The 66,905-nt window shown below is 34.7% G+C and overlaps 3 protein-coding genes and 2 pseudogenes across 3 annotated transcripts; all 5 read right to left on the bottom strand.

Annotated features, from left to right (window-relative positions):
• Nucleotides 1–6,795: 6,795 nt before the first annotated feature.
• Nucleotides 6,796–7,740, bottom strand: LOC114031564 (olfactory receptor 5D13-like). The gene is given in 1 exon segment (XM_027846699.1): nucleotides 6,796–7,740. A coding segment is annotated over 1 exon segment (945 nt).
• Nucleotides 7,741–22,850: 15,110 nt separating this feature from the next.
• On the bottom strand, nucleotides 22,851–23,786 carry LOC114031569 (annotated as a pseudogene).
• An 8,039-nt stretch (nucleotides 23,787–31,825) lies between these two features.
• Nucleotides 31,826–32,770, bottom strand: LOC114031576 (olfactory receptor 5D18-like). Its single transcript, XM_027846709.1, has one exon. It carries the CDS (start codon nucleotides 32,768–32,770, stop codon nucleotides 31,826–31,828), a length of 945 nt encoding a protein of 314 aa, XP_027702510.1.
• A 7,959-nt stretch (nucleotides 32,771–40,729) lies between these two features.
• On the bottom strand, nucleotides 40,730–41,674 carry LOC114031577 (olfactory receptor 5D13-like). The gene has a single exon (XM_027846710.1). It carries the CDS (start codon nucleotides 41,672–41,674, stop codon nucleotides 40,730–40,732), a length of 945 nt encoding a protein of 314 aa, XP_027702511.1.
• An 18,528-nt stretch (nucleotides 41,675–60,202) lies between these two features.
• LOC114031563 lies at nucleotides 60,203–61,116 on the bottom strand (annotated as a pseudogene).
• Between the last annotated feature and the right edge of the window lie 5,789 nt (nucleotides 61,117–66,905).

The raw sequence follows: 66,905 nt of genomic DNA, 5'->3' as shown, positions 1-66,905 counted from the left end.
AGAGAGAGAGAGAGAGAGAGAGAGAGAGAGAGAGAGAGAGAGAGAGAATTAAATTAGAGACCGAGGCAGATTATATTCTGAATTCAGAAGTCATTTAGCCCACCCTGCACTAGGGTACAAGGTTACCTTTCCCATGATCATTGGCATGTCATTATCTAACCATTGCTTAAAACTTCAAGTGTGGAGGAAGCCACAGCTTCTTGCCACAGCCTCTTTCATTTTTCAGTAGATTTCATTATCAGTCATGTGATGTCAGGAGGATCTGAGTTCAGGTGTTGTCTCTGATATATACTAGTTGTTTAACTCTGAGTAAATCACTTTATCTCTTAGTGCTTCAGATAACACTCTAAGACTAAACTCTAACAGAGTTCAAGATCTGTGTAGGTAGAAGTTTGTTCAAAAGGAGCAAACTCTTTTACCAACATCTCTGCATAAGATGAATTCAAAGATTTGAACAAAAAAAGTAATACATTAGGAGAAACTATTCCTCATATATCCATAATTGTCTTTTTTAAAGTATTGGTCCATATTCTGCGTGCTAAGAAAAAGAAGAAGCAATGTAATCCCTTTTGCACATTAAACCTCTTCAAATTCCTGAAGTGGGAATTCCAATATCTGCACCCTGAAGTGTCATTCTCTGCAGCTGGAGGAAAAAAAGAAAAGCTCACATGGAGAGAGATTTGTCTTTGTATCAGTGGAATTTGCAATTAGCTTTTGGGGACTGCAGTAGAAGGAACCCAATGAGGAATGAACCTGTGCTCAAATTGGCAAGAGTCTTCCAAAGTTAGCTTGAGCGAGACCCACCAGTCTGCTGCTCCCCATCCATCTTCATGCTATATTGCTTTCTTTTCATTCACGCGCTCCCTTTTGACACCTCTAGCTTTGGGAACAGTACTCAAGTAAATATTGCCATTCCTAGAAAGTTCATCTCAATCAATTGCTCTATAGATCTACTCGCCATCTATTTGCCTCCAAAATCAAAATACTTTTATCTGCCCATCACAATCTTATAAATGTTGTCTTCCATTATTAGAATAATAGCTCCATTAAGCCAAAGACTACATATTGTAGGAGTATGTGTGTGTGTGTGTGTGTATGTGTGCTTGTTTTAAACTTTGTATCTCCAGGGGATATTTATGAGTATTAGCACAGTGACACATGGCAAAGAGTAAACACATTTAAAAAATCATTCATTCATATGCATATCCTCCTTATTCGAAAGATGAAGAACTTGAAAATGAAAGCAGTTAAATGGCTGACTGAGCAGGTAAAGGGAGGGACAGTGAGTGAGTGATAGACAGTGAGTGATAAAGTGAGAAGATGACTGCATTTGAAGTTAGAGGGGTTGGCTTGAAATCCTGAATCTATCACATTATTTGTGTGTCCTGGAGAAAGTCATTTAACAGCTCTAGATGTCCTTTTTCTAGTCTGAAAATAAGAGGACTTGATGCACTCAAAGGTTGTTTTTGAATATAAATCTATCATCTCATGAATACACTAGCAGAGCTGAAGTTCACATCCAGGACCTGTAGACCCAAATTCTATGTTTTTTCAAATATATGATATTCTACTGTTCTTCATCTACCAAATGAATAGATCTATTTCACATAAAATTGAAAATCAAATTTCATTAACTATTCTTTATGAATTCCTCAGATTTTACCTTCTCTTATCTTATCTTTTTATTTTTTTCCAAAATGAGGGGATTTAACAGGGGGTACTTTTTGAGTTCACTTACAGCTGTACATCTCTGGTGCTATGATCCTTGGGGCACTAAGGATTCAAGGGCTAAATCCATGATTTTATCATCTCATGGATTGTAACCTCCCAATTGCACCTCTACAGAGAACATGATTTCATCCAAAACTGACCTTTAGTACTTTATGTCATCAACAAAATGTACTTTTCTGTCTTCATACATTTGCTCTCTCCATGTTTCCTGCCTTAACATCTTCATTTTTTCTCTGTTTCTCCAAGTCTTAACCCTTGTGCATGGATAGCTCAGATCCCACCTGTTTGCAAAGCCTTTCAGTACAGCTCCCTATCAATTTATTCCTCTCTCCTCTCAATACCTGATGCTTGTTTTCTGTGTGTGATACTCAGTAGGTCATTTGTGTATGTTCTTGGTATCCAAAGCAAATTTGATATTTAAATTTTCATGTCTCATCTGCTGATTAGATTGTAAGACCCTCCAAGATCATATAGTCTGATGGTGCCTTGTTTTTCTCCCTAGGCAATAAAAAATGACCAATAAATGGAAGAAGGAAAAGGATAATGAAGAGGGTGAAGGTAATTAAAAAGAGATATAATAAGAAGAAAGAGGAGGAGGCAATTGCCTTGGCAATTTTGTTCTCTGCTTGCTTTCTGTCTTAAACTACAGAGGCCTTTTGGGAAGGAGGTGGGGGGTCAGGGTGAGGCAAAGAACATCTTTCCCTTCAGGTCTGGGGCACTGACATGGGAAAGGAGTCCAATTCAAAGAACATCTACTCACCAGAAATTTGACTATTTGACTTGATTATCCCTAAATCTGTTGTGTTGTGATTAATGAGCCTGATGTCAAATTGAAAGATGACATGATTTACTGAGAAGTAGACTGAGAGCCAGAAGACACGAGGTGGTATTCCAAAACAGCCACTTATTAGTAGTATGACTTTATTTTTTTTCTCCTTTCATTCATCAAATGAGGAGCCTGGACATCATAATAGCTAAAGTCGCTTTCAACTATAATTCAAGCTGTGATTCCAAGATTCTACTTCTACTGTTCTAAACTTTTTTTTAAAGTACTAGGTAGGCTAGCAAGAGGAGCATAGAGTACACTGATATAGATCATTAAATACTTTTCTCTGACCCTGGTGAGGCAATCATTTCAGGCTAATTCATAGAGTGAACAGAAAGCAAGAGAAACTTTATGTTATTGTGTCAGGAAGTTTAGTCTGGGGAGAATCCTATAGATCATATATGTGGCCTCAGGACCTTTGGGACCTAACATATAAAGAATCTCCACTGACCTCTTCTCTGGGAACAATACAGCACATCATTAGACAGAACTCTGAGTCTCCAGTGTCCCTTTTACAGAATTTTTTTTTTACTCACAGACGATAAGTACAATAGAGGATTTTCCATGCAAAGTCATTTGCAGCTGGCCAAAATCTCTTTTAAAAATATAAATGCAAAGGATCACTAAAGTAATGCAATGATGGAAAATTTTGATGAAGACCAACATTTTAATAAAAATTATATCCAATCAGAGGTCAGGGCACAATTTGACCCCATCATCCTCCCCCACACACATACCCAGGATGAACAACACATGATACTGCAGGGTGGGAGGAATGGCCTGTCACCCTGTGACCAAAAGATAATTTTTACATCATCATCATCATCATCATCATCTTCATAATCATCTTCATCTTCTTCTTTTTCTTTTTCTCCTTCTTCTTCTTCTTCTTCTTCTCCTTCTTCTTCTTCTCCTTCTTCTTCTTCTTCTTCTTCTGCTACTGCTGCTGCTTCTTCTTGTTCTTGTTCTTCTTCTGTCAATCAGTGATCAAAATAGTGCAATAAGGTTTGCTAAGTGCTTTTTATTTGTTCTTATTTTACATCACAAACCTCTACTTGGTAACGCTGGAACTAGGAGATCCAATAATTACAGGCTCTGCTCTGGACATGTTGTTGCTTTTTCCTTCAGACTAAGTCTAGCACGTCTGAATTTAAAGTACAATCCCTTTTGTCAACTCTTTTTCTTACCGCATATCTGCATTTCTTTCCTGGAAACCATGTTGCCTTCTCCTCAAGGAAGAAATTGTCTTTTTATGCCAGTTATGAACTTCTTGGTTTTGTGTGAAGCCTGGACAATACTGAAATGGAATGTATAAGGCACATTGTCTTGAATAAAATTATAATTCAAATAAAAACTCTAACAACACTATTTGCAAAAACAACAATAATAACTCTTAGTTTTATAGAAGCCTTAGTTTATAATTTAAAAATTACTAAACTCACAACACTCCTAAAATTAAGATAGAAAGAATCAACAGAGAACATCTCCAGAGCTGTGGTACAGTGGGCCCGGAGTTCTGCATCACTGTACTCACATACAAATATGTATACTCATATGCATACACAGACACAGATACATATAAATGTCATTTCATTAGTAAGTTTCTTAAGGTCAGAAAGTATCTCACTCTTTTTTTATACGTACCTCTAACCCCTAACACATCAAGCACATTATTGTTTTTCAGTTGTCTCAATCATGTCTGCTTCTTCATGACCCCTTTTGGAATTTCCTTGGTAAAGATACTATATTGGTTTTCTATTTCCTTCTCCAGCTTATTTCACAGACAAAGAAATTGAGGCAAACAGAGCAAAGTGTCTTGCCCAGGGTCACAGAGTTAGTAAGTGTCAAAGGCCAAATATGAACTCATGAAGATAAGTCTTCATGACTCCCTACCTACTGTGCTACCTACCTGTCCCTAGCACATAGTAGGCCTTAATAAAGTCATGTAAGTGACAGAGATAAGGTTTTTATCCAGGGTTTCTTGATTCTGAGGTTAGCCATCTATTCAATGTACTGCTTTTCTTCTAGTACCTGGAAAAAATCTGATTTTGAAATATGACATAACCCTGACCTTATGAAGTTTATATCCTAAGGGGGGAGACAACACATATATGTATGTATATATGTATATTATTTATTTGTATATATACTCATATATGTACATACATACATACATGCATTTATGTGTATACATACATGATTGTAACTATGATTTATTAATATAATATAATCTCAGAAAAAATCTTTATGAAAGTGAAGTTGACAGATAAATGAAACTTTACTTAAAAGGCACATTAATTTTATTAATATCTCTGTGTATAACACCCATATATGGAGTATATATGCATTTATTTTTTAAGCATTTTTAGATGGAAAGGCTCATTTTATTATATTTTATATTCATTATATATAGTATGCATTTAATAAAAGTTTATTGATTTAATATAAAAGGAATGGGGAAGGTCTTATTGTATTATTTAACAACTATGGTACCAAAGTTTCTCTGAAGACTAGTTTAGAATATATATTTTATATGTATAGACATATACACATACATATATATATTATCCAGTGTTCCTTTGTTATTATTGTTGAGTCATATCAGTCATGTCTGAATCTTCATGACCCAATTTTCGGTTTTTTTTGGCTATGATATTGGGATGCTTTGCCATTTCCTTCTCCAGCCCATTTTACAGATGAAGAACTGAAGTAAACAGGCTTAAGTGGCTTGTCCAGGTTCACACATCTAGTGTCTGAGGCCAGTTTGGAACGCAGGGAAGTGAGACTCCACATCTAGCACTCTATCCACTGTATCACCTAGTTGCCTCTGATGAGAACTTCTGGTAGTAGCAAGGGGCCAATGACTGGAGTGCTTTGGTTCTGTGTCACTCAGTCATGTCTGACTCTATGTGACTTTATAGTACATGGGGGTTTTCTTGGCAAAGATGTTGGAGTAATTTGTGATTTCCTACTCTGGTGTATCCCCATTTTACAGATGAGGAACTGAGATAAAAGTTGTTAAGTTACTTGCCCTGGGTCACACACCTAGTATCTGAAGCTGGATTTGAATTCAGATCTTCCTGATTCCAGGACTGGTGATCTATCCACTCTGCTACCAAGCTGCCCCTCTTTGAATGTTAATGATATATGATTACCATTAGAAAAAATCAATTTCTTTCCTACAAACAGTTTATACTCAGTACTTCCTCACAACCATGCTTTTTGTAATAAAAATCCAGTAGAACACATAAATGTACACAGATACATGCGGAGAGACAGGTAGACTCCTTTTAGAAAGGTGAAAGGGAGAGAGAGAGAGAGACAGACAGACAGACAGAGATAGACAGAGACAGACAGAGACAGAGACAGAGATAGAGAACCTGAAGAGTCCTTATAGCTTTAAAGAGCAATAGTTAAGTTTTTTGGAATTCATTTGGCAGATGATCTCATCAGAAATTTAAGCATTATTTCTGAATAGTATTACTGTCAAGGGCTGTTGGTTATTTAGACCTTATCAGAACTAAAACAAAGAACAATGGGAGCTATTTAAAATATGAATTGAAAGACAATTTCTAATATAGAGTTACCCATGTTGACAGAGGAGAGAGCAAGGAATCTTTCTCTCCACTTTACAAATGAATAAATCAACAAATACTTAAGCTTGTATGATGTTAAAAACTGTATTAAGTACTTTGGAGGATTAAATTTGCCTTTATATTAATTCTATTAATTCATTTAGGTACTCCAGGAGTTGGTGACTGTTACTTTCTTCTAATCCTGAGTATGGTCACTCATGAAAGTGTTTGTTTCTGGCAGGCCTCTAAAAACCACCTGCTCACACCATTAGTTAATAACTTACTTTTCTGCACTTTTCTTCTCTGTGAAGTAATGGAAAGGTGTACATTGGAAAAAAAGTAAAAAAGTATTCAATCTTGTGAAATCAGTAGATTTATTTTTTAAATAAATTGTCAAGGAGCTTTAAAGAAAGGTTTTGAAGCAGATGCTACATCATAGGGCATGTTGTAATGATTTTCTGGCAGTGATTTTTTTTTTTTCATTTCAAACTTTCTTCATGTAACTAAGAATTTTCCTGACTACCTTTCAGATAGTTGTAGAAGCCAAAGGTGTGACAATGAGAGAAGGGGGTAACTGAATAGGACTTAGAGAATTTATTAAATATCACCATAAATTTCATCAGAATAGTTCAGCCAGTAGTCATAGAATCCACATAAATGATCTTATCGAGAAATGATTTTGAGATCCATTAATTTCCTAAAGGTTTCCTTCACTTCATTGTTCCTTAGACTGTATATCAAGGGATTTAGCATAGGAATAAGCACAGTATAAAAAACAGATCCCACTTTGATTGCAAGCCATGAGTTTTTGGAATTGGGAGTACAATAGAGGAAGAGGATGGTGCCATAGAAGATGGTAACAGCTGTCAAGTGGGAGGCACAAGTGGAGAAAGCTTTATATCTCCCACTGGCTGAATGCATTTTGAGGATAGTGATGGAAATAAAAAGATAGGATGTAAGGATAATGATGAGGGTGCAAAATGTACTGAGATTTGCAAAGATAAAAAACATTATCTCACTGAAATGTTTATCAGAGCAAGAAGCAGAGAGAAAGATAGAATATTCACATAGGAAGTTTTTAATGATTTTGGTCTCACAAAATGACAATACAAGAAGTGAGTAGGTGAATACAATAGAAGAAATTATGCCCCATGTGTATGCCATAGTCATTAGCAGTACACAGAATTTTGGGGACATGGAAACTCTATAGAGCAAAGGATAAGATATAGCAAGAAAGCAGTCCTAGGCCATCACTGCCAACATGACCATCCTTGTCACAACACAGGAGACGCCAACGGAGAACTGCGTAATGCAGTCTTTGATGGAGATGCTTCTCTCTTCTACAACTAAGTTTTCTAGTAATTTTGGTGTAATTACAGCGGAGTAACAGAAATCCACAAAGGACAAGTGACTGAGGAAAAAGCACATAGCAGTATGGAGTTTGGGGCTGATCTTGATAATCATAGTCATTCCCAAGTTTCCCACCACAGTGACTTCATAGATGATTAGGAACAGGAGAAAGAGGGGCACCTGGAGCTCTGGGTAATCAGAGAATCCTAAGAGGATGATCATGAGTGGAGAACTCTGGTTCTTGTCAGTGTTCACCATGATTCCTGTTGGAGAGAATTAGAAATGGATCATGAGAAACAAAACATAAGTGAAATTGAGAAAAGGAGGATAAGGGGCAGGTTATGAATTGGTAATTATTATTATTATAATTATGAAAATAGTTATAACATTAGTTTCATCCATTAGCGCTTATTTTCAAGTCCTATACATTTTGAATTGAGAGAAAATCATGGAATATGAAAGAAGTTAAAGGAAGAGTGACATAGATAATGGTCGGAATATATAAGTGACTAAATTTGCAGAATCTACTATAATCTGTACTTTAAGAAATGTTCATTCTAGAAAATATAGTAAATCCAGAACCTTTAAAGGAAGGAGAGTTCCCTTGCTCCTAAGGCAGTCTATTTCACTTCTTTACCCATCACAATGGAAGCATAAAGTTTCATCTGCCCTTCTTTTTTGTATTCATTATATCCAGAATATGTCACTTCTACCCATTCAATCTAGTTTACTCCCTGGAAACCAGCAAAAGAAGTCTCATATCTTTTTCACATAACAACCTTTAAATCATTTGAAAAGATATATAACTCATAATCCCTAAACTATTTCTCTACTCTTTTCTTGTAAGAGCAGTTGTCACAAGACAAAGTAACAGTAAAAGCCATGTATTTCTATAGTATCAAAAGTTGGACATATTATTTGCAGTAATTTCAGTAGGAAGAATTCAGTGAAAGATTTTTATGAAGAATATATTTCAGTAGTTTTCCTAGCATGATAACACAATTGAAGTAATGTGTCCATTAACATAAAAATTCACATTAGCGTTAGTATGCCATACAGGTAGTTAATGACTGAGTTCTATGTGTGCAGTCAGGAAGACCTGAGTTCAAATCTCTCCTCAGACACTTACTACCTGTGACCCTAAGAAAATTACTTAGCCTGTGTTTGCCTCAATTTCTTCATTTTTAAAGTGGGCTAAATAATAGCAGCTACCTCCCATGGGTTGTGGTGAAGATCAAATGGCATAATATTGGTAGTCAATGTTATATTAATTTTAGTTATCATTTTTTTGAATGGTGCTTATCCCAACTCTGTGCCTTAATGATTGTGTAATCATCAATCAATCACTTCACCTATTTTGCCTGAGATTTATAACAACAAAACAGTAAGTAACATTTAAATAGCATTTTGTTTGTGTCATTTATTTTGCTAATTGCTTTGCAATTATTATCGGGATAACCTGGATAAATAGTTGCTATTATTATCCCAATTATACAGATTAGGAAACTGATGCAATTAGCCATTAAAACATGGCTTGCCCAATGTTGCAGAGCTGGTAAGTGTCTTGAATTTAGATTTGAACTGAGGTGTCTGAGTCAGTCCCTGACTCCAGGCCTGGATCTTTGTTGATTGCATTGTAAAATACTAAGTTGGACTATAAAATATTAAAATTACTTTTCCACATCTAATATTATATGTCCATTGTTTTAAAGTCATTTCCATATCTATTACACTAAAATCTTATGGTCCTTTCCACTCTTTCTAGGTAGGATGAAAAGAATCCTCAGAGAGAGGGAAGGTCTGATTAGTCAAATGCTAGATTCAACTTCCAGAAGTTGTTTCTTGATAGCTAGAGGCTGTATTGGAAAGAAAGCCATCATGAAGCTATTGGGAAGAAGTAGAGAAAGCCTGAAATGGTCTGTATTAAGGATCTGATCTATTATCTTTTCTGCCAGGGAATACTTATGTCTGTCCCATTAAAGAAAACCAGAAAGCCACAAAGTGAAGGGAGAGAGAAATAAAGAGAGAGAGAGAAAAAAGAGAGAAAGAGACAGAGAGATAGAGAGACAGAGAGACAAAGAGAGAGACAGAGAGAAAAAGACAGAGAGAGAAATCAAATCAAAGAGGGTAGAAATCTAGTTCCATTGAGAGTCAAGGTAGTCATGAGTTGGTTATTTTGAATTGGGAAATGGGTCAGGGAAGATGGGATGGTAGTTAGCATTTCAATTTGGATTTCTCTTTGTATAGAAGGCTATGAGAAGAGCATTCTCCAATTCCATAAGTGTCCAGGAACAATGGCAGTGACCCAGCATGCTGCCTGAAAATTGAACGTTCAGAATAGGCAAATACAAATGTATGACTTATTCCAATGCCACTTCTCATCCAAGAATAACAATGTTCACTTTTCTAGTCCAGTCTCTACGAGTTCAAAATATTTCTACATGTTACTTTTATCCCTTCTAAATATTTTCCCCCTCTTCATTCATTAAGTGTACGAATTTCAGCTTGTAGCATTTATGCTTCTTTTCTCACTTGAAACAAAGTTTATACCTGAGAATATTTCTTATTAATTAGCATCTTTTGTTGTAATATTGTGGCCAATATTTGGCATTTCATAAATTCTAATGAACTGCCATTTGCTTATTTTTCAAATATTTATGTGATCTCCTGACCTTTTATAAAGGATAACATATGCCTTTCCTAAGTATCACAGCCTATCTGTCCTTGTGCCCCTTTAAATGGCTTCACCAAATTTTCACATATAAGATCAGTTAGTACATTAGTATGGAAAGAAAGATTCCTCATTGAAGTATTAGAGCTGTTTATAACATACAATTAGAGAGTTACCTGAGACTTTCAGTCCTTTTTCAGTCATGTCTGCCTATTCATGACCATTGGGGTTTTCTTGACTAAGATACTGGATTGATTTACCATTTCCTTCTCTAGCTCATTTTACAGATTAGGAACTAAGCAACAGAGTTAAATGACTCATCCAGGGTCACACAGATAACACTTGTCTAAGGCCTCATTTGATTCAGACCTTCCCAACTCCAGGTCAGTACTCTATCCACTACATTACCTAGTTGCCCCTTGTTATTTAGTTTTTTTTTTCTTCAGTCTTATTCCCTGAGACAGAAGGTGGCTAAATGACTTATCCAAGGTCATTGAATTCAAACATTTCTTATTAAAATCTTCAGAGGTAGAGCTAGGACAAAGATCCTCCTCATTCATTATTTCCACTGTACTACACTATTCTTCCTGTATATATGATACTTATGCAGGTATGCATGTTAACGTATGTGTGTTTATATATATATATATGTATATATATATATAATATATATATATATATATATAAACACACACACATAGACACACACATGCAGCATAGTTAAGAAATAACCAATGAAAATAAAAGGTGGGTGGCTGAAAGCTAAATCCCGTGAAAAAACTTTCTATGTGTCTGTCTACTTAGTTATCTAGATTTTCTGCTACTGTTTCAAATTCACCCATTTCTTTTCTGCATTTCTGATGTCTTCAATGGATTTGTATGCTCAGTGACTCTAGCTCACACCTAAAGGTTTATGATTTATTATCATAAATTTAGACCTTGAAGACTTACTAGCCGCCTAGTTCAGTCATTCATTTTGTAGAGGAGGCGACTGATGCACCAAGGGGTTAAATGATTTGTTCAAGGTCATACAGGTATTACACAGGAGAGATTTCATTCTGACATGGTTCCTCTGTGTACACATCTGACCCTCTGTCCACTTCACTGCCTCTCATCTTCAAAACAATCAATTGCAGAATGGAAATAACTCTGTTTGAATTATTGTTAAAAATAAAATAGACTATTAATTGTCCTCAGCCTGTATTCAAGTTCTCCCATAAACTTACACTCATGAACTCTGATTTTCTTTCCCAAATGTATCTGTACAGCTAGCGCTAGTTTCCATCTAAAGAGTATATTCTATATACCCTCAACACAATGTATATTCTTGGTTCCACACCTTTGCTCTCGCCATAGCCCTTACCTTAGTCACCTCTTTCTGGTTTTCTAATTGTAGAAATAATGAATCTACTGAAGTACTGAGCAAGCATCTCAATTTTTAAACCATTTATTGACCATTCTCTGTCCATTGAACATCTCTGTCTGTCTCTCCTCTCAAAGTTGTAAGACAATTCTAAGGCACGTTAAGCTCTTACTTTTGTTTTTAGTACCAGTGTGGAATTTTGTATGCAGATGTCCACTTCCTTGACATGGAGTAAAATGAGCCCCTTCATGGCAGGAAATGTATTTTTTTTTTTTTACAGATTTTGTCTTTCTATGTGTTGAACCAGATACATACAATTGGTGGAAATAATCATTAAGAAGAAGTAGAAAGAAAAATGTCCTTATATCACGCAGGTCACCTCACCAACTTAGTCAATGTGTTCCTTTTAATAAGCTTTAATTGTTCAGAAGATCTGCCTGATGTCAATCCCAATCTCATTCTATATAACTTCTATCCTACTACTTCTGATTTTATACTACTCTATTCAAGACAGCCGTGATTCTCTCCTTCCCATCCACATCTCATTTCAGGATTAATTGTACCCCTCCTACTTGTCCACTCTGATGGCATTACGGTCTTTTAATGCATTAATGTATCTCAATCAATCAAATCATTGCTTATTGTCAAACATCTAAGTTGATTGAAACCTTGTTTTTAGGTTTTGTAATCGCATGTAAGTCTGAAAATCTTTGAGGAGAGAGCTCTAAAAATATTTATTTTCATAGTATAATCTAATGATAATTTAGGGTCAAAGAATATTATTACTGTTTTTTTTTATTAAATAATAGATTTTTGTGCTTTATCTGGATCTTTGATTCCACAAGTACAAGGAGCTTTAGACATGTAAACTGCCTCCATTGATGCAGCTGCAGATATCTTTTACAACTTACAGCTTCAAATAATTCTTTAGGAGTACAGAGTTTAACTCTTTTTTCTTTGCTCATTTTTTCTCAGTGAAGATGTTTCACAGGCAGAACATGAACCAAGGTTGTCCTTATTCCTAATCTAGCATTAAATAGACCATGCTATCATTCCTGTATACTACTCTTTACTATTTCCAGTATGCATTTTTTTAAAATTTTATTTTTGCAAGATACATAATTTGGTTCCTTTCTAACATTATCTCCTGACAATTTTCCTATGTGAAGCCACAGTTGCTATCAAACTGCTCTGCTCATTATTCTCTGAAGGTAATATATGCATTTCTGCTTTCATGTGTTTGTACATACCATTTTCCCCAAAGTGAAATGCCTTCTCTTTTGATCTCTACTAAATTTAATCTAGTCATTCATGCATAGCTTGCTTAAGTTAAGCTTTTGCTGGTAATCCCAGTTTCCTCGCCCATTAACATTCTTCTTTCCTCACAATTTCTGTAGCCTTGATTGTAACTGCCAGTGGAACTTTAACAAAAACTGCATTATATTAGTATTGGTCTTTGTATGTACCTGTCTCTTCTTTCCATATACTAAAAAGCTATTGTGAGAAGGGACTCTGGTTGGAAGGGACCTCTTACTATTCATGGATATTAGGTTCCCTACACAAAAATGGTGATTAAAAAATGAATGGTAAAGATGATGATGATGATGATGATGATGATGGTGATGATAATGATGATGAAGATGATGATAAAGGTGATCTGAGATAGCATTCCCACTCTCCCTTTATTTTTGGCAGTTCTTTTCTGATTTATCATTCAAGGAACTATTGAAAGGAATATTCTAGCTTCCAGTCAATAGACCAGAAAACAATTTATAGAAAGAAATAACCAGACATATATTCTTACCAGAGCATAGATTCCCCTAGATGTCTCATTTCCTAGATCCATAGTACAGATGGTATATCATAGATCATTTTCATGAAACCTGATTATGATACTTATGGTGAGTATCTTACATTTGCCTCCAAGTCTTTTGGGATGCAGACTCTAGAGACTCTCTACTGACCCTACATATGTGGGATCAAAAGAAGTAATTCAAAAAAAAAATGCCTCTGATATGTCATTTCCAAAGAATGGAATTTTCTAGAAAGTATATTGGTCTTGAAGTTAAAATCCCTTCACAAATATTAACATAGAGTTTCCACAAAAATCATAAAATGCATAATTAGATGCAAAATATCATGCAATGGAATAATTTGCCCTCAGGGGTCTAGGAGTAAGGTTTGTTCAGCATCATCTTAATCAGTCCTTATTGAGAGAACTTAATAAATACTTCTTGACTTCACCCTGCCCAAGATAGTTAAAACACTCTAAATAGTAAACAAGCATTTATCAAGTACTTTCTATGTTCCCAGGACTCTTCTAAGAAGTAGAATTACAAATATAAGAAGAAAGACAGCCCCTGGTCTCAAGGAGCTTACATTCTAATGGGTGAAGATGACAATAAAAGGAAGCTGAAAGAGTACAAAGAAGTTCTCCTCTGAATTCTTCCTGATCTCTGTATCCTTCATGATGTGTCAATGTTTCCTAAGAACTCCCACAAATTCAGGACAGGCTGCTATCATAATACGGAGAGCCATGTGGAAAGGGAGGTATGCAGGAGTGAAGAGCTGATCACAGTATTTTCTAAAATAAAAATCAGAGGAAGTACTCTGGAAGGAAAAATTGGTGGAATATGGGGAATAAACCCTGCATCCAATCAACAGCATCAAGAAACTTAAATGGCATTAAATAAATGCTTTCTAAACACACATATAGGGAATTTCCAGAAAGAAGGAAAAATGAACTACCAAGGCTAAACTAGGCATTTTGCATTAACATAAATTAGTAAGAGAAACAATAATTAGATTAATGAAATGAGGGGACCGATCAAACTTTCCATAATGATGTCAAAAGAAACAGTAAATTTCTGAATTAAATAAAACAGCCAGGAAATTTATTGAAATTTTCAGATTAGACAATTAGAATGTCAATATCTCACTTTACTTGAGTTACTTACCAAGGAAGACCTTTGCAAGAGTGAATTTACTAAATAATTGAAACTTTCCCCTTTTTTATGTCAAATGTTCCAAAATATATGATGTTTGAAAGAATAGGGTTATCCTTGTAATGTATTTAAAGCATGTATTCAAAGACCTGAATCCAAGATTCAAGTTACAGTGTGAAAACAAGAAGAAACTCCTTTAGTCTATGAAATTTATACAGTGGCAAAAACTGTGTGTACTTTCCGCACTGAAAAGGAATAAACCACCTTTATCCATTCATTTGTGTGTGTGTGTGTGTGTGTGTGTGTGTGTGATGTGTGTCTGTGTTTCCCAGACTCTTCTGTTCATCTCATTGCTATTATTTTGCCTTCATATTCCTTTTTGCCTACCATGTGGCCTTGAACAGTTTGGTTAGTTAATATGCATTTTTTTAATTAAATTGCTTTTATTTTTTCCTCCTTAGCTCCTTTTTGTGTAGACTTTCCAATTGTCTAGAGTAAAAATATGATAAGATTGATTAAGTATGTTTTGTTTTATATCATTGATATTGTGTTATTATTACTATTATTTATCATGGTTTACTGGGGAGCTAGGTGGTTCAGTTCATAGAGCAGGTTCATGGAGTCACAAAGATTTGAATTCAAATCTGGCCTCAGAAAATTTCTAGCTGTGTGACCCTGGGCTGGTCAATTAAATCTGCCTCAGTTTCCTCATCCATAAAATGGTCTGGAGAAGCAAATGGCAACCTACTGTAGTATCTTCCCAAGAGACCCCAAAGGGGTCACAAAGTGTCGGACACAACAGAAAACATCTAGCAGCAGCAGTTGTTTAGTCGATAAGGACAGACTGCAAATTTCACCTGGTTACTTTTTCAGACAGACACTTTTACCCTGTTCTTTAGAATCTGAAAAAAAAACTAAGAAATATGCAGATAATACTAATGTAAAGTAAGAGATGTGTGATAATTCAATTCAGAAAAAAATGACAATGTAGAATTTATTTATATGGCATTCACCCACCCTCTTTTTCACGTCCTTCAGCAAACCAGAGAGCAAGGCAATATTCTCAGAGCCTGAAATGTTGAACCTGGGACAGAAACAGAAGTTTTTTTTTTATTTGCATAGAAATTCAAATGGACACTACATATTATCATTTTGATCTTTTTTTAGCAAACCGTAACAATTAAGCAGACATATAACTTGAGATAGAATGAATATCATTTCATACGTATACATTGTCATTTTTGAAATGAATATAAATAGAGTAACAGAATTAGACTCCAGTTAAAAGGAGTATTATATTCAAAATAGGATTTTATCATCATATTTTTTTTTTCCTCAATCAAGATGTACCAGTGGCATAAGTATTAAATTGAGGTTTAGAAACTAATGGACTCTTACTCAAATATAATTTTTTACAATTATTACTGGTTGGGAAATCTTCCTTGTGTGAGAAATGAATATTTCTCCTTTATATTTAACAACTAATTATTGCATTAGGACCAAGCTTTTTCCCCTTTTCTACTTACTCCTTGAGAAAACAACCAGTGTGGGAAATCGCTCTTAGAGATTTACTCAGGCCAAGAACTAATCAAACAGTAAAAGAAACTCTAAGTTTCTACTAATGGTTATATTCCTGTTCATTGTGTTTGCTCAGACGGGTATGTGGAAAATGTTGACTCTACCTATTATCAAGACTGGTAATATGGAAATTGATATCTCTTTGACCAAGATTTGAGTGACTTAAGTCATGTACCCCAAGATATCCCACATCTCATTGTGTTAACCCATCCAAGTAGATTTCCAACCCTTGGGAACACCTCCTCTTTGAAAGGCGTATAAATTGTAAGCCCACTGCCATTAAGGGTCTTTGGTTTAAGAGAGAAGTCCAAATGATGATCCTATCAATAACCTGCAGGCCTTATTAAAAAAAATTAAATTACTTAGAAACTAGGTCTCTCAAACTTTTTAATTGTCATACTTGCCTGAATAAAATGGTAATATTGAAGAATATTTAGCTTTGTTTAATCCTTTGCAGTCATTATTAGAAATATCAATCAGTTCCTATGCAATTATTTATAACTACTACAACAATAATATTTCAGAACATTTTTATTCAGAATATTTCAGAACATGTTTAGGCACATGGATGGATGTACATGCTAACTTGTGACCTTGAATTAACCACTTACAGTTTTGGTGGCCTAGGAAACTCACTAATACTTCAAGTTACAGGTCAGATGCCAATCTACTTTAGAAGCAGATGTTATTTATAGCTAAGAAGTTGGAGATCTAGACAAAATAATAATAATAATAATAAATTTGTGAAATTAGTATTTATTGAATACTCAAATCAAATCAGATTTTGTGAGAAACTCATAAAGGATGGATAAGGGAAAGAGAAAATAAGATGAATTCATACTTTAGAGGAGATGAAAGGAGAGGAGAGGAAAGGACAGGAGATAAGAGACTAAAAGAGATGTTATGGTTGAATTCTGAGTGGTGGGTTGAATTAGGGTCTAGTGACAGGATTTATTAAGGTTATGAGCATGATAGCCATGTAACACAGGAAATGATGAAAATGGGAACACTGTCAGAATCTTAAAAATTCTGAATGAAGCAAATCCAAAGAAATGTTTGCTTGTTTGTTTTTGTTTTTTTTTCCTAGCATGTTTCTAAACAGGAATAAAACAAAATCTTATATTCTACTCTTTATTACTTTTCAATTTTCCCCTACCCACTTTCTAGACATTCTATCTAAAATCTTTTAGCTGTATAAATGTATCTCTTCATTTAACTTAGTTTTCCAAAACCCTATATGTTCCCATTAAGACTTTTGTTTCCCTTCCTCCTCAAAATTTACATGTGTGTGTGTGTGCATGTGCATGCATGTGTGTGTGTGTGTTTGTTTGTTTTTCTTCTTCTTAGTGAATTATGTGATTTCCTACCATGGTGTGGGCCCATAGTAACCACTTCATATACACTTCAAAACTTGTATTTCAGACTTTCATAAATTTACATGTTGTCCCAAACTATACAGAATGAATAAAATAGCCTCCTCTGACCTGTTAAAATATATGTGTGTTAATTTTGGATATATTCCCCAAATGCACATGAATCTAAGAATTCATTAATCATCTACTCTATAAATACAAATGATTAAGGAAGTTTAAAAAAAAAGGATTTAGGAAATCACACTCCAGAAATAAAGCCAATTAACCACCAATGTAATCTTCTATTTGAATCTTTCTCAATCCTTACTTGTATCTCATATTGCTATAAGGAACTTGTGATTTCTAATATAATTCAGATAGACAAAAAGCTTTCTTTGTCTGTAGTGTTGGACAAAGACGATGTCCAGGCAATAAAAAAATGATATGATCACTGCCTAGAAGAAACCTATTGTCTACTAGCTTTGTTCTTACTTTTCAATTTTGACTTATGCAGGAATAGATTTAGTACAAATTATATAGTTATGGTAGGGGGGAATAAGGGACCCAGGGTTTTTTCTGACTCCAGAATAATTTGAGCAGAGTTGGGAAAAAAATCATGTGGAGTATCTGAGCCTCTGATGCCTTTATCTAAGGCTTGATGGAAGAAAACTCTTTGCTATTATTTCATTCAGTCTCTGTACCTGACTGTCTGGAAAGCTAAGGACAATATTCAACTCAATTTTCTGATATTCAAGTCTTGTTTTAATCTAAACAATACCTACTTCCACAACCTTACTGCCATAATGTTTACCTAAATGAAGCTATTTTTTAGCTAAAGTATACTAATCATAATTCTCCAAAATACAACATGAATTCCCTCCTTCCTTCTTTTATTCACATAATTGCCTATGCCTGAAATGCCCGTGCTCTTCATCCCCCATTTCCTTCAGGGTCTCTTGCAATTTGACTCTTTCACAAGTGTTTTCTGAGTAGCTCTCTTTAAAATCTTTACTTTCTCTATAAACCAATTACACAAGTTATCTACAAGAATCCGTGAACATTTAGCATGTGGTCTCTGATATCTGTATCCATTTTTTGTGTGCATATGTCCTCTCTTCCTGCATGGGGCATGAGTTCTTGAGTTCAGAGACTGGTATTTCTTAGCATCCTTGATGCTTAGCATAGTGCTCCCTGTGAAATATATATACATATATATATATATATATATATATATATATATATATAATCTCCACTAAATGTGTAATGATCATAGTGAAAATCATGATTTGAGAATAGCACCTACCTCATTTGCTTGGCAGATCTTTTCAGATCAAGGGATTTACAGAAATGTTCTGGTACCAGTTCTTGCTTCTGAAAAGGAAATAGAAGAGGTTTTCTAGGCACATCTACTATAATCACCAGATTATGAATGGCTGTCTCCTAGATCCATCAAGTAATGAATGTTGAACTTGGACATGATGGCAAACAATGACCATTAGTAGAAAATACCTCCTTCTGCCAAATTTGATCAGATTCATTATTAGGCCAATACTGAACTTATATAGTCTATAAAAAAGAAAACACAGATCACTTTTGAACTGACTGCAGCAAGCCAATAAATGTCCCTCCATTTCACAGCAAAACTCAGAGTGAGACACACGTCTTCCTAAAACACCATTAACCTGATTCTGAGATGGATGCTATCAATTTTACTTCTATCTCAAAAAGAAAAAAATGTGAAAGAGATTCCAGAGACTAAAGACCTCACCTGGCTAGGGCCCAAATAAGTAATTAGAAGAAAGTCTGCTTTTAAAGAATAGTATTTCCTTGAATTCATAGGGGATAGTTAGTATCAGAAGTTTATTTTCCATTCTTATAATTTGCTAATAGATATAATCTCTTTTACTAATATTAATGAAGAAGTCTCCCAAGATAAAGCAACAGGAGACAATTCTAATTAAAAATATTGTAAATAATCATCTAAGTAAAGAAGTGACTCACAATGAGGTTGGATGCTGGGTGTCCAATGTAAGAATTCTGTACACAGGAATCTCAAACAGGGTAACAAACTGAGTTTACGATAAAGAATTTCTAGTGGAAAGAGCACCGGCCCTGGATTCAGGAGGACCTGAGTTCAAATCTGGCCTCAGACACTTAACACTTACTAGCTGTGTGACCTTGGGCAAATAACTTAACTCCATTGCCTAACCCCCCAAAAAAGATAAAGAATTTCTTCCTCTCTTATTTTGGCCTATTGCTTCCCTGGTTTACTTCACATCCCAGTTAAAACCCTAGCTACTGCAGAAGCTTTTCCTGATCCCCCCTTATTTTTAGTACTTCCTCTCTTTTAATTACCTCCAATTTATCACATATAAATGTATATGTATATGTGTGTGCTTACATGTTTAAAGTATGAATGAAATCAAAATAGTAGATTGCAGAGCCAGGGAAACACAAATCAAAACATAACTTATATAGCAATAATATATTATTGTATTATATTAATAATAATATATTAAGCCATGATTAAGTTATTTAATTACTGATAATGATAACTTCCATTGCAGAGAAATTTAAAATTTGCACATCACTTCCCTAGTAACAACTTTTGAAGGAGCTTAGATTAGACCTAAATCATCTAAATATGTGGCAGAGTTCATATCATGCTTTCCTTCACTGCTAGAAGATAAAGATGTCCACTTTGACAATCAAGACAATAGAGAATTCGACAAAATTAAGTGGTCAAACTTTAATTCCTTAAGCCCACATTCGTTAAGCAGATATTGCACTAGGCATCGTAAGGACGTACCAAGCTTTGATAAGACTTCAGTCCCTTAACACAGGAAGCATACCATCTAGTAGTGTCATGATAATAAGATAAATCCCTATTCCTTGGAGGTATTACATTTTAGGATAAACTCTCTGCAAAAAGAAACCTGTAAGAAAAAGACAGCATGCATCATTCCCAGTTTTCCATATGAGGAAATTAGAGATTAAAAAAGATCATGATTTACCTACATTCACAGAGTTGTTAAATGAGCTCCTGACAACAGACACTAGGTTTTTTTTCCCCCTACTAAAGTCTTCCTCCTTCTCTTCCAGGTTAAAAAGCAAAAATAAATAAGGTGGAGAATCTTCAGTGTTTCATCGTGAGCCATATTCTTGACTGGATGTGGGGACTGCAGTCACTTTTAACAATAAACTCCTGATTCTTCTTGCCCTTTCATATTCAATCAGAAGTTTTATGTTCTAAAACTATTCTGGACTACACAGATTCTTTTCCTGAAATTGAAATTCATTCTTTGTTAAGAATCTGAAATATATAGCTATCTCTATATCATTTTCATAAAAGAGAAAGAATGTAACATTCTATTACTTTCAAAATCTTCAATACATTGTGCAATCAGTAGGTAGCACTAGACATCCCAAAAGAAAAATAAATAATCAATAAAACATTGAAACTGGAAAAAGTGAATTAAAGGAGGTAAAATCATTCAGTGATTCAGTTATTGTCCATCCACAAATATTGAATGTGTCAAATACCATGCTAAGCACAGAGGATACAAATTAAGACAAAAATACAGTCAGTGTTCTTATGGAGCTCATGTTTATCTGGAAGAGAGTGTGTAAATAATTGTGTATATATAAAGTATGTATGTGTGAATACATATGCATATTTATGTGTATTTGTGAATATATACAAGTGTGTATAAGCATCCACAGATATATAGATATAGAGATTTATACACACAAAGTGTGCATATATATGTATTTATAAATATGTATAAAAATATATGTATACACACTTAAATATGCACCCATATATATGTATACATGTATATATTATATGTGCATATATGCATAATAATGCATATGTATATATATGTGTGTATACACACACATACACATACATATATATATATATATATATAGCCAACACTCTATTGTGCCACCCTAGTTACCTAGTAACAACTTTTGCATGTGTATGCATAAAATCATCTTTTGAAAATCTAGCATTTATGTTGTCTAATAGATAAATAATAATTGCCTGCCGATTGATTGGTTGACTTGTTGGGCTTTTGGGTACATAAAGACAGTTATCAATGACATTAAGACTTTTCTCTATCATGCCTATACCAAAATCTTTCATTAATCCTCATTTGGCAAGAATTAGGAACTCTTCCTCACGTAGATCACCCAGCTAAACACTCTCCCCAAGTTATTTATGTCCTTCTCATGATAAGCCAAGGTCAACCACTCCACATTATTGACTCTGAAGGAGAAACTGAGGTTGACAAATTTTCAGTTCTGCCATGGATAGACTTATGAGAAATAATGACCTTGAAAAGAGTAGAATGAAGAGAATGATGTATAAATAGTAGCAATATAGTTTTAAGAACAATTTTATGGGATTAAATCATTGTGATTATTATAAGTGCCAAAATTAACTACAAAGGACATATGAAGGAAGACACTATCTATATCCAGAGGAAAAGACTAATGAACAGAATTATGTATAGAATGATTTTACACACACATATACACATACATACATACATACATAAACACATTTGTATCTAATGATAGCATTTCCAGGGTGGGGAGGCAGAGGGAAAAAAGAAAAAAAATTACATGATAACTTTAGTATATATTTAAAAGGAATTATAAGTTGTACGTAATAGATTTTCAGTTTCATATGCAATCATCTTTTCATTATACTGTATAATGGAAATGCTTGTATTTTATTAATTAAAATAAAACTAAAAATATATTGGAAGCCAATTTCTAAGATAGAGTTACTCATGTTGAAAGAGGGGAGATCTTGGAATCTTTGTTTTCACACTACAAATGAATCAATCAACCAACACTTATTAAGTTTTCAGTATGTTACAAGAACTCTACTAGGCACTTTGTAGGACTAAATGTGGCTTTATAGGAATTTTATTACCCCATTAAGTTGCTCCTGGTTTTGGTGACTACTATTCTCTACCAACACTGATGATGGTTACTCATCATGGGATTTGTTTCTTGCAGGTCTTCAAGAACCATGTGATGGTGATCACATCATCAACTAACACCTAAGATTTTTGTTTCTTTATGTTCTGTGAAGTAGTGGAAATTGGAGGATTGAAAAAAAATGAAAACAAGCAATCAACCTTGTAGAATTAGTATATATATTTTTACAAGAAATTGTAAAGGTGCTTTAATGAAGGGTTCTGAGGTTGATGGTGCATCATGGAGTACAGTGTAATGATTTTCTGGCAGTATTTTTTCTCATTTCAAAACTTTCTTCATTTACCGAAGGATTTTAGTGACGACCTTTCAGATGACTGGAGAAACTGAAGGTGTGACCACCAGAGAAGGGAGTAACTGAATAGGACTCAGAGAATTAATTAAACATCGCCATAAGTTCCATTAGAATAGTTTAGCTAGTAGCCATAGAATTCATATAAAATATCTTACTGAGAAATACTTTTGAGATGAATCAATTTCCTCAAGGTTTCCTTCACATCATTGTTCCTTAGACTGTATATAAAGGGATTTAGCATAGGAATAACTACAGTATAAAAAACAGAAACCACTTTGACTACAAGCCATGAATTTTTGGAATTAGGAATACAATAGAGGAAGAAGATGGTGCCATAGAAGATGGCAACAGCTGTCAAGTGGGAGGCACAAGTGGAGAAAGCTTTATATCTCTCACTAGCTGAATGCATTTTGAGGATAGTGACAAAAATAAAAAGATAGTATGCAAGGATGATGATAAGGGTGCACAATGCATTGAGATTTGTAAAGATAAAAAGTATTAACTCACTGAAGTGTTTGTCGGAGCAGGAAGCAGATAGGAAGACAGAATATTCACATAGAAAGTTATTAATGATTTTGGTCTCACAAAATGATAATACAAGAAGTGAGTAAGTAAATATAAGAAATTATACCCCATGAATATGCCACAGTCACTAGCAGGACACAGAGTTTTGGGGACATGGAAATTGTATACAGCAAAGGATAAGATATAGCAAAAAAGCTGTCATAGGCCATCACTGCCAACATGACCATCTCTGTCATTACACAGGTGACACCAATGGAAAACTGTGTGAAGCCTTTGATGGAGATGCTTCTGCCTTCTACAATTAAGTTTTCTAATAATTTTGGTATAACTATAGTGGAGTAACAGAAATCCACAAAGGACAAGTGACTGAGGAAAAAATACATGGGAGTTTGGAGTTTGGGTTGATCTTGATGATCACAATCATGCCCACATTCCCCACCACAGTGACTGCATAGACGGTGAGGAACAATACAAAGGGGGGCACCTGGAGTTCTGCAAAATCAGAGAATCCCAAGAGGATGAACATGACCGCACTACTCTGGTTCTTGTCAGTGCTTACCATGATTCCTGTTGGAGAGAATTAGAAATGAATCATGAGAAGCAAAACATAAGTGAAATTAAGGAACAGAAGATGAGAACAGTGCATGCATTATAAAATTATTATTCTTATAATTATTATGGAGATAATAATAGCATTAGTTTCAAAGTTGGCACTTACTTTCAAGTCCCACATATTTGGGTTAAGAGAAAATCATGGAGTAAGAAAGAAATCAAAGAAAGAGTGAGATAAAGATTGCTCTGAATAAATGGATGGCTATAAATTCACAGAATCTAGTATAATCTGTACTTTAACAAAGGTCCATCATAGAAAATATCCATTCAGAACCCTTAAGTGTTCTTCCTGGATTAATTTTGTGTGTATGCATATATGTATGTGTGTATGTATATATTTGCATAAATGCATTTGCAGGATAATTAAAAAAAATCAAAAATAAAAGGATGACTAGCCCAATGCTAGACCACATCCCCCAAAATCTTTCTATATACTTATCCATTTATCTTTCTAGATTTTTAGTTACTTTTTCAATGTCACCCATCTCTTCTGTAATTCTGGTGTCTTCAATGCCGACTCATTGGTCCTTGCACACTACTATATGTTCATGATCTATAATCATAGATTTAGGACTTGAAAACTTATTGGCCATTTATTCCAGTCCTTCGTTTTATAGAAGATACTGATTCAAAAAGACATTAAATGATTTGTCCAAGATTGCTTAGGTTAAACATTAGAGTTGTGATTCTGACATGGTTCCTCTGTGTCCACATCTGACCCTATTTCCACTTCATTATGTCTCATCTTCAAAAGCAATCAATTGCATAATGGTAATAATTCCTTTTGAAATTATGGTCAAAACCAAAAAGACTTTTAGAGTCCTTAACCTGTCATTCAAGTCTTTCCATAAACTTGTTCTCATGAGCTCTGATTTTCCTTCCCAATTGTATCTCTACAGCTAACACCAATTTCAACCCAAAGTGTATATTCTATATACCATCAACACAATGTGTATTTTTGTCTCCATACCTTTGCTCTCCCCATACCTCTTGCCTTAATGACCTCTTTCAGCTTTTCTAATTGAAGAAATATTAAATTTTCATTAAGTACTGGATAAATCTTTCCTAATTTTCAAACCATTCCTTGACCATTCTGTGTCCATTGAACGTCTCCGTTCATCTCTCCTGTCAAATCTGTAAGACAGTATTTATAACACGCATTAGGCTCCTACTTTTATTTTTATATTAGTATGGAACTTTGTGTGCAGATGTTCACTTCCCTGACATAGATTGTGAGCCCCTTGATATCAGAGAATGTGTTTTTTATAACTTTAGTATTTTCTCGTGTTGAAACAATATACACACAATTGGTAAAAATAAATATTAAAAAGAAGAGACAGAGAAATGTTTTTGGAACCTTCAGGTCACTGCACCCACTGAATCAGTCTATTCCACATTTAATAAGCTTGCATTATTCAGAAAATCTGTCCATCATCAAGCCAACATTTTCCACTTTGTAACTTCCACTCCACTACTCCTGGTTCTATACTACTCTGTTCAATACAGTCATCATTCTTCCCTTCCCATGCACATCTCATTTCAGCATTGATTGTAGCCCTCAAACTTGTCCATACTGATGGCTTTACAGTCTTTTAATGCATTAATGTATCTCAATCAACCAAAAACATTGCCTTATTGTCAAACATTTAAATTGATTAGATGTTTATGTTTGTTTAGGTTTTATCAGTGACGTTACTCTGAAAATTTTTGAGGAGAGAGCTCTAAAAATAATTATTTTGTGAGTATAATATCAATAATGATAATATATGATCAAATAATCTGATTGCTACATTTTTTTTAATTAAAATACAAATTTTTGTGCTTGGTCTGGATCTTTGATTCCAGAATTATAAGGAGGTTCAGATATGTAAATGATCTCCATCGTCACACTTTCAGACATCTTTTGCAATTTATAACTTCAGATAATTCTTTAGGGGTTGAAAATTTAACTGACTCCCTCCTCCCTCCTTCACTCAGCTAGCATGTTTCATAGGCAGAATGTAAACCAAGATTCCCATAATTCTTAATCTAGTATTACACAAACCATACTATGATTCCTCTCTACCCCTCTTTACTAATTCCAGTATGCATTTTTCATTTTATTTTTTGCCAGATATAGAATTTGTTTCCTCTCCAACATTTTCTTTCAACAGTTTTCCTATGGGAAGTCACAGTTGCTGCCAAATTGCTCATTATTCTCTGAAGATAATATATGCATTTCTGCCTTCATGCCTTTGTACATATTAATTTCCCCAAAGTGTGATGCCTTCTCTTTTGATCTCTATTAAATTTAGTCTAGCCTTTCATGCATAGTTTGCTCAAGATAAGCTTTTGCTGACAATCCTTCTCTCCTCGCCCACATGCATTCTTCATTTCTTTCAATTTCCATAGCCAAGAATGTAAAAACCAGTGGGCATTTAATGTGAGTTACATGGTATTAGTATTGGTCTTTGTGTATACCTATCTCCTTTTTGCACATGTACTCAAAACCTCTTGTGGGAACAGAAATTATCTGATACCTACTGATATCCATATATATTACGTTCTCTGTGCCAAGATGATGACCAAAAAGTCAATGATGAGTATGATGAAGAGGTGAGGATTAGGGTGAGCATTAGGATGAGGATGATCTCAGATAATCCTTCCCACTCTCTCTTTTTTGGCAGTTCCTTTCTGATTTATCTTTCAGGCAATTTAGGAAAGGAATATTCTACTTTTCAGTCAATAGATGAGAAAAAAAATGGATGGGATGAAATAACCAGACATATGTACTCACCAATATATAGAATCTGCTGGACTCTTCATTTCCTAGATCAATAGCACAGTGGGTTTATCTTTTCATACAGTAATTTCCTGATTAGATGCATTCCCAACCCCTCCCCAATAATCAAATTAAGAATTAATCCACTGGCATACATTATTAACAGAAAATCACAGCCTTTTTCACTGAGTCTATAAGGAGAATGTGATTGTCTCCATTTAACTACAAAACACAGAGTCACAGAGATGTTCTGTTGCTCTATCTAAAACTGAGTATAGTAATTATGCTGAATATCTTACATTTGACTCAACGACCTTTGGGACCCAGGCCCTAGAGTATGTCTACTGAATCTACATATGTGTAGACTCATAAAAAATTTCTCTGTTATGTCCCTTTCAGTGAATGGAATTTTCTAGAAGTCAAATTCGTCTTGCAGTTAGAATTTTTTAACCACCTTCACAAATATTAGCGTAGACTTTTCCAAAGGTTGTACAGTGTTCAATTATATGCAAAGTATCATGTAATGGAATTTTTTGCCCTCAGAGGAATTACAGTAAAGTTTGGCCAGCATCTTCTTATTTTATTTTATTTTTTAAATTTATTTTTATTTTTCAACATTCACTTCCACGAGATTTTGAGTTCCAAATTTTCTCCTCATTTCATCCTTCCCCCCACCCCAAGATGACATGCATTCTGTATACCCCTTTCCCTAATCTGCCCTCCCTTCTATCTTGCCCTCCCTTCTCTTATTCCCTTCCCTTCTGATTTCCCTCAGGGCAGGATAAGTTTCTATAACCCATTTTCTGTATTTCTTATTTCACAGTTACATGTGAAAACAATTTTTTTAACATGTGTTTTTAAAACTTTGGGTTTCAAATTTTCTCCCTTCCTCCCTCCCCATCCGCCCTCATTGAGAAGGCAAACAACTTGATACAGGATATACATGTGTGGTCATCCAAAACACTTCCATAGTAGTCATGTTTGTTTTTTTTCTTTTATAGATATAATTTTTACCTTCCAGCTACCCTAATACTGACAAAGGTCTCATGAGTTACAAATGTCATCTTTCCATGCAGGAATGTAAACAGTTCAATCTTAATAACTCTCTTATGATTTCTATTTCCTGTTTACCTCTTCTTGTTTTACTTGATTCTCATATTTGAAAGTAAAATTTTCTATTCAACTCTGATCTTTTCATCAAGAATTCTTGAAAGTCTCCTATTTCACTGAATGAACAATAATGAGCATATACAATTTATCCATATAAAGAGATCTACAGTTCTGATGCAATCATTTTCTTATTAAAGAATTAGTCAACTTTTCCTAGGTGTGCAGTATAGAAGAAAAAGACAAGAATTAAAATACTATGTAACAGGACAAAATTCATTCAAAATAGGCTCACATCCATCAATCAACAAGAATGTATTAAGTATATTTAGGTGCTGGAGATACAAAAAAAAATAAGAATGGAACAATCTATTTTAATGTGCTTATATTCTAACATCATAGTAATAATAAACCAATTCATATTTTGATACTTTTTAATTTATTAAGCTGTTTGTCACTAATATACATAAAATGTACCCATGTTTGTCCAATGTCACTTGAATATCTTGGAAAGAGTAATCCTGGTGATCATCACCCCTGGAATCTGACATTCAATTATTTATTAAGTATTTTCTATGTTCAAGGCACTGTTCCAAGCAGGAGAAGCACAAATACAAGCAAAAAGAAAGACAGCCCCTGTCTTCAAAGAACTTAGATTCTAATGTGAGAAGACAAAAATGAAAGGAATCTGAAAGAGCCTACAAGGAAGCTTTCTTCTGAATTCTGCCTAATCTCTATATCATTCATCATATCTCTTTTTTTCTTTTTTTTCTTTCTTTTTTTGGGGGGGGGCAGGGGTAGGCAATGGGATTAAGTGACTTGCACAGGGTCACACAGCTAGAAAGTATTATGTGTCTGAGGCTGGATTTGAACTCAGGTCCTCCTGAATCCAGGACTGGTGCTCTATCCACTGTGCCACCTACCTGCCCCCATTCATCATATCTCAATCTCACCCGGGCCTCCCCCATATTCAAGGATCCTCTAATAATACAGATAGCTATGTGGAAAGGGAGGGATGTAGGAATGAAGAAGTGATCACAATATTTTCTAGAAGAGAAAACAGGGAAGGAAGAATTGGTGGAATATAGTATATGAACTCTGCAGTTAATCACCAGCACCAAGAAAATAAAATGGCACTAAATAAACACTCATAAGATACATGTGTAGGGGATTTCCATGTACAAAAGAAGATCACAAATGGCCACATAATGGTCATAGGCCATTACTACCAACAAGAAAGGTTCTGTCAACACATTGGTAGCAGTAAAAAAAAAATCATAAAGTGTCTTCCGAAAGAAATCATTCTGTCCTCCACAACTAGGTGTTCTAAGAGATTGGATATAACTCCAGTTCAGTAACAGAAATCCACAAAAGACAAGTGCCTGATGAAAAAGCACATGGTGGTGTGCAGTTTGGGGTTGATCTTGATGATCATAATCATGCCCTGATTTCCCAACACTGTGATCACATAGATTATCAGAAATAGAAGGAAGACAGACACTTGAATACCTGGGTAGTCAGAGAATTCTAAGAAGATGAATATGACTGCAGCACTCACTTTACTCAGCATGGTTCCTGTTAAAGAAAATTACAGCATTTCAGAGCTGGAAGATTTAAGTGGCTATATACGTCAATCCTAATCTTAAAAAAATCTCTCTATAATATATATCTCTATAAGAGATAGATAATTAGTCACCGAGCTTTTTAGTTTAATACCTTAAAGAAAGAGGACCTGACAAGGTTTCAGGAAAACCCATTGGAAGTGGCCAGCTCTGATTAAGATGATGCTTAAATGTACATTCATTTTAAATTTCCTTTCTTGTATTTTCTACCCATTGCCTTTGTCTTCCTTTCTGGGGCCAATCACTCTTCAGTAACTGCCATAGTATTTTCCTCAAGCACTCTCCTTCCATGCCATATTTTACTCAAAAATTCTTGTGATTCTTTGTTATCTTCAGGATCAAAAAGTAACAGTTCTGTTTGAAATTTAAACTCCTTTGCATTGCAACTCAAATCTACTTTCTAGGACTAGTATACATTATTCCTCTTCATGCAGTCCGTGGCCTAGACAAATTGACCGTATTGCTATTCCTCATGTATATCACTTCTTTGCTCCTCTAAGAACCTTTTTATAGATAGTCTTGCACTAACACAATGCACTCTCTTTTAAAGTTCACATCTTAAGAGCTCTAGTTTCCTTTAAAATTTGACTCAAATGTCACCTTCCTGCCATAAAATCATCCTTCACAAATCTAGTATTTATGACTTATATACTTCGATGTTGTCTCCAAGATGTTTTCAAGAGAGAAGGTAACATCTGTGAAGACAAGGAATGTTTGACTTGTGTGTGTGTGTGTGTGTGTGTGTGTGTTCTAGTAAAATGAATACCTAACCAAGAACCTACTGCCTAGTAGATAAATAATAATTGTTTATTAATTGTTTGATTAACTGACTTTCTAGCCCTCCAGATATATGATGGCAATTAGCAAGGGCCTTGACTCTTTTCTCTTACAATTCTTTCATTAATCCTCCTTTGGCCAGAATTAGAGCCTCTTCTATGTGTAGATCACCCTGTTCTGCACGTTTTAAAACCTCTTCTTCTTATGTGATGAAAAACAAAAGTTAACTTTCTATAGCAGCCTTCTAAACAAGGGGGAACCCTCTATTTCATTACATGAGATTTTGTTTGGATATTTTCTAAATTTATTTATTTTCCAATTGTCAGTCTGGATGGTGACTAGTATTGAACAAGCATCAATTACTTTAAAATTCTTATCATTGAGCCTAGGTCACCCACTGAATCTCAGGCCATCACCAGTCATCTTGACTTTTGTCTTGGTATTGGACTTTGGTGAGTTGGACAAGTAACTGAGGTTGATGAATTTGTAGTTCTACCATGGATTTACTTGTATGAAATAGCGAAAAGTGAAATGAAGAGAACCAAGAGAACACTCACTGTATACAGAAACAGCAATATAGTTTTAAGAACAACTTTGAGTGATCAAGTCATTTTAATTATTATAAATATCCCAAATAACTGCAAAGGACATATGAAGGAAGACACCATCTATATCCAGAGGATGAACTGATGAATATTAGTATATATAGAATGATTTTACATATACACACATGCGCATATATGTGTGCATGCATATATACATATATACATATATATGTTTATGTGTATACACACATATACACATTTGGGTCTAATGGTAGCCATCTCTAGAATATGGGGGAAGAGGGGAAAAAGGAAAAAAAATGAATTTACATGATATTTCATGTTTAAAAGGGATAACAAGTTTTACATAATAGATTTGCAGTTTCATGCGCAATCATTTTTAATTACACTATGTTCTGGAAATGTTTGTTTTATTCCATGAATAAAAAAAATTAGATAGATAGATAGACAGACAGACAGATAGATAGATTGGAAGCCAATTTGTATGATAGAGTTACTCATGTTGAAAGAGGGTACACCCAGAAATTGATGTCTTCACACTAAAAATGAGTCAATCAACCAACACTTATGAAAACTGTAGTATGTTACAAGAAATGTAGTAAGCACTTTGCAGGACTAAAATTGACTTTATAAGAATTTTATTAGCCCATTGAGTTGCTGCTGGTGTCATTGACTATTATTCTCTTCCAAAACTGAATATGATCACTCAACAAGGTTTTGCTTCTGGCAGGTCTCCAAAAATCTCCTGCTCATCCCACTAGCTCACACTTTAAATTATTGTTCCATTCTTTTCTCTGAAGTAGTGGAAATGTGAAGATTGAAAAAAAAAAGAAATCAGGAATTCACTTTTGTAGAATCAGTAGATTTATTCTACTAGTACAACAAACTGTCAAAGAGCTTTAATGAAAAGTTGTGAGGTCAACACTACATCCTGAGATAACGTTGTAATGATTTTCTGGCAGTGATTTTTCTCATTTCAAATATACTTGTTTCATTTGCCTAATAATCTTCATGACTACCTTTCAGATGATGGTAGAAATCAAAGGTGTGAACACCAGAGATGGAAGTAACTGAATAGGACTCAGACAATTACTTAAAAATTACCAAAAATTCCATCAGAATAGTTTAGCCAGTAGTCATAGAATCCATATAAATGATCTTACTGAGAAACGATTTTGAAATCAATCAATTTCTTCAAGATTTCCTTCACTTCATTGTTCCTTAGACTGTATATCAAGGGATTTAACATAGGAATAACCACAGTATAAAAAACAGATCCCACTTTGACTACAAGCCAAGAGTTTTTGGAATTGGGAATACAATAGAGGAAGAGGATGGTGCCATAGAAGATGGTAACAGCTGTCAAGTGGGAGGCACAAGTGGAGAAAGCTTTATATCTCCCACTGGCTGAATGCATTTTGAGGATAGTGACAAAAATAAAAAGATAGTACGTAAGGATGATGATGAGGGTGCAAAATGCATTGAGATTCACAAAGATAAAAAGTATTATCTCACTGAAGTGTTTATCAGAGCAGGAAGCAGAGAGAAAGACAGAATATTCACATACAAAGTTATTAATGATTTTGGTCTCACAAAATGATAATACAAGAAGTGAGTAGGTGAGTACAACAGAAGAAATTATGCCCCATGTGTATGCCACAGTCACTAGGAAGGCACACAGTTTTGAAGACATAGAAACTGTATAGAGCAAAGGATAACATATAGCAACAAAACGGTCATAAGCCATCACTGCCAACATGACCATCTCTGCCATCACACAGGTGACACCAGTGGAAAATTGTGTGATGCAGCCTTTGATGGAGATGCTTCTGTCTTTTACAACTAAGTTTTCTAGTAATTTTGGTGTAATTATAGTGGAGTAACAGAAATCCACAAAGGACAAGTGACTGAGGAAAAAGTACATGGGGGTATGGAGTTTGGGGCTGATCTTGATAATCACAATCATGCCCAAGTTTCCCACCACAGTGACTGCATAGATGGTGAAGAACAGTAGAAAGAGGGGCACCTGGAGCTCTGGGTAATCAGAGAATCCTAAGAGGATGATCATGACTGCAGAACTCTGGTTCTTGTCAGTGTTCACCATGATTCCTGTTGGAGGGAATTGGAAATGGATCATGAGAAGCTAAACAGAAGTGAAATTGAATAATAGAGAATAAGGGCAGAGTAGGAGTTAAAATTATTATTATTACAAATATTTTGTAGATAATATTAAGATCAGTTTCAAAGTTAGCACATTCTGTCAAGTTCTATACACTTAGATTAAGAGAAAATCATGAAGTATGAAAGAAGCCAAAGAAAGAGTGACATAGAGAATGGTTTGATAATATGAAAGGCTATAGATTCACGCAACCTCATATTATCTGGACTTTAACAAATGTCTGTCCCAAAAAAATAAAACTCATTCAGAATCCTTCAGTGAAGCACAACCCACTAACTCCCAAGGAGGCCTATTTCACTTCTTTACACGTCAAGATGGAAGGACAAAGGTGGTTCATCTCCCCTTCACTTTTGTTATTTATTGTGTCATTTTGAATATGTCACGTCTATCCTTTTGATATAGTCTAATTTACTTCCCTGGAACCCAGAGAACAAATCTCAGCTATCTTTCACATAGTAGCATTTTAAATACACACACACACACACACACACACACACACGCACATACACACATAAACTGAGACAATACACCCTTTAACATAAAACTTCACACTTAGCATTAGTATGCTAGAGAGTCAGCTAAGTGACAGCGTGCTAAGTATGGAGTCAAGAAAACTTGAGTTCAAATCTGGATTCTGACACTTACTAGCTATGTGAACCTAAAAAAAATATTTAATCTTGATTTGCCTCAGTTTCCTCATTTTTAAAATGAGGAAAACAATAGGGTTGTTGTGAGGATCAAATGAGATAATATAAGTGCTTAAGACAATAGTTGACACATAGTCAGTGCTATATTAATGCTAGTTCTTATTTGTTTAAATGCCTTCAATCCTAATTGTGTGTCTTAATGTCTGTGTAATCATCAAGTAACTACTTCACCTATATTGCCTGAGTTTTATAACAATAAAAACAATAATAATAATTAACTTTACATAACATTTTCTATGTGCCAGTTATTTTGCTAAGTGCTTTACAATTATTATCTAAATGATTCTCAAAATAATCTGGAAAGATGGATGGTATTATTATCCCAATTTACAGTTTGGGTAACTGATGCAAAATGTTAAAAATGACTTGACCAGCGTTACACTGCTAATAAGCGCCTGAGGACAGCTTTCAACTCAGGTAGCATGCCTGACTCTAGACTCAGATTTCTATCCACTGTACTCTATGAGGTTTGAGTAGAAAAATTTTTAAATTCCTTTCCTAGGTCTAACATTATATATTCAAAGTTTGGAAGTCATTTCCAAATCTGCACACTGAAATCTTATGGTCCTTTCTACTCTCTGTAAGTAGGGTGAAAAGAATACTCAGATAAATAAGGAAAATCCATATTAATTGAGTCTTAAATCCAACATCCTGAAGTGGTTTCTTTATCTCTTCAGGTTGTAATGAAAGAAATCCATCATGAAGCTATTTAGAAAGTCTAAAATTGAGCATTTTAGGGACCGGATGTGTTATCTTTCCTGTCAGTGAGTATTTATCTCTATCCCTTTGGAGAACACCACAATGTAGTAATTATCTTCCAAGCAGTAAACAAGTGAAAAAAGATAAAAATAAAAATATTTAAAAAAATGAAGAGGCGGGGTCAGAGAGACAGAGAATGACAGAGAAAGAGAGGGACAGAGACAAGGACAGAGTCAAAGAGACAAAAAGAGTTTTAAATTCAAGACAGAGACAGGTTCTATTCTGAATTCAGAAGTCATCCAGTCCTCCCTGCATTAGGGATTAAGGACACATTTTCCATGATCACTGACAGGTCATTTTATAACCTTTACTTAAAACAAATAAGGAGCAAGCCACTGCTTTTTGTGGCAATCTCTTTCATTTTTCATTAGATTTCATTATCAGTCATGTGATGTCAGAAGGATCTGAGTTCAGGTGTTGTCTCTGATATATATTAGTTGTTTAACTCTGAGTAAATCACTTTATCTCTTAGTGCTTCAGATAACTCTCTAAGATAAAACTATAGCAGAGTTCCAGATCTGTGTAGGTAGCAGTTTGTTCAGAAGGAGACAACTCTTATTAGCACAGTGACACATGGCAAAGAGTAAACACATTAAAAAAACATTCATTCACAAGCATGTCCTTAATATAATAAATATCAATAACAGATAAAATAATGAGACAAATACTAAGAGCAGAATTGTGAACTAGACAATGTCTTCCTTTTGTAACCATCCCCATGAACTTCCAAATCCATGTACTTTCTCTTCTCTTGATGCTCTGCGTCACCCTTTTATTGCCATTTTTCTTAAGTTGACCAATGTCTTTCCAGTCTATTTTAAAATGATTCAGCAAGACACTAGCATTGATGAATGGGTACCAACAGCACCTAACAGTACTAGAAATTTTAGGAACTAAAGTTTTATTGAAAGCAGTAGAATAGAACGGGTTACAACAGGAAAAAAAGGAGTGCCAAACAGAAGTTACAAATATTAAAAAAAAAAAAAACCAAAAAACTTATGTTACAGAACACAGGCTTTGGAGTTAAAAGGTTTAAGTTCATTTCCCAAGTATTCCATTTATTAGCTATGTGACTTTAGACCAGTCATTGAAATGTTCTTGCCATTATTTATCTCATTTGAAAAATATCAGATTAAATTAGAAAAAAATATTTAAGTTCTATTCCCTTTCTGTTATTTTATGGTCTATATTCTAAGTTCCCTCAAATGTATATTAAATAATGTTATTATTTCAGGTCGTTAAAAATACTAGAAAAGCAACATCAGCAGAAATAGAAAAAGTCCTTGAAGGCAAACCTTAAATCAAACTATCTGTAGTGGTTTTTTTATAGCTAATATCAACAGTGGATGGCAAAAAAAAAAGAGAATCACAAAGGCATTAGAAGGAAACAAGCAAACAAACAAACAAACAAAAAAGGATTTTGTTATGGAGGCCTTGGGTTCTGATGTGAGCATTTTCCCCTTCCCTGCTAAAAAACACTTATGTCAAACCCTTTCCATCACACCAGGAAGTAATATCCTTGTATCAAAGAGAGGTCAACCAGTGTTTATTTTTCAAACTTCCTTGGAAAGAACGTTTCTAAATGATGCCCTTCTACTTATCATGATGCTAAGGCAATTAAAATACTTTTGAACTTGGCTTTACAGAATTCCAAATTTCTCTATGTTCTCTTAAGCTTCCTACAATAAATTTTTTTCAGCAACGTACCTGATATTTTGTGCTTTCAAAATTCTCCGAAATGAGTGCTCACTTTGTAATAGGTCAATATGTGGACATAGAGACAATATCCATGAGATTATCACAGAAGTCCATAACCTGGAGGCTTAGAGAATTGCTTCAGGATTCCTTTGTCCACTGACTTTGTCAGGGTTCCTCATTAAAAGCTTCAGAGACAGAATTTCAATGTGGATCTTCCAGACTCCAAATATGAATGAAGAGGGTGAAGATAATGATGAAGGAATATAATAAGAAGAAAGAGGAGAAGAAAATTTTGTCCTCTGCTTACTTTCCGTCTTAAGAAAAACAGATATCTTGTGGGAAGGAGGTGGAAGGTCAGGGTGAGGCAAAGGAACATCTTTCCCTTCTGGTCTTGGGCACTGACATGGGAAAGGAGTCCAATTCAAAGTATATCTACTCACCAGAAAGTTGACTACTTGATTTGGTTATCCTTAAATCTGTTGTGTTGTGATTAATGAGCCTGATGCCAAATTGGAAGATGACATGGTATACTGAGGAGTAGACTGGGAGCCAAAAGACATGAATTGGCATTCCCAAACTACTTATTAGTAGTATGGTTTTAAGAATTGTTTTCTCCTTCCATCCATCAAATGAGGAGTCTGGACATCATAATAGCAAAAGTCCCATTCAGCCCTGGGATACTTTGATAATAGAGGTTCTACCTCTATTGTTCTATATTATTTTTTCAAAGTACTAGATAGGCTAGCAAGAGGAGCACAGAGTACACTAATACAGAACATTAAATATTTTTCTCTGACTCTGGAGAGGCAATGATTTCAGGCTAATTCATAGAGTGGACAGAAAGCAAGAGAAACTTTATGTTATTGTGTCAGGAAGTTTACTATGAACAGAATGCTGTGATCATATATGTGACCTCAGATCCTTTGGGACCTAACATCTAGAGAATCTCCACTGACCTCTTCTCTGGGAACAACATAACACACCATTAGATGCAACTCTGAGTCTCCAGTGTCCCTTTTACAGAATTCATTTTTTTAATCACCGAGGATAAGTATCATAGAGACTTTTCCATGGAAGTCATTTGTAGCTGGCCAAAATCTCTTTTGAAAATATAAATGCAAAGCACCACTAAGGTAATGCAAGAAAGGAAAATTTTTATGAATATCAGGATTTTAATAAATGATCGTCCAATTATGGGTCAGTACAGAAGCTGGCACCTAACATCCTCCTGCACACGCATACCCAGGATGAACAACACATTATTCTGCAGGGTGACAGGAATGCTCTCTCATGGTGTGATCTAAAAGATAGTGTCTACATCATTAACATCATCATCATTATCTTCTTCTTCTTCTTCTTCTTCTTCTTCTTCTTCTGTCAATCAGTCACCAATATAGTGCAATAAGATTTGCTAAGTACCTTTTAGTTGTTCTCATTTTACATCACAAACCTCTACTTGGTAACACCGGAACTAGGAGATCCAAGAATTACAGGCTCTGCTCCGGATGTGTTGTTGCTTTTTTCTTCTGACTACGCTTAGCACATCTAAGTTTAAAGGGCAATCCCTTTCATCAACTCTTCCTCTTAGCATATATCTGCATTTCTTTCCTGGAAACCTTGTCGCTTTCCCCTCAAGAAGAAATTGTCTTTTTACGTCAGTTACGAGCTTCTTGGCAGTGTGTGTACTATGGATGATACTGAAAGGGAATGTATAAGGCACATTGTCATGAATCAAATTATAATTCAAATAAAAAACTCCAACATCACTATTTGCAAAAACAGCAATAATAACTCTCAGTTTTATAGAAGCTTTAGTTTGCAATTTAAAAATAACTGAACTTACAACAATCCTATAATTATGATGGAAAGAGTCAGTAGAAAACATCTCCAGAGCTGGGGCACAGTGGGCCTGGAGTTCTGCATCACTGTACTCACACACATGTGTGTATACTCTTATGCATATACAGACACAAATGCATATAAATATTGTTTCATTAGTAAGTTTATTAAGGTTGGAAAGTTCTCACCTGTTTTTATATGCAGATCTGGCCCCTAAGACATCAAGTACATTGTTGTTTTTTCAGTTGTCTCAGTCATGTCTGATTCTTCATGAACCCATTTGGAATTTTCTTGGAAAAGATACTCTACTGGTTTTCTATTTCCTCTATCGGCTTATTTTACATACAAAGAAACTGAGGCAAACAAAGCTACGTGATTTCCCTGGGGTCACAGAGTTAGTAAGTGTCAGAGGCCAAATATGAACTAATCATGATGAGTCTTCATGACTCCAGGCTTGGGACTCTAACTATTGTGCCACATAGCTCTCCCTAGCACATAGTAGGCCCCTAATAAAGTCATGTAAAGACAGATAAAGTTTGTATCCAGGGTTTCTTGATTCTGAGATTAGCCATCTATTCAGTGTACTGCTTTTCTTCTAGTACATGGAAAAAATGTGACTTTGAAATATGACATATCCCTGACCTTATGCAGTTTATAACCTAAGGGGAGGCAATACATACATGTATGTATGTATGTATGCATATGTATTTATTTGTATGTATACACAAACACAAGCACACATGTGTACATATATCTATATACACACATATATACATGCACTTATGCGTATGTGTGTATGATCATAACTGAATTATTAATATCATATCATCCGAGAAAAAATATTTTATGAAAGTGAAGTTGACAGATAAATGAAGCTATTTAAAAAGCAATATTAATTTTTATTAATGTCTCTGTGTGTATAATACCCATACATGAAATATATATGCATGTAGATTTTAAGCTATTTTAGATGGAAAGGTATCTGAAATTCATTATCTGTAGTATGCATTTAAAAAAAGCTTGTTGATTTAACATAAAAGGAAGGGAGGCTTTATTGTATTATTTCACAAATATGGTACCAAAGTTTCTCTGAAGACTAGTTTAGAATGTACATTATATATGCATACATATACTCATCCACACAGACATATATGTTATCCAGTGTTCCTTTCTTATTATTGTTGAGTCATTTCTGTCATGTCTGAATCTTTGTGACCCCATTTTGGGGTTTTCTTAGCAATGATATTGGTATGGTTTGCCATTTCCTTCTCCAGCCCATTTTACAGATTAAGAACTGAGGTAAATAGGCTTGAATGACTTGCTCAGGTTCACACAGCTAGTGCCTGAGGCCAGATTCAGACCAAGAGAGATGAGACTCTATGTCTAGCACTCTATTCCACTGTGTCACCTAGTTGCCTCTGATGAGATCTGCTGGGGGTAGTAAGTGTTAATGACTGGAGTGATTTGGTGCTGTGTCATTCAGTCATATCTAACTTTATATGACTCTATAGTGCACGGGGTTTTCTTGACAAAGGTATTGGAGTAGTTTGTCATTTCCTTCTCTAGTGTATCCCCTTTTTACCAGAGAGGGACTGGGATAAAAGGTGTTAAGTTACTTGCCCAGGATCACACAGGTAGTAAGTGTCTGAGGCTAAACTTGAATTCAGATCTTCCTGATTCCAGGACTGGTGCTCTGTCCACTCCACTGCCAAGCTACCCCATTTGAACGTTAATGATTTATGATTACCCCCACAAAAATCAATTTTTTTACTACAGTTTATGGTCAGTACTGCCTCACATTCATATATTTCTCATAAACAATTCAGTAAAACGTATAAATATACACAGATACATGTGGAGACACAGATAGACTCTTTTAGAAAGGAGAAAGAAAGAGACAAAGAGACAGAGACAGACAGACAGAGACAGACAGACAGAGACAGAAACAGAGACAGAGAGACAGAAACAGAGAGATAGAAACAGAGAGAGAGAGACAGACAGAAAAAAAGAGAGAGAAAGAGATAGAGAACTTGAAAAGTCTTTATAGCTCTAAAGAGCAATCGCTAGGTTTTATTTGCATTCACTTTGCCCATGATCTTATAAGAAATTTCAGCACTCTTTCAGAATAGTATTGCTATGAAGGGCTGTTGGTTATTTAGATCTTAACAGAACTAAGGCAAAGAAAAATGGGAGTCATTTAAAAAATGAATTGGAAACCAATTTGTAAGACAGAATTGCTCATGGTGACAGAGGAGAGAGCCAGGAATCTTTGTCTCAACATGACAAATGATTCAACCAACCAACAATTATTAAAATTGTATTATGTTAAAAAAATAGTACTAAGTTCTTTGTAGGACTAAACTTGTTCTGTTAGCCCATGGAGTTGCTCCTGGAGTTGGTGAGTTACTTTCTTCCAACACTGAGTATAGTTACTCATTAAGGTGTTTGTTTCTGGCAGGACTCCAAAACCCAACTGCTCATCCCATTAGATCACATCTTGCTTTTTTGTATTTTTCTTCTCTTTGAAGTGATGGAAATGTATAGATTGAAAATAAAAGAAAACAAGTATCCAATCTTGTGAAATCAGTACACATATTTTTTAAAATAAGTTGTTAAGAAGCTTTAATGAAAGGTTCTGAAGTTGATGTTACATCATGGAGTACATTGTAATGATTTCCTGGCAGTGATTATTTTCTAATTTCAAATATTCTTGTTTCATTTGCCTAATAATTTTCTGACTACCTTTCAGGTGGTTGTAGAAACCAAACATGTGACCATCAGAGAGGGGAGTAATTGAATGGCATTCAGATAATTAATTAAATATCAACATAAATTCCATCAGAATATTTCAGCCAGTAATCATAGAACCCATATAATGATCTTAGTAAGAAATTATTCTAAGTTCCATTAATTTCCTGAAGGTTTCCTTCACATCATTATTCCTTAGACTGTATATTAAAGGATTTAACATAGGAATAATCACAGTATAAAAAACAGATCCCACTTTGACTACAAGCCATGAGCTTTTGAAATTGGGAATACAATAGAGGAAGAGGATGGTCCCATAGAAGATGGTAACAACTGTCAATTGAGAGGCACAAGTGGAGAAAGCTTTATATCTCCCACTGGCTGAATGCATTTTGAGGACTGTGACAAAAATAAAAAGATAGGATGTAAGGATAATGGTGAGGGTGCAAAATGCATTGAGATTTGCAAAGATAAAAAGCATTATCTCACTGAAGTGTTTATCAGAGCAAGAAACAGAGAGAAAGACAGAATATTCACATACAAATTTATTAATGATTTTGGTCTCACAGAATGATAATACAAGAAGTGAGTAGGTGAGTACAATAGAAGAAATTATCCCCCATGAATATGCCACAGTCACTAGCAAGGCACAGAATTTTGGGGACATGGAAACTGTATAGAGCAAAGGGTAACATATAGCAACAAAGCGGTCATAGGCCATCACTGCCAACATGACCATCTCTGTTATCACACAGGTGACACAAGTGGAAAACTGTGTGATGCACCCTTTGATGGAGATGCTTCTGTCTTCTACGACTAAATTTTCTAGTAATTTTGGCGTAACTATAGTAGAGTAACAGAAATCCACAAAGGACAGGTGACTGAGGAAAAAGTACATGGGGGTGTGGAGTTTGGGGTTGATCCTGATGATCACAATCATGCCCACGTTTCCGACCACAGTGATTGCATAGATGGTGAAGAACAGTAGAAAGAGGGGCACCTGGTGCTCTGGATAATCAGAGAATCCTAAGAGGATAAACATGACTTCGCTACTATGATTCTTGTCAGTGCTCACCATGATTCCTGTTGGAGAGAATTAGAAATGGATCATGAGAAGCAAAACATGAGTGAAATTAAGGAACAGAGTATAAGGGGCAGGGTACAAATTGGTAATTATTATTATAATTATGGAAATCATTTAGGATTAGTTTTAAAGTTAGCACTTAGTCAATACATTTGAATTGAGAGAAAATCATGCAGTCTGAAAGAAGTCAAAGGGATAGTGACATAGATAATGGTCTGAATATATGGATGACTGAATTTGCAGAATCACTATAATCTGTACTTTAATAAATGACCATTCTCAAAAATATAGTAAATCCAGAACCTTTAAAGGAAGGAGAATTCCCTTGCTCCTAAGGCAGTCTATTTCACTTCTTTACATATCAAAATGGAAGGATAAAGTTTCATCTGCCCTTCTTTTTGGTATTCATTATATCATCTTGAATATGTCACTTCTACCCATTTAATCTAGGTGAGTGTACTAGAATTTAGCAAAAGAAGTCTCATATGTTTTTCATATAACAACCTTTCAAATATTTGAAAAGATATATTACATAGCCAGTAAATTATTTCTCTACTCTTTTCTCATAAGGACAGTTGTCACAAGACAAGCTAATAGTAAAAGGCATGTCTTTCTTTAATATCAAAATTTTTGACATATTATTTGTGGTAATTTCAGTAGCAAGAATCCAGGGAAGGATTTTTATAAAGAATATATTTCAGTAGTTTTCCTGGCATGGTAACAAAATTCAGGTAATGTGTTCATTAATATAAAAATTTGCATTTAGCATTAGTATGCCATAGAGGTAGTTATGTGACTCATCACTCAGTGTGTAGTCAGGAAGACCTGAGTTCAAATCCACCCTCAGACACTTACTAGCTATGTGACCCTGAGAAAATTATTTAATCTCTGTTTGCCTTAATTTCCTCATTTATAAAGTGGGAAAAAATATCACTTACCTCCTAAGGGTTGTTGTGAAGATCAAATGGCATAATATTGAGAGTCAGTGGTATATTAATGTTAGTTATTACTTTTTTAAATGGCTTCGATCCCAATTGTGTGCCTTGAAGACTATGTAATCATCAATCCATCACTTCACCTATTTTGCATCAGATTTGTAACAACAACAACAATAACTAACATTTATATGGCATTTTCTATATGTCACTTATTTTGCTAAATGCTTTACCATTATTATTCGAATAACCTGGAGAAGTAGTTGCTATTATTATCCTAATTATACAGATTAAGAAACTGATGCAATAGAGGCTGCAAGATGACTTGTCTAATGTTGCACAGCTAGTAAGTGTCTTGAAGTTTGATTTGAACTGAGGTTCCTGAGTCAGTCCCTGACTCCAGGCCCAGATCTCTGTTGATCGCACTGTAAAATATTGGGTTATAATATAAAATATTTAAATTACTTTTCCAGGTCTAACATTATATATTCATTTTTTTAAAATCATTTACACATCTATGTACTAAAATCCTATGGTATTTTGTAGTCTTTTTAAGCAGGATGAAAAGAATTCCCAGATAAAGAGGTCCCTATTAGTGAAATACTACATTCAACTTCCTGAAGTTGTTTTTTGGTGGCTGGAGGGTGCAGTGGAAAGAAAGACATCATGAAGTTATTAGGAAGAAGTAGAGAAATCCTAAAATGAGATATTTTAAGGATCTGATCCATTATCCTTTCTGCCAGGGTGTACTTATGTCCATCCCTTTAAAGAAAACCACAACGCAGGCAGGAAGGGAAGGAGAGAGGGAGTCAGGGAGGCAAGGACAGAGGGAGGGAGGGAGGCTGGGAAGGAAGGAGAAAGAGAGACAGAGAAATAGAGGGGAGAGAGAGAGAGAGAGAGAGAGAGAGACAGAGAGAGAGAGAGAGAGAGAGACAGAGAGAGAGAGACAGAGAGACAGAGAGACAGAGAGAGACAGAGAGAGAGAGAGAGAGAGAGACAGAGAGAGAGAGAGACAGACAGACAGACAGACAGACAGACAGACAGACAGACAGAGAGAGCGAGAGAGAGAGTGAGAGAGAGAGAGATCAAATTGAAAGGGGTAGAGACCTAATTCCCTTGAGAGTTAAGGTAGTCATGAGTTGGGTGTGTGGTTTAAGAAATGGGTCAGTGAAGATGGGATGGTAGTTAGCATTTCAATTTGGATTTCTCTTTGTATAGAATGCTATGAGAAGAGCATTCTCCAATTCCATAAGTGTCCAACAACAATGGCAGTAAGAGAGTGTGCTGCCTGAAAACTGAACATTCCAAACAGGAAAATCCAAATGTCTGGCTTACTTCAATATCACTTTTCATCCAGAAATAACACTGTTCAATTTTCTAGTTCCATCTCTATGAGTTCAAAATATTTCTACAAGTTTCTCCCATCCCCCCTAAATATTTTTCCCCTCTCCCTTCATTAAGTGTACTAATTTCAACTTGTACCATTTATGCTTCTTTTCTCACGTGAACCAAAGTTTATACCTGAGAATATTTCTGTTCAATATTTGTTTTAATGTTGTGGCTAGTACTTGGCATTTCATAAATTCTAATGAACTGCCATTTGCTTACTTTTCAAATATTTGTATGATCTCTTGACCTTCTATAAAGGACAACAAATGCCTCTCCAAGTATCACAACCTATCTGTCCTTGTGCCCTTTTAAATGACTTCACCAAATTCTCACATACATGATCAGTTAGTACATTGATATGGAAAGGAAGATTCCTCATTTCAGTGTAAGAGTCATTTATAAAAATACAATTAGAGAGTTATCTGGGACTATCAGTCCTTTTCAGTCATGTCTGCCTGTTTGTGATCATTGGGGTTTTCTTGGCTAAGTTAGTGGTTTACCATTTCCTTTTCCATTTGGTTTTACAGATTAGGAACTAAATCAATAAGGTTAAGTGACTTGCACAGGGTCACACAGCTAATACTTGTCTAAGACCACATTTGATCTCAGACCTTCCCAACTGCAGGTCAGAGACCTATCCACTACCCACCTATGTGTCCCTGTTATTCTGTCATTTTTTTACCCTTCAATCTTATTGCCTGAGACACAAGGTGGCCAAATGACTTATCCAAGGTCATTGAAATTAAATATTCCTTATTAAAATCTTCAGAAGTACAGAGAGGACAAAGATCTTCCTGACTCATTATTTTTACACTGTACTACACTATTCTATCTGTATATATGATACATGTGCATGCATGCATGCATGGATGTATGGATATTTATATATGTGTGTATATGTGTTTATATGTGTATATGTGTATGTGTGTATAAATACATACACACAGACACACATATGCAAGATAGTTAAGAAATAACCAATCAAAATAAAAGGTGGGTAACTGAAAGCTAGATGCCCCACAAGAAGATCTTTCTGTGTATCTGTCTAGTTAGATTTTCAGTTACTTTTTCCATCTCACCTATCTTTTTTCTACATTTATGGTATCTTTAATGGATTTGTAGGCTCAGTGATTTTAGTACACACCTACAAGTTTATGATTCATTATCATAGAATTAGGGCTTGAAAAATTATCAGTTGTCTAATCCAGTCACTCATTTTATGGAGGAGGAGACTGATGCACCAAGGGGTTAAATGATTTGCCCAAGGTCACACAGGTATTAAACAGTAGAGTTGTGATTCTGACATGGTTCCTCTGTGTCCACATCTCACCCTCATTCCACTTCACTGCCTCTTATCTTCCAAACAATCAATTGCAGAATCAAAGGAATTCTGTTTGAAATTACTGTCAAAACCAAATAGACTATTAAATGTCCTTAGGCTGTATTGAGGTTTTTCCATAAACTTATTCTTGTGGCCTCTGAATTTCCTTCCCAATTGTATCTGTACAGTCAGCACTAGTTCCAACAAAAGTGTATATTCTTTATACCATCAACACAATGCATATTCTTGGTTCCACACCTTTGCTCTCAACATAGCCCTTACCTTAGTGATCACTTTTTACTTTTTCTAACTGTAGAAACATTAAATTTACCAAAGTATTGAGAAAATATCTCATTTGAAAACATTCATTGATCATTCTCTTTCCATTGAACATATCTGTCTATCTCTCCTGTCAAACATGTGAAACAATTTTTCTAAGGCACATTGGCTCTTACTTTTGTTTTTGTATTAGTGTGGAATTTTGTGTGCAGATGTCTACCTCCCTGACATAGATTAAAATGAACCCTTTTACGTCAGGATATGTATACATAGATACATACATATATATTTCTGGATTGATTGTATTCCTTATACTTATCCATTCTGATGGCATTACAGTCTTTTAATGCATTAATGTATCTCAATCAATCAAACCATTGCTTATTGTCAAATATTTAAGTTGATTGAAACCTTAGGTTTAGGTTTTATAATTGCATGTAAGTCTGAAAATCTTTGAGGAGAGAGCTCTAAAAATAATTATTTTCAGAGTATAATCTAAAAATTTAGGGTCAAAGAATATGATTACTATTTTTTTTGTTTATTAAATGACAGATTTTTGTGCTTGTTATGGATCTTTGATTCCACAAGTATGAGGAGCTTTAGACATGTAAACTGCCTCCATTTATGCAGCTGCAGATATCTTTTCAACTTATAGCTTCAGATAATTCCTTAGGAGTAGAGAGTTTAACTCTTTTTTTTGCTTTGCTCATTTTCACTGTGAGAATTTTTTGCAGGCAGAACATGAACCAAAGTTGTCTTTATTCCTAATCCAGCATTACATGGACCATACTATGATTCCTGTATACCACTTTTTTCTAATTACAGTATACATTCTTTTAAATTTTATTTATGCCAGATATATAATTCAGATCCTTTCTGACATTATCTCCCGACAATTTTCCTATGTGAAGCCACAGTTGCTATCAAATTGCTCTGCTCATTATTCTCTGAAGATAAAATATGCATTTCTGCTTTCATGCTTTTGTGTATATCATTTTCCCCAAAGTGATGCCTTCTCTTTTGATCCCTGCTATGTTTAATCTAGCCTTTCCTGCATAACTTGCTCATGTTAAGTTTTTGCTGACAATCCTACTCTCCTCACCTATAGACATTTTTCATTCCTCATGATTTCTGTAGCTTTGATTATAACTGCCTGTGGACCTTTAACATAAACTATATGATATTAGTATTATTCTTTGTATGTGCCTGTCTCTTCTTCCTATGTTCTAAAAAGCTATAGCGAGAAGAGATTCTGGCTGGAAGAGACCTCCTAAAATTCATGGATATTGGGTTCCCTACACAAAAATGGTGACTGAAAAGTGAATGATGATGATGATGATGATGATGATGATGATGATGATGATAAAGGTGATCTGAGAGAGACCTTTCCACTCTCCCTTTATTTTGGGCTGTTCCTTTCTGATTTTTCTTTCAGGAAACTATTGAAAGAAATATTCTAGCTTCAAGTCAATAAACCAGAAAAAATGTATAGAAGGAGATAACCAGACATATATACTCACCAGAACATAGATTCTCCTGGATACCTCATTTTCTAGATCCATCATACAGATGGTATATCTTACAATATATCATTTTCATGACTAGATCCCTCTCTTCCTAATAAACCTCAGAATTAATCCACTGGTGTACATTATTAACAGAAAACCACAGTATTTTTCACTGACTGTAGAATGAGAATGGGTTTCTCTCCATTTTACAGTAAAGTTCAGAATCAGAGACACGTCCTTTTATTCTATCTGAAACCCGAGTATGGTATTTATGCTGAGGATCTTATATTTGGCTCCAAGTCCTTTGAGACCCAGGCCCTAGAGACTCTCTATTGACCCTACATGTGTGGGATCAAAAGAATTAATTCAAGAAGAAAAATGCTTCTGATACGTCATTTTCAGAGAATGGAAATTTGTAGAAATTATATTGGTCTTGAAGTTAAAATTCCTCCACAAATATTAACATAGAGTTTCCACAAAATTATGAAATGCATCATTAGATTCAAATTATCATGTAATGGAACAATTTATCCTCAGAGATCTTGGAATAAGTTTTGGCCAGCATCATCTTTATAAATTCTTATTGAGAAAACTTAAACACTTCTTGCTTTCACTTTGCCCACTACAGTTAAGACCCTATAAACAGTAAAAAGCATTTATCAAGTACTTTCTATGTTGCAGGCACTGTTCTAAGAAATAGAAGTATATTGGACAGCTAAGTGGCAGAAGGAATAGAACTCTGGCCTTGGAGTCAGGAGGATCTGTGTTCAAATCCGCCCTCAGACACATAACACTCACTAGGTATATGAATCTGGGCAAGTCATTTAACCCTAATTGGCTCAAAAAAGAGTAGAAATACAAGTATAAACAGAAAGGCAGTCTCTGTTCTCAATGAGTTTGCATTCTAATGGGTGAAGATGATAATAAAAGGAAGCTGAAAGAGTCTACAAGGAAGTTTTCCTCTGAATTCTCCCTTATTTCTGTATTGTTCATGGTACCTCAACCTCACCTAAGGACTCCCCCAAGTTCAGCGTAGGCTGCTCTGATAATATGGAGATCTATGTGGAAGGGGAGGGATACAAGGGAAGGACTCTGGAAGGAAGAATTGGTGCAATATGGGGAATAAACCCTGCATCCAATCAATAACATCAAACAACTTAGATGGCAATAAATAAACACTCCCTAATCATACATGTAGGGAATTTCCAGAAAGAAGGAAGAGTGAACCACCAAGGCTAAGCCTGACCTTTTGCATAATCATAAATTAGTAAGAGATACAATAATTAGAATAAGGAAATGAGGGGACTGATCAAACTTTCTATAATTATTTCATAACAAATAGTAAATGTCTGAATTAAATAAAACAGCTAGGAAATTTATTGAAATTTTTAGACTAGACAATTAGAATGTTAATGCTCCACCTTACTTGAGTTACTCACCAAGAAGGACCTCCACAAGAGTGAATTTACTAAATAATTTAAATTTGCCTTTTTTTTCATGGCAAACATTCCAAAATGTGTGATTGAAAGAATAGGGTTGGTTATCCCTGTATGGTATGAAATTATGCATTCAAAGACCTGAGTCCAAGATACAAGTTGCACTGTGAAAATAATAGGATACTTCTTTAATCTAAGAATTTTATACAAAGTGGCAAAAATTGTCTGTACTTTCCACACTGAAAAGGAATGAGCCAACTTTATCCATTTGTGTGTGTGTGTATGTGTATGTGTATGTTTGTGTGATGCGTTTCTGTGTTTCCTAGACTCTTCTGATCATTTCATCACTGTTATTTTGCCTTCATACCCCTTATTGCCTACCATGTGGTCTTGAACAATTTGATTAGGTAATAGGCTTTTTTTAAATTAAATTACTTTTTTTCCTCTTTGACTCCTTTTTGTGGAGACTCTTTAATTGTGTAAAATAAAAATATGATCAGAATGATTAAGTATGTGTTGTTTTATATCTTTGATTTTCTTTTATTATTGCTATTTTATATCATGGTTTATTGGGGAGCTTCATGGCTCAGTGCATGGAGCAGATTCATGGAGTCAAAAAGACTTGAATTCAAATCTGACCCCAGATAATCTCTAGCTGTGTGACCCTGGGTTGCTCAATTAACTCTGCTTCACTTTCCTCATCAATAAAATGGTCTGAAGAAGGAAATGGCAAAGTACTCTAGTATCTTCCAAGAAGACCCCAAAAAGGTCACAGAGTGTCAGACACAACTGAAAACATCTAGCAACAGCAGGTGTTTAGTAGAGAATGATAGAGTACAAATTTCACCAGATTCCTTTTTCAAGCAGTGACTTTTACCTTGTTCTTCAGAATATGAAAAATTAGGAAATATGTGGATAATTCTAATGCAAAAATAAGAGATGTATGATATTTTAATTCAGAAAAAAGAGAATGTAGAATTTATTTATATGGCATTCACCTACTCTCTTTTTCAGGTCCATCAGCAAACCACAGAGCAAGGCAATATTCTCAGAGCCTAAAATGTGGAACCTGGGGCAGAAGCAGTGTTTTTTTGTTTGTTTGTTTGTTTGTTTGTTTTTGTTTTGTTTTTTAATTCAAATGGAAATTAAAATGGACATTACACATTTTCATTTTAATCTTTATTTAGCAAACCCTAACAATTAAGCAGACATATAACTTAAGCTGGAATTAATATTGTTTCACATATATACATTATCATTTTTAAATGGATATAAATAGATTAAAAGATTGCAAATCCATCTAAAAAGAGTATTACAGTCAAAGTAGAATTTTATCATCATATTTTTTTTTCCTCAACCAGGACATGCCAGTGGTGTAAGTATCAAACTAGGGTCGAGAAACTAATGAACTCTTACTCAAAAAATAATTTTCCACAAGAATTACAGCTTGGGAAATCTTCGTTGTGTGAGAAATGAATATTTCTCTCTTATATTTAATAACTAATTATTGTATTAGGACCAAGGTTTTGGAGTGAAAGAAGAATAGTTTATTACATCTCTTGTAAGAGCAGACACTTTCTCTTTGACTAGAGAAGTGCACCTATAGAGAAGGAGAGCAAGCTTTATACTGTTATTCTACCTGACCCCTCCCTTCAGAGCTCAGATTGGTCCAAACTCTTTTGAATTACCTTCTTCCTGACTCCTTCTGTGTTCCTCTTTGACATGTTGTTCCCATCCTTGCCATACATTGTCCCTAGGGTGTGTCAGATAATATACATGAGGCTTATTAAGCATGCATACTAGCAAAAAGTCAGTGACTGTCCCTTGAACCAGTCCATTTCCAGCCAATTTCAGCCTAGGCCCCGTTTATCAGAAACTCTGTTGTTAGCCAGCTTCTCTTTCTAAAAGCTGATTGGTTGATGGTGCTTGCTATCCTAGCCCACCTTGAGACTGCAGCATCCTTTCGAAATCTAACTTTTGTAATACTTAATTAATTTATTTTAAGTTATTAAAAATCACTTCCATGAGCTTCTGAGTTTAAAATTTTTCTCCCCTTCCCTCCCGACCTCCCTCCCCAAGATAGCATGCAATCTGATATAGTTTACACATACACACACACACACACACACACATATATGTTCCTATTAAACATGTTTTTATATTAGTGATGTTGTAAGTAAGAATTAGAACCAATAGGAGGGACGACCAGAAAGAGGAAACAAAATGAAAAAGAAGAAAAAAAATAGTAAATAGTATGCTTCGAACTGCATTCAAATTCAATAGTTCTGTCTCTGGATGTGGATAGCATTTTGTATCATGAGGCCTTTGGAAATTTCTTAGATTCTTGTATTGATGAGAAGGGTTAAGTTTATCAATATTAGTCATCACCAACATGGCTGTTGGAGTGTACAATGTTCTTCTTGTTCTGTTCATTTCATTCAGCATCAGACCATACAAGTCTTTCCAAGTTTTTATAAAGTCAGCCTTTTCATCATTTCTTATAAAACAATAGTATTCCATTACATTCAAATTCCACAACTTGCTCATCCATTCCCCAATTGATGGGCATCCTCTCAATGTCCAATTCTTTGCCACCACATAAAGAGCTGCTATAAATATTTTTATACATGTGGGTCCTTTTCCCATTTGTATGATCTCTTTGGGATGTAGCCCTAGAAGTGCTATTGCTGGGTCAAAGGAAATGCACATTTTGATAGTCTTTTGGGCATAGTTCCAAATTGCCCTCCAAGAGATCATTTCACAACTCCTCCAACAATGCAATAGTGTTTCAATTTTCCCACATCTTCCTCAACATTTATCATTTTCCTGTTTGTCATGGTGGCCAAACTAATAGGTATCATGTGGTACCTCAGAGGTGCTTTGATTTGCATTTTTCTATTCAATAGTTATTTGGAGCATTTTTTCCTATGACTACGGATGGCTTTAATTTCTTCATCTGAGAACTATCTGATCATATCCTTTGACCATTTATCAATTGGGGAATGACTTGTATTCTTATAGATTTGATTTAATTCTCTATATATTTTATAAATAAGGCCCTTATCAGAGAGACTGGTTGTAAAAATTCTTTCCCAATTTTCTATCTTCCTTCTAATCTTGGTTTCATTGGCTTTGTATGTACAAAATCTTTTCAATTTAATATAATCGAAGTTATCCATTTTGCTTTTTTTAATGTTCTCGATCTCCTCTTTGGTCATGAATTCTTCTGTTCTCCATAAATCTGATAGGTAAACTATTCCTTACTCTCCCAGTTTGCTTACAGTATCAGCATTTTCATCTTAATCGTGAACCCACTTTTGACTTTATTTTGGTATGTGGTGTGAAATTTTGATCAATGCATAGTTTCTGCCATAGTCCTTTCCCATTTTCCCAACATTTTTTGTCAAAGAGTGAGTTCTTATCTCAGAAACTGGGGTCTTTTGGTTTATCAAATAATAGATTACTAAATAGTCATTGACTAAAGTGTCTTGCATACTTAGCTTATTCCGCTGATCCATCACTCTGTTTCTTACCTAGTGCCAAGTAGTTTTGATGATTACTGCTTTATAATACAATGTAAGATCTGGAATGGCTAGGCCACCTTCCCCTTCCCCATTTCTTTTCATTAGTTTCCTCGGTATTCTGGACCTTTTGTTCTTCCAAATGAATCTTATTATTATTTTTTCTTACTCTATAATTTTTTTTTTGCAGTTTGATTGGTATGACACTGAACAAGTAAATTGACTTAGGTGAAATTATCATCTTTAGTATATTACCTTGGCCTACCCATGAGTAACTGATATTTTCCAATTATTTAGATCTGACTTTATTAGTGTGAAAAGTGTTTTGGAATTGTGGTCATATAGTTCCTGGGTTTGTTTTGGGAGGTAGACTCTTAAATATTGTATAATATCTACAGTAAGTATAAAGGGAATTTCTCTTTCTATCTTTTGCTGTTGGGTTTTCTTGGTAATATATAGAAATGCCAGTGATGTATGTGAATTTATTTTATAGCCTGCAACTTTGCTAAAGTGGTTTCTTATTTCAAGTAGCATTTTACTTTATTCTCTAGAATTCTCTAAACATATCATCATATCATCTGCAAAGAGAGATAATTTTGTTTCTTCTTTGCCTATTCTAATACTTCATTTTCTTTTTATTCTCTTATTGCTAAAGCTAATGTTTCCAGTACAATATTGAACAGTGGTGATAATGGACATCCTTTTTTAACTCTTGGAAATGCTTCTAATTTGTCCACATTACATATGATGCTTACAGAAGGTTTTATGTAGATCCTTTTTATTATTTTAAGGAAGACTCCATTTATTCATATGCTCTCTAATGTTTTTAATAGGAATGGGCGTTATACAGTGTTCAATTAAATGTAAAGTATCATTTAATGGAATTATTTGCTCTCAGAGGACTTAGGTTAAAGTTTGGCCAGCAACATTTTAATAAATGCTTATTGAGATAACTTCATGAATACTTCTTGACTTCACATTGCACAGGACAGTTAAAGAAATGGAAAAATTGGGCTTCCAGATGGAGAATTTCTCCCTCACTCTAGCTCCTGGAAGAGGTAGTCAATATATTTTATGCTGCATTTAGTTATCTGATCTCCCTCAGGCAAGAATTTCTACTGCAGGAAAACTATTGCAATGATCACTGGACACTAGAATTCCTGAGCTCATAATATTATCCCCACAATTTGACACTAGACACACTTTCCCCATGGAATGTCTTGGATACTTTTTTTGCTGGATGTATAAGTTGTTGATGACCAGGGCTTCTTAAACTATGGGTTGGAATTCCACATGGGGTCACATAACTCAATGTATGGGTCACAAAAAAAAATGGCAATAGTAAAAGATTTCTGAACATGCAACAACCAAAAGTCAATTCAAAATCAAACACAAAATGAATCAGGAGATGTTTCTGGCAATATTTGCCCATGTTGCATCACATAACTTCATTGCAGCTTAGGTTCTGAACACACAACATGAGCACTTTACACTGTGTATGCTGTTATGCCATTCAATGGCAGCAAATGCTGCCAGAAACACCTCAGCACAGATTCAAGAATATTGTATGTTAATAAATTGCAGTGTTTTTACTGTACATACAAAATTATTGAATTAGTTTTGCCTTGGGGTCAAGAGATAATTTCCAACAATTTCTGAGATGGCCCTAAGCCTATTTCTCTCATTTTGTACTATGTATTTCATGTGTAGCAGCATCTTCAGCATTGACAATTATAAAATAAAAATTTCAATTAAATCTGAAAACCATTGAAGATGCTTTATGTCCTGTAGTACCAAATATTCTGGCCAGATTTAATTCTTTATATAAAAATAAACAAGCAATCCATCTTATTATTGTGCAAATTTGCTTTCATATTTAATAAATGATAAAATTACATACTTCAAAGAATCATTTTAAAATATTTTTTGGTAAGTTATTATCAGTCAATATTTAATTTGCATGCCAATTTTATATACCTATATATATGGGGTAACATAAAAATTTCCAAGGCAAAAATGAGTCATGAGAGGAAAAAGTTTAAGAGGCCCTGACATTGATATCTCTAGTGACAAGCCATTTTTATGATGAGACAATATCTGCTTCCTCTTTCACCCTGCAGTAATACATTAATCAAGTGTGTGAAACTAGAGAAATTTCTAGTCAGTCCACTAGGCAACAAACATTTAATATACACATACAATATTCTAAGCACTGCTGTTAATATTGAGAATATATAGAGGAGCTCAGATTTGAATGAAGGAAAGAATAAGTACACAATAATGGACATATGCAATCTATCCATATAAAGAGATCTGCAGTTGTAATGCAACCACTTTCTTATTAAAGAATTAATCAACTTGTACTAGGTGTGAAGTATAGAAGAATAAGATGAGAATTAAAATACTATGTAATAGGACAAATAAAAAATTCAACCAAAATGGACTGACATCCATCAATCAACAAGGATGTATTAATTATGTTTAGGTGGTGGAGACACAAAAAATTAAGGATAGAACAATTTTTTTTTGTTTTTGTGAGGATACCGGGATTAAATGACTTGGCCAGGGTCACACAGCTAGTAAGTGTTATGTGTCTGAGGCCAGATTTGGACTCAGCTCCTCCTAACTTCAAGGTCGGTGCTCTATCCACTGTGCCACCTAGCTGCCCTTTGGATAATCTTTTTTAAGGTGCTTGCATTCTAATATAGTAGTAATAATAATAGCAATTCATATGCTTAATACTTTTAAATTTATTAAGCTATTTAATAATAATAAACCTACAATGTACTCATGTTTGTACCACGTCACTTGAATGTCTTGGAAAGAGTAATCCGGGTGATCATCACCCCTGGAATCTGACATTCAATTATTTATTAAGTACTTTCTATGTTCCAGACACTGTTCCAAGCAGAAGTACAAATATAAGCAGAAAGGAAGACAGCCCCTGTCCTCAAAGAGCTTACATTCTAATGTTGAAGACAATAATAAGGGAATCAGAAAGAGCTTACAAGGAAGCTTTCCTCTGAATTCTCCCTGATCTCTATATCATTCATCATTTCTCAACCTCACCTGAAGACTCCCCCATATTCAGTACAGGCTCTTCTAACAATATGGAGAGCTATGTGGAAAGGGAAGTATGTAGGAATGAAGAGGTGATCGCAATATTTTCTAGAATAAAAAACTGGGGAAGGACTCTGGAAGGAAGGATTGGTGGGATATAGGATATAAACTCTGCAGCTAATCAACAGCACTGAGCAACTAAAAGAACACTAAATAAACACGCAGAAGAAACATGTGTAGGTGATTTCAGAAGGAAAGAAGATTGAACCAAAATGGTCAAGCTCAGCCTCCATAATCATAAATTTCAAGAGAGGGAAGGAATAAAAGCAATCAATGGATATGAGGGAACAGATCACAAAAAGGCAACCTAGATCGGGGTTTCTTAAAATTTTTTCACTCATGACCCATTTTTACCCCCCAAAAATTTATGTGACCCCAGGTATATAGGTATATAAAATAGGCATGCAAATATAACATTGACTGATAATAAATTACAAAGAAATATATTTTTAAAAATGTTTTGCTATACATATAATTTTATCATTTATTAAAGATGAAAGCAAATTTGCATACGAATGAGATGAATGTGCTTGTTTGTTTTTACATAAAGAATTAAATTCTAGCAGAATATTTGATACTGCAGGAAGCAGGGCTCCTTCAAAGTTTTTCAGAGTTGATCAATATTTTGTTTTTATTATCATCAATGCAGAGCATGCCACTTCACATAAAATACATAGTACAAAAGGACAAAAATTGTTTTAGGACCATTTCAGAAATTGTGGGAAATTTTGTCTTAATCCCAAGTCAAAATTAATTTAACATTTTTTACGTATTGTAAAAATACTACAATTCTTAGTATACAACTGTCTCAAATCTGACAGAAGGTGTTTCTGGCAGCATTTGTTGGTTTTAGATGACATGATGACATGCACAGTGCAAAGTGCTGATGTTGTGAATTCAGAACCAAGGCTGAACTAACGTTGTATGATGTAACACGGGCAAGCATTGCCATAAACACCTCAGATTCATTATGCATTTGATTTTGAATTAATTTTTTGTTATTGCATATTCAGAAAACTTTTACTATTTCCAAATTTTTCAGAACCCCCACATTCAGTTGCAGAACCTTATATGGAGTCGTGATACAGTTTAACAAGTGTAGATCTAAATAATTAATTTGAAATAGATAAGTATTTATTAAGTGACTTTTATACATCAGGCACTGGCACATAGTAGAGAGTATCAATGGCAAAAATATATTAGCAAGTCAACAATTTTTTAAAGAAGGCAACATAGTTAATAAATGTTTTTTGGAATGAAAAGATTTCATAAGATAAAGAACAAGAATAGAATCAATTCTACTAAAGGACCAGAAATGTCAGCGCAACAACTTCAAAAAGACCCAGAATGGTATAGAAGAACACTGAAAAAAAGTCAAGAAGGAATTAAAAGAAGAAATAAAGGAAGGAGGTAAAGGAGGCCTTTCCTGTTAATCACCCAAGCTTTCTGGGTTGCAAGGCTGCAGGACCTGGTCTTTTTGCTGGCTCAGGATTATTCCTGGGTTTTTATTTTCTGGACTTTGAAAGGTCAATCAGTGAGCATAAGAGCAACTTACTTCTCACTCTGCCATCATGTCTCCTGGAAGCATAACCCTCAAAGAGAAATTAATAAATGATGTTAGTCACACAAAAAGACAATCCAATGAGAGAGTAAGTAAATATGAGGGGATACCTTATTCCATATATATATATATATATATATATATATATATATATATATATATATACCCCAGTCAACAGCAGTATACATAATTTCCAGGACGTGGTAACAATTTAAAAAAGGGATCACAGATAGTCAAAAAAGTAGATCACAAATACCCACAAAATGCTCATAGGTCATTACTGCCAACAAAAAAGATTCTGTCAACACATTGGTAGCAGTAAAGAAATATATATATTTTGTAAAGCTTCTGACACCTTGGGTGTAACTCCAGTGGAGTAATAGAAATCCCACAAATGACAAGTGCTTGAAGAAAAGGTAAATAAGGGTGTCCAGTTTGGGGTTGATCTGGATGATCATAATCAAGCCCAGATTTCCCAACACTGACCACGTAGATAATCAGGAATGGAAAGAAGAGGGGTACTTGAAGATTTGGGTAGTCAGAGAATCCTAAGAGGAAGAATATGACTGCAGGACTCACTTTATTTATCATAGTACCTGTTAAAGAAAATTACAGTATTTCAGAGCTGGAAGATTTCAGTGGTTATACACTACTATCATAACCTTAAAAAATATCCCTCTATAAGAGATAGATAATTGATCATTGAGCCTTCTAATTGAATACCTTCCAGGAAGGGGAACTGACAAAGTTCAGCAAAATCCATTGGAAGTGGCCAGCTCTAATTAAGATGATGCTTAAATATACATTCATTCTGAATTTCCTTACTTGTATTTTCTATCCATTGCCTTTGTCTTCCTTTCTGGGCCAATCACTCTTCAGTAACTGCCATAGTATTTTCCTCAAGCACTCTCCTTCCATGCCATATTTGACTCAAAAATTCTACTGATTCTTTATCATCTTCAGGGTCAAAAAGAACCAGTTCTATTTGAAATTTAAACACCTTTGCATTGCAACTCAAATCCACTTTCTAGGACTACTATACATTATTCCTCTTCGTGCACTCCATGGCCTAGACATAATGGCCTTATTGCTGTTCCTCATGTATATCACTTCTTTACTCCTCTCAGAACCTTTTTATAGGTTGTCCTGCACTGCCACAATGCATCTCTTTTAAAGTTCACATCTTAAGAGCTCTAGTTTCCTTTAAAAAATCAATTCAAATGTCACCTCCCTGCCATAAAATTGTTTTTCACAAATCTTATGCCATATATACTTCGATGTTGTCTCCAATGTTGTTTTCAAGAGAGAAGGTAACATCTGTGAAGACAAGGGATGTTTGACTTGTGTGTGCGTATGTGTGTGTGTGTGTGTGTGTGTGTGTGTGTGTGTGTTTTAGTAAAATGAATACCTAACCAAGAACCTACTGCCTAGTAGATAAACAATAATCGCTGGTTGATTGTTTGGTTGATTGACTTGCTGGCCCTCCAGATGCATGACAGCAGGTGTCAAGGGCCTTGACTCTTTTCTTTACCAAAATTCTTTCACTAATCCTCCTTTGGCGAGAGTTATATCCTCTTCTTCATGCAGATCACCCTACTATGCATTCTCTCCTACTTATTCATATCCTTCCCATGATCTTTCTGATCTGTGGACTGTACTCTATATGTAAGGCTAGCAGATCAGAGTACAAGAATCTCCCATTGAAATAGAGGGGTGCTGTGGCTCTTTTAAATTATCTCACATATAGAGAACTAGTGCTCCATGAAGTGATTTCTAACAGAAGTTGAAATTAGATGTTTTAAAATCTCTTCCTCTTATATGATGAAAAAAATATTAACCTTTCTATAGCACCCTTCAAAACAAGTAACCCTGTGTTTCATTACTTGTGTTTTTATTTACTTTTATTTTTTAGGCAATTTAGGCAAGTGGGGTTAAGTGACTTGGCCTGGGTCACACAGCTAGTAAGTATCAAGAGTTTGGTCTGAGGCCAGATTTGAACTCAAGTCCTCCTGACTTCAGGGCCGGTGCTCCATCCACTGCACCACCTAGATCCCCCTGTTTAGATGCTTTCTAAATTTATTCATTTTCCTATTGTTAATTTAATGTTGACTGGTATTGAACATGCATCAATTGCTTTAAAATTCTTCTTATCATTGAGCCTAGGTCACCCACTGAATCCCAGGCCATCTGTAGTCATCTGGACTTTTGTCTTGCTACTGGACTATGTTGAGTCAGACAAGTAGCCGAGGTTGATGAATATGTAGTTCTACCATGGTTTTACTTGTGTGAAACAGTGAAAAATGAAATGAGCTGAAGAAAGAGAATATTGTATGCAGTAACAGCAATATGGTTTTAAGAAGAACTTTGAGTGACTAAGTCATTTTGATTATTACAAATATCTAAAATAGCTCAAAGAACATATGCAGGAAGAAACTATCTATATCCAGAGGAAGAATTAATGAATAGTGGTATGTATAGAATTATTTTACATATACATGCATACATATATATGTATATGTATATGTTTGTGTTCATATACACATATACAGAATTGTGTCTTATGGTAGCCATCTCTAGGGCATGGGGTCAGAGGCTAGAAAAGGAAAAAAAAAACATTACATTTTATGCTTAAAAAGAAAAATAAATTGTCCATAATTGATTTCAAGTTCAATGTACAATAATTTTTTAATTGTACTATGTTATGGAAATATTCTGTTTATTCCATTAATGAAATATATATATATATATACATATACATATACATATAAATACACATATATGTATACATATATATGTATGTATGTGTATATATGAAGCCAATTTCTATAATAGATTTACTCATACTGAAAGAGAGGAGACCCATGAACTGTTGTCTCCACACTAAAAATGACTCAATCAGCCAATACTTATGAAATCTACAGTATGTTACAAGAAATGTACTAAGCTCTTCAGAGGACTAAAATTGCCTTTACAACTATCTTATTAGCCCATTGAGTTGCTCCTGATGTGATTTAAGGTTTTGTTTCTGGCAGGCCTCCAAAATCAAAGTGCTCATCCCACTAACTCACATCTTAAATTATTGTTCCATTTTTTTCCCTGCAATTGTGGAAAATCGAAGACTGCAAAAAAAAGAAATCAGGCATTCCCTTTTGTAGAATCAGTATTCAGTATTACAATAAATTGTCAAAGAGCTTTAACAAATGGTTCTTAGGTTGATGCTACACTGTGAAGTACATTGTAATGATTTTCTGGCAGTCATTATTCTGAATTCAAATATACTTGTTTCATTTACCTAATAATTTTCATGACTACCTTTCAGATGCTTGTAGAAACCAAACATGTGAACACCAGAGAGGGCAGTAATTGAATAGGACTCAGAGAATTAATTGAAAATCACCATAAATTCCATGCGAATAATTTAGCCAGGAGTCATAGAATCCATATAAATGATCTTATTGAGAAATGATTTTCAGATCCATCAATTTCCTCAAGGTTTCCTTCACTTCATTGTTCCTTAGGCTGTATATCAAAGGATTTAGCATAGGAATAACCACTGTGTAAAAAACAGATCCCACTTTGATTACAAGCCATGAGTTTTTGGAATTGGGAAAACAATAGAGGAAGAGGATGGTGCCATAGAAGATGGTAACAGCTGTCAAGTGGGAGGCACAATTGGAGAAACCTTTATATCTCCCACTGGCTGAATGCATTCTGCGGATAGTGACAGAAATAAAAAGATAGGATGTAAGAATAATGATGAGGGTGCAAAATGTATTCAGATTCATAATGATAAAAAATATTAACTCACTGAAGTGTTTATCAAAGCAAGAAGCAGATAGGAAGACAGAATATTCACATACAAAGTTATCAATGATTTTGTTCCCACAAAATGACAATATAAGAAGTGAGTAGGTGAGTGCAATAGAACAAATTATTCCCCATGTGTATGCCACAGTCAGTAGCAGGGCACAGAGTTCTGGGGACATAAAAACTGTATAGAGCAAAGGATAACATATAGAGACAAAGCAGTCATAGGCCATCACTGCCAACATGACCATCTCTGTTATCATACGTCACAGCAATGGAAAACTGTGAGATGCAACCTTTGATGGAGATGCTTCTGTCTTCTGCAAGTAAATTTTCTAGTAATTTTGGTGTAACTATAGTGGAGTAACAGAAATCCACAAATGACAAGTGACTGAGGAAAAAGTACATGGGAATGTGGAGTTTGGGGCTGATCTTGATGATCACAATTATGCCCAAGTTTCCCACCACAGCGAGTGCATAGATGGAGCTCTGGGTAATCAGAGAATCCTAAGAGGATGATCATGACAGCAGTACTCTGGTTCTTGTCAGTGCTCACCATGATTCCTGTTGGAGAGAATTAGAAATGGATCATGAGAAGCAAAACATAAGTGAAATTGAGAAACAGAGGATAAGGGGCAGGATTCAAATTGGTAATTGTTGTTATAATTATGGAAATAGTAATAGGATTAGTTTCATTCCTTAGCACTTACTTTCAAGTCCTATACATTTGAATTGAGAGAAAATGATGGAATCTGAAAGAAGCTAAAGGAAGAGTGACATAGATAACGGTCAGAAAGTATGTGTGGTTATAAATTTGCAGAATCTAACATAATCTATGCTTTAACAAATGTCTCTTCATGAAAATATATTTAATCCAGAACCTTTAAATGAAGGAGGACCCACTTACTCCTAAGGCAATCTGTTTCACTTCTTTACACCTGAAAATGGAAGGATAAAGTTTCATCTGCCCTTCCTTTTTGTATTCATAATATTATCTTGAATATATCATTTCTACCCATTTGATCTTTTTCAGTGCCATGGAACCCAGCAAAAGAAGTCTCATATCTTTTTCACAAACAACCTTTAAAGTATTAGAAATATATATAATTTATAACCCCTAAACTATTTCTCTACTCTTTTTTATCAGGACGGTTGTCACAAAACAATAGAAAAGTAAAAGGCATGTCTTTCAATAATGTCAAAAATTGGACATTTTATTTGGAGTAATTTCAGTAGCAAGAATCCAGTGATGGATTTCTATAAAGAACGTATTTCAGTAGTTTTCCTGAAATGGTAACCCAATTGAGGTAATATGTCCATTAAAAATAAAAATTCACATTTAGCATTAGTATGCCTTAGAGGTAGCTAAGTGACTGAGTGTGTGGTGCTCTGTCAGGAAGACCTGAGTTCAAATTCATCCTAAGACACTTACTAGCTATATGGCCCTGAAAAAATCATTTAATCTCTGTTTGCCTTAATTTCTTCATTAATAAAATGGGGAAAATAATAGCAGTTACTTTGTAAGGGTTGTTATGATAATCAAATGTCATAATATTGGTAGTCAGTGCTATATTGATGTTACTTATTATTTATTTAAATGGCTTCATTCCCAACTCTGTGCCTTTATGACTGTGTAATCATCAATCCATCACTTCACCTATTTTTCCTGACATTTATAACACCAACAACAATAACTAACAGCTATATAGCATTTTCTATATGTCAGTTATTTTGTTAAATGATTTACAATTATTACTGGAATAACCTGGATAAGTAGTTGCTAGTACTATCCTAATTATACAGATTAGGAAACTGATGCGAATAGACATTCAAAGATGACTTGCCCAATGTTGCAGACCTAATAAGTGTCTTGAAGTTGGATTTGAACTGAAGTGTCTGAGTCAGTCCCTGACTTTTGGCCTAGATCTCTGTTGATTGCACTTTAACATATTAGGTTGGAATACAAAATATTTAAATGACTTTTCCAGGTCTAAAATTTTATAGCCATTGTGTTAAAGATATTTCCCAACCACTGCACTAAAATCTTATGGTCCTTTCCATTCTTTCCAAGTAGGATGAAAAGAATCTCCAGATAAAAAGGGAAGGTCTCTATTAGTCAAATCCGAGATTCACCTTTCTGAAGTTGTTTCTTGATAGCTATAGGCTGTAGTGGAAAGAAAGCCATCATGAAGCTATTGGGAAGAAGTAGAGAAAACCTGAAATGGGCTGTTTTAATGATCTGATCCATTATCTTTTCTGCCAGGGAGTACTTAAGTCTGTCTCTTTAAAGAAAACCACAACGTAAAGGGAGAGAGAGAGACAGATAGACAGAGAGAGAGAGAGAGAGAGAGAGACAGACAGACAGACAGACAGACAGACAGACAGACAGAAAGACAGGGTGAGACAGAGAAAGACAGAGAGAAGAGGGAGGGAGATGAAATCTGAGGAATTAGAGACCAAGTTCTCTTGAGAGTTAAGGTTGTTATAAGTTGGATGTGTGGATTAGTAAATGGGTCAGGGAAGATGGGATAGGAATTAGCATTCCAATTTGGATTTCTCTTTTTATAGAAGGCTATGAGAAGAGCATTATCCAGTTCCATAAATGTGCAGAAACAATGGCAGTGAGAGAGTGTACTGCCTGAAAACTGAACACTCTAAACAGGCAAATACAATTCTATGACTTATTCCAATGTCGTTTTTCATCCAAGAATAACACTGTTCAATTTTCTAGGCCTCTCTCTATAAGTTCAAAATATTTCTACATGTTGCTGCCACCCACTCTAAATATTTTCCTCCTCTTCCATCATTAACTGTACAAATTTCAACCTGTACTATTTATGTTCTTTCCTCACTTGAAACAAAGTTTATACCTAAGAATGTTTCTCATTAATTTTTGTCGTAATGCTGTGGCCAATACTTGGCATTTCATAAATTCTAATGAACTGCCATTTGCTTATTTTTCAAACATTTGTATGATCTCCTGACCTTCTATAAGGGATAACATATGCCTCTCCTAAGTATCATGACTGAGCTGTCCTTGTGCCCTTTTAAATGGCTTTACCAATTTCTCACATATATGATCAGTTAGAACATTGGTATGGAAAAAAAAAAATTTCTCATTGCAGTGTAGGAGTTGTTTATAACATATAATTAGAGAGTTACCTGAGACTTTCAGTCCTTTTTCAGTCATGTCTGCCTGTTCATGACCATTGGGATTTTCTTGGCTAAGATACTGGAGTGGTTTACCATCTCCTTCTTCAGCTCATTTTACGGATCAAGAACTAAAGCAATGGGGTTAAGTGACTTGCCCAGGGCCACACAGCTAATGCTTGTGTAAGGCCACATTTGATCTGAGACCTTCCCAACTCTAGTCCAGTGCAATATCCACTAAACAACCTAGAGGCCCCTTGTTATTCAGTCATTTTTTTCCTTCAATCTTATTGCCTGAGAAACTAGGTGGCTAAATGACTTATCCAAGGTCATTGAATTCAAACATTCCTTAATAAAATTTTTAGAGATAGAGATAGAGCAAAGATGTCCCTGACTCATTATTTCCACTGTACCACACTATTCTACCTGATTATATGATACTGTACATGCATACATCTATGTATGCATGTTTAGATATTCATGTATATACATACATACATACATATCATATATATGTATAAACACATACAAAGTTACACATAGACACACTCATGCAGGATAGTTAAGAAATGACCAATCAAAATAAAAGGTGGGTGGCTGAAATCTAGATACCCCCAAAAATCCTTCTATGTATTTGTCTATTTAGTTATCTAGATTTTCAACTGCTTTTTCAATCATACACATCTCTTCTCTGAATTTCTGGTGTCTTCAATGGATTTATATGCTCAGTGATTCTAGCACATACCTACAGAGTTATGATTTATTATCATCGATTTAAGGCTTGAAGACTTATCAGTCATCTAGTCCAGTCACTCATTTTATAGAGGAGGAGACTGATGCACTAAGGGGTTAAATGATTTGTCCAAGGCCATACATATATCACACAGGAGAGTTGTCATTCTGACATGATTACTTTGTGTTCATATCTGACTCTCTTTCCACTTCACTGCCTCTCATCTTCAAAACAATCAATTGCAGAATGGAAAGAATTCTGTTTGAATTATTGTCAAAACCAAATAGACTATTAAGATTCCTTAGCATGTATTTAAGTTATTCCATAAATTTACTCTATGAAGTCTTGTTTTCCTTCCCAATTGTATCTCTATAGCTTGCACTAGTTTCCATCCAAACAGTATATTCTATATAGCATCAACACAATCTATATTCTTGGCTCCATACCTTTGTTCTCACCATAGTTCTTACTCTAGTGACCTCTTTCTGCTTTTCTAATTGTAGAAATATTAAATTTACTGAAGTACTGAGCAAATATCTTAGTTTTTATACCATTCATTGAGATTCTATGTCCATTGAACATCTCTGAGTGTCTCTCCTCTCAAAGCTGTAAGACAATTTTTCTAGGGCACATTAGGCTCTTTTCTTTTAGTGCTAGTGTGGAATTTTGTGTGCAGCTGTCCACCTCCTTGACGTAGATTGAAATGAGTCCCTTCATGTCAAGAAATATAAATATATATACACATATATGCATATCTGTGTGTATATATACACATACAAGCATATATACACAATACAGATATATACATATGTACATATATGTATACATATGTATATACTACATATATATTTTTATATATTTAGTCATTCCAAATACTAAAGAAGATACATAAAAATTGGTGGAAGAGACATAAAATTGGTGGAAATAAACATAAAGAAGGAGGAAAAAAAGAAATATGAACGTGCAGGTTGCCTCACCAACTTAGTCTCTTCTTTTCAATGAGCTTTGATTGTTCAGAACATCTACCTGATATCAAGTCCAATCTCACTCTTAGTAACTTCCACTCCACTACTTCTGATTTTATACTGTGCTCAAGACAGCCATGATTCTCCCATTCTAATTCACATCTCATTTCAGAATCAATTGTTTCCCTTATTCTTGTCCATTCTGAGGGCAGTATAGTGTTTCAGTTCATAAATGTGTCTCAATCAATCAAGCCATTGCTTATTGTCAAACATTTCAGTTCATTGAAACATTGTGTTTAGGTTTTATAATTGCATGTAAGTCTGAAAATCTTTGAAAACAGAAGTCTAACAGAATTATTTTTAGAGTATAATCTAATGATAATTTAGGGTCAAAGAATATGATTACTGTGGTTCTTATTGAATGATAGATTTTTGTGCTTGACCTAGATCTTTGATTCCATGAGCATAAGGAACTTTAGACATGTAAAATGCCTGCGTTGATGCAGCTGCTGATATCTTTTGCAACTTATAGCTACAGACAATTCCTTAGGAGTAGAGAGTTAACTCATTTTTTTTTCTGTGTTCATTTTTATTCCATCAGGATGTTTCACAGGCAGAACATGAACCAAGGTTGTCCTTATTCCTAATCCAGACTTACTATGATTCCTGTATACCACTCTTTATAATTCCATTATGCATTTTTTAAAATTTTATTTTTAGATATATAATTCAGTTCCTTTCTAACATTATCTCCTGACAATTTTCCTATGTGAAGCCACAGTTGCTATCAAATTGCTCTGCTCATTATTCTCTGCAAATAATGTATGCATTTCTGCTTTCATGCCTATGCACATATCATGTTCCCCAAAGTGTAATGCCTTCTCTTTTGATCCCTACTAAATTTAGTCTAGCCTTTAATGTATACCTTCCTCAAGTTAAGCTTTTGCTCACAATCCTACTCTCCTCAGCCACAGACATTTTTCATTCCTCACAATTTCTGTGGTTTTAATTGTGACTGCCTTTGAACCTTTGACATAAGCTACATGATATTAGTATCGATTTTCGTATGTACTAAAAAGCTATTGTAGGAAAGGACTATGGCTGGAAGGGACCTCCTAATATTCATGGATATTAGGTTCCCTACACAATAATGGTAACTGAAAAGTGAATGATGATGATAATAACGGTGAAGATAATGATGATAAAGGTGATCTAAGATAGGCCTTCCCATTCTCTCTTTATTTTTGGCAGTTCCTTTCTGATTTATCATTCAAGGAACTATTGAAGGGAATATTCTAGCTTCCAGTCAATAGACCACAAAAAAAGGTTTAAAAGGAAATTACCAGACATATGTACTCACCAGAACATAGATTCTTTTGGATGCCTCATTTCCTAGATCCATAGTACAGACAATATATCTTATAATATATAATTTTCATGACTAGATCCCTCCCTTCCTAATAAACCTCAGAATTAATCCACTGTATACATTATTAACAG

This window comes from Vombatus ursinus, unplaced genomic scaffold (genome assembly GCF_900497805.2).
Source record: "Vombatus ursinus unplaced genomic scaffold, bare-nosed wombat genome assembly UNPS02015184.1, whole genome shotgun sequence".
NCBI classification, from domain to species: domain Eukaryota; kingdom Metazoa; phylum Chordata; class Mammalia; order Diprotodontia; family Vombatidae; genus Vombatus; species Vombatus ursinus.
Note: the sequence above shows the minus strand (reverse complement) of the source record. Positions and strands in the feature narration are given on the sequence as shown.

What these genes read in the sequence shown, in the direction of transcription:
- LOC114031576 (XM_027846709.1), bottom strand. Translation starts at nt 32,770, where the DNA reads ATGGTGAACACTGACAAGAACCAGAGTTCTGCAGTCATGATCATCCTC.
- LOC114031577 (XM_027846710.1), bottom strand. Translation starts at nt 41,674, where the DNA reads ATGGTGAGCACTGACAAGAATCATAGTAGCGAAGTCATGTTTATCCTC.